Below are 72,089 nucleotides of genomic sequence, written 5' to 3'. Positions count from 1 at the left end.
TAATCCCATCTTTAAATTTGTGTTCTAAGGTACAATGATTTACCATGTGAAGGGCTGGGAGGTTTTTCGCATCCCCTGTTACGATTGTCAGTAGCATTGGGCAATTTATGTCGCCTTCATTCTAGTTGGGGTCTTCCATGAAGACCTCATGTTCTGATGGACACGGATCCCTCTTTGGGTCTAGAACCTCAACTGCCTCTTGGGACGATAAGGATTCCTCTTAGGGAATTCATCATTTTCATCGCCCATTAGGGATACAAGGATCCCACTTAGGGATCAAGAATTTTGATTGCCTGTTAGCCTGACGAGGATCGCACTCAGGGATCCAGCGTTTTGATCACGTCTTAAAGCGGTAAGGATCCCGCTTAAGTATTCATTACTTTGATCTCCTCTTAGGGCAGCAAGGATCCCACTTAGGGATCCAACACGTTGATCGCCTCTGAACGCGACAAAGATTCCACTTAGGGATCCATCACCTTGATTGCCTCTAAGGGCGGCAAGGATCCAACTTTGGGATCCAACGTTTTGTTAGCCTCATAGGGCGACAAGGATCCCACTTAGGTATCCATTGCATTGATTGCCTCTAAGGGCGACAAGGATCCCACTTAGGGACCCAGTGTTTTGATAGACTCTTAGGGCGACAAGGATCACACTTAAGGATCCAACATTTTGATTGTCTCATAGGGCGGCAAGTGTAACACCCTAGTTATCGTCAAAATTATTTAAATATATTGTTTTGAGTATTTATAGAATTATATGTGGTTTATCTAAAATAATTGTATAATTATTTTATAATATGTTGGGTGTATAGAGAAAAGGTGGGGGTTGTGTGGAGAATAGATGGGTTGAGAGAATTATTAGAATAATTATAAATAATAGTATTTTTTATGGATTAAATAAAATGAAGATGGAGGTAAAATATTATTCTTATATTTTATTATTATTTTAGTAAAGTTAAAATAATAAGAATATAATTAGTTAAAATAGAAAATAGAGGAGGAAGAGCAATATTGGAATTTTGTAAGTGAGGGGCAAAGGAGTAAAAGTGAACTGGAATTTTTTAGGGTGAATAAATAGCATAGTGAGGAAATTAGTTTATTTATACTTAGAATTTGAAAATTTCTTTACCCACCTCCCTATGGGTGGTCACCTCCTGCGAAAAACCAAAACTACCCCTGCTTCGGAAGTTCATTTCCGAAAGCGTGTTTTTTTAAAAAAATTGACTTACTTCGGAAGTTCATTTCCGAAACAATTATTTCGGAAGTTCACTTCCGAAATACTGCGATTTCTGCAGATTTATCAAAACACTCCCCCTCCCCCAATCATTTACCCTAAATCAAAACAAAAAGTGGCAGAGGCGAAAATTTGTGCAAACAGAATTCCAAAGCTGCATCAAGGCTCCAATCACACTGCTAAACAACATTCAAAAGCCCTCAATCCTAACACTTTGTAAGTTTTGAAATTTTTAGATCTATTATTCAAATGCATGTTATTTAGGGTTTTAATTGCATAAATGATATATGGCTAGGTTGTTAGTAGTATTTAGGTTGTTTAGAAGCATTTTGATTTGGTTTGAAGGTTGATTTAGGGGTCTGCCATGGAAGTTGCTGAAAATTGCATCGCAGGGGTGTTTCGGAAGTTCATTTCCGAAAACACCTCCATCCCAGTTTTCGGAAATGAACTTCCGAAATATATCAGAAGTTCAAATTTTTTTGTTTTTTATTTTGTCTCGCATATTAATCGATTTCAATTGTTTACAGGAACATGTCTTCTAGAGAGGGCGCTAAGGGAAGAAAGGATTCTTCAAAGAAAGAGGTGAAAGAGGTGAAGGAGGTGAAGGAGGTGAAGGAGAAGAAGAAGGTTTCGACCGGCTCTACTTCTCGTTCCCAGGGGGCCCGGGGCCCGGATGCTCAAGCTCAGTCTTCAGGCGTGAGAGTCGTGATCAACGCTGATGGTTCTGAGACTGAGTGGGATGAGGATTGGTATAATTATCTTCATTCGGAGGAGTTCGCTCGTCGGGAAGAATAACGTGTTTTTTTTTGTTTGATGTGTATTTTGTAACGCTCGTCGGGCAGAATAACATGTTTTTGTTTTGTTCTGATTTCGGATTGTATCGCACAGTGTATTTGTATTGGATTTATCATGTTAGTTTTTGGAAGTGGTAACCGGGGTCGGAACATATGACGGATGAGGTGGATGTCTGGAGGAAGTAGAACTGGAGATACGTCCACCACGAGACAAAGTAGCCAATCAATGTAAGCTATAGTTTATGATTATCATCTGGGGACGTCATTTCTAAAAAATCAAGATTAAAAATAATAAGATTTTTTTTCCAATTTTTTGTAATGACGTCCCCTGATGATAATGATAAATTATAGCTTACATTGATTGGCTCCTTTGTCTCGCGGTGGACGTGCCTCCGGGTCTTCTTCCTCCGGACATCCACCTCCTCCGTCATATGTTTCGGCTCCGGTTACACCTCCTTCGTCATTTGTTACTTTCAATTGTACGTATTTTTATTAAAATAATAAATAAACCTTTTGAAATTTGGAAGCCTTTTTTTCTCCCCACCACTCTCTCATCCCCACCTACCTGTGTTTAACAATATGTAACTTTAATTTTATGTAATATTATCGTTGTAATTTTCACCCGATTAAATAAAGCGAATTGTTCATTTTCTTCTGTCCAGACCTATTTTCGGAAGTGCATTTCCGAATTCCTCCAAGGGGGGTGCGCTCGGAGATGAACTTCCGAAACACCACATTTTCTGAAAAGTGACTTTATTTCGGAGATGCATCTCCGAAATCAATATTTTATATTAAAAAAAACACGTTTTCGGAAGTTCATTTCCGAAAACACCTTTTTTCCAAAAAAAAGTACCGTTTCGGAAATGAACTTCCGAAACAAGGGGTATTGTGGTAAATTCACCAGGGGTGGGCAAGAAGGTTAGGAGGTGGGTGAAGAAAAAACCTAGAATTTTTGGGAGAAAAGAGAACCAGGAGGCTAGGGCAAGAGAAAGAGAGCAAGAGAAAACTTATGAGAGAAGAGTTCAAGGATCAATGAATATTGTAAGAAAACTCAGGTAAAGGGGAAGATTATGTTCAAGAATCAATGAATATTGTAAGAAAACTCAGGTAAAGGGGAAGATTATTCATCTAAGTGTCTAAATCATGAAAGGATAGAGGTTTTCCCTTAACCTCCCATAGGATTTATGTTTCTTTATTGTTTGACATCCCTAGAATAAATAGATTGGAATTATGCAATGCTGCATGCATTACCAACAAAAATGTTTAACCAAGACGTAAAGGAAAATAAGCGAATGCTTCAAATATTTTTTTCAAAAAAATCTAAAATGATTCTCATAAAATTTAAAAGAACAAACTCCAATGTTAAATAATTCAAAGATACTAGTATAGTGCAAAAATTAATTCCAAAATGACTTAATACAAAGATGCTGTGATAAAGCCTGAGAATCAGCTTAAGTATTTAACTGCAAACATTTTCAATAAAATGCAGTCACAATGCACCTTTAAAATAGGAACTAGGAAGTACCACTAAACCACACTAACACAATATCTTATATCTATTATTTTCCTCCTTCAAATGAAACCACAACGATACCATATACTATTAATCTTTCCATTCAAATGTGGACGCAAATGATCGGACAGAAATTGAGTACGCTCAATGATTTCTTCAAACCATATCAATTCTCATGCTTGAATGAAACTCTTGAGCTTATTCAACCACACCAAGTATTCTCTGCTATCCTTGTTGATCATGTACTCATGCAAGAAGTTTGTTGTGCTTGGTTTGATTCCCCTTATTTCTAAGTACTTGTGGAATGTCTTTTGCAGACTCTCATCCAAATCCCTGTCAAAAAATAGCAGAATCCCAATCAAACAATGCAGTAGAGGTTAGCAACAGAGCCGTCTCAAGTCTTAAATTTTGAAAATATATATTGAAAATATATTGAACCGACAATATATTGCAAATATATTGAAACGACAATGGAATAGAGGTTAGCTACAAAGCCGTCTCAAGGCTCAAATTTTTGGAGGTCCAATGTAGGTTAGCCACAGTTAAACCATGGCAAAACAAATAGAGGCTCTGTTTAAGTTCAATTTAACCTGAAAAATATTTTATGAGGCTCTATTTAACTATAATTTAATCCTAACGAATTTGAGGCCATGTCGGTAGCCCGCCTCAAAAGACGGCCATGGTTAACAACACAAACCAGTAAAATAACAGTTTAGTTCAAATTCCGATATGCAGCTATGCTATACTGCCACTACAGCCTCTATTCAAAAACAGTGACACAAGAGCACAAACATGGTTTAAAACATTGAGTACACATATTTGAAAGCAAACTAAAAAACCAGAGAGAAAAACATACTGAAAATCCGGTCCTTCATACGGAATCTGATCATCAGAAACATCCGGATTCTTAACAGACAAGCTATCGATAACAATCTCATCCGGATACGCAATGCAACTGAACTCCAACGACGGTCCACCCTTCTTAGAAACACTCACAGAAAGTGGAATGCTAGATTGAGTTGCTCTCTCACTCTCATCATCCTTGTCATCATCCTCGTTCCCATGTTCATCACCAGTAACCAAATCAGGCATATGAACCTCAACCTTAATTTCCTCACCTTGATAACTCCTTTCAAGTGTTATTGTCTGTTGGCCGGGACTATCAATAATCTTAAACGGAAAATTACTCGGAACCTCCTCAGCCTATATCAACCAAACCAAACCAAAATCAAAATTTTCAACATTTCACAACACGTTTCATTTCACAACATACACAATAATAAATAATAATCATCATGAAACAATATCAACTACTACTATCATCAATCTGAACTTACATTGCCGGATTCATCAGTTTCCTGAGCACATGTGATTTCCGATTCGATGACACGGAGGAGATTCTCATCGGAGGAAGGCTTGCTTTTGCTCTTGACAGCTACAGAAGAAAAGTTGGACCTAGGAACAAAGGAATCGTCGAACCTGTTGACGGCGGCGGAGAGAGCGGCGCGATGACCCAGTTGGGTTTTTCTGATCAATTGACCGGCAGAAGCAAAAGCCCTAACGAAAGTACTCGACTTGTTGCGAAGAATTGAATTGAACGCCATTTCTGATTGGTTTCGAGAAAACAGCTGAGTGGGGGTTTTACTAGGGTTTTAGAGAGATCTGTGAATGAGAAAGTTTTCTTACAAAATATAAAAGAAATAAATAAGGCCTAGTTGTTGAGAATTTGTCTTGCACCCTCAAAATTTTACCCCGCCCCCGTTAAAATTATTCTTTCATTATGATATTTTTTGCTCCATAAAAACTATGGGTGATCGTATCCGAACCAATTCAAAAGGAAAATCGCAAACCGAATCAATCTAAATTGAAAACCGCAAAAACTGCGTTTGGTTTGGATGATTTTTGGGCCAAACCGCACGGTTCGGTTCGGTTTGCGGTTTTCATTTCACAAAACCGAACCGCATATTTAACTAAACTTTTGAATTTCTATAATTAATTTATTATATTTTCAATCCAATTGCAATATTATACACTCACGTCACGTGACTCACTATTCCTTCATTCTTCCTTCCTATTCAACATTTCAACTTCATTCTCTGATTTCTCTCTCTCATTCTAGAGAAACATTTGGTGTATATGTAGTACTGATAATATTTAGTCCTGAAGTTGTAATGTTGTATTAATATTTAGAACTGAAGTTATTTGATACTTGTATATGTAGTATGTAGTTTATTAGTTAGTATGTAGTTTATTAGTATGAAAAAGTGTATATAGTATGTAGTATGAATAACTGAAGTTATATTAGTAATTTAGCATGTAGTATATGTAAAATACATAGTATGGTACTATAAAATACATGATACACTTATATGGTAGTAATTTTGGTGTAAAATACATATATGGAAGAATGAATTATTTTGGTGTAATTGTAGCAACCTGCCCTAAAAAATTAAATGTTTTAGAGTAGCCACCTATTCTACCAGGGCGAATAGGAAACCCTACGCAGTTAAGAGATCGGAGTAAGATACTATATTCAGGTTGAGGGAAGGTGTTAGGCACCCACATCCCTTTCCTAAGGCTTTCATTTTAAGGTAAAGGTTTGTGGCTAAAATAAAGAAAGGTGACAGAAAGTTAATGGGGTTAAAGGCAAAGTTTGAACTTGATTAGAGTTTTGAGGAGGGGGACTCGCCTTGTTGCCAAGTGCCTACGTATCTCCTTAGGGAGAATCAGAGTCAACGTAGTTCGGGGAAAAAGGTTGTACGCCCTTAGAATTTGATATGTAATTGTTTTGAAGGTATTTTGAGTTACCTATCGAAGTTTTGAAATGCGAAGTTCGCAAGGTATTTTGAATTACCTTATCGTAGTTTTGAAAATCGCAGTATTGAAGAGATGAAAAGTATTTTAAGTGTGTTTGAATTCGGCGTACAACCCTGATTTAATATGTTACCGTTAGTTGCGATGATCAATAGGTTTGATCACCATAGTTAACGGATTAGTAAAGAATTGCTGGCAATTCTAATCGATTGATTCGATTATCACTTTTAGCAAATTGAGGTATTTTAATTATTGATTTATTAATTTATCGTTACCCCTCATAATCAATAGGTTTGATTAAAAATAATAACGAATTTCATTATTGGGAAATATGCTAATCATCGCAACCAATAAGATGGTTTAAACCATTTAGCAAAATAGATGTATTTTTATTATTGGATTTGATTAATTAAATTAATTGATTATTAACCATTGCGACTAATAGATTTAGGCGGAACGAATAATAAATTAAATCCTAATATCTCGGCCAAATGGCCAGTGGGATTGGGCAAACCCTAATGCATTGGTAGCAACCTCCTAGGGTTTTTATGGTTTTTATAATTAAAGTTGAATAAATTAAATTAATCGAATAATCGACATAATCGGGGGAAATAATAATCCTCAATAGTCATAACCCTAATCCTAATTAGATTATCCTAATCCTAATTAAATAAATCAGTTAAATTAATTAATTAACTTTCAACCTAAACAATTAATATAACAAAATAAATAATAAAATGAATATATATAAAGAAACCTGGCAGTACTCCAGTGTGGTGCGCCTCTTGACTCCATGATGCACCTTCAATTCTAATGCGTAGGATCTGGGCTAGTGGGGATCTTGTGGTGAGAAATTGAGGGTGCACCGTAGGGTCGTGGAGTGCAGGCGTATCGGATCTGCAAGAGAATCATTTTATGGAAAATAAAAGAAATAGAAGCAAGAGACAGGGATCGATCCCACGTCCTTGCCCTTGAACCTGATGCGCGCTCTTTTCCACCATGCCAAAGGGATCTCGCTATTAGCATAATAACTACAAACTAATATATACAAAACCTAATAATTTGAAATTCAAAACAAAACCTGCGCGCGCCCTATGCCTTCTTCTTCCTTGGTTCTGAGTTTTGTTACCTGCGATTTAGCTAAGGATTTGCTACGACTACGCTCGTAGCCAGTTCCTGCAAATATCAATATCGCTATACATGCCAAATAAACACCAACTAAGAGCCCGGAATAACTATATATAACCTTACAAACACAATAGCATCAATCTTTTAGCCTAATTTCATCGTTAACCCAAAGCCCCAATTTGAAGCTTTCAAACCCTAGTAATGGTAAACTTCGGTCCTGGTACTTAAACAACAATTAAATTACACAGGGAGCTTCGAAACAATGTCCAGAGCATGAATATACAATCAAACTACATTTATCTTGAGTAAATTAACGAAACCGATTCCAAATTAAATGTGCCAAACCGTGAATGTACGAGCGGTGATTCTGAACGCGTGACCCCTTGAAGATGATCCCTATGGCTTCAGTGAATATCCAGAAAGCTAATTCAAACCCTTAAAAGCCCTGAATTCCTATGCAGCTTCGAAATCGAATCTCCTTTTTTTCTTAGTTTTGGTGAGTTCGGTTTTGACTCCTTGAGGCCAGCAAAACAAACCCCCTTGCATTTGATGATGTTCAGGTATATATGGTGATTGAATTAGGTCAATATAATTGGACAAAATCTCTCTGAATCAAGATATTGGATTTGATTACAAATCACCTTCCAAACTTTCCAAAATTGGCTTATTTGATTCAATCTTTCTCCAATCTCTCTTTGCACGAATATTAGGACAATATTTGATATTTATGTGATTGAAATTGATTGGAAAATAAGGCCAAATCAAATCTCACATATTTTCTTCAATTATCTATATTTAAGTAGCATTTTAAATGAATAAAAATTCACTAAAAATATAATAAAAGTCAAATAATCGTGGGATTGAGTTTGGAGCTTCTTAATACTCTTATAAGCAAGTTTGGATCATAAAAGAATAGGCCCATTTGGAAAAAATCCAAGTTTAACCCTTATTTGCTTCACATTTTCCATCTAAAATCGACCAACTTTGACGAGGCATATCTCCCTCAATTTTTAAGATATGAGAGAGTTCTAGTACTTTTTGGAAACCTCAAGATGTCCTCTACAAGCCACTTTGGAACATATTTTTCATTTGGAGATTTTATCTCGATGGTATTCCCTTTGACAAAAACTGCTTTCGGTTGACCTTTGAAAAGGACCTATAATCTTTTGTACCATATCTCTCAAATGGTGCAATTCTGACCTTGGCTTGTGAGAGGCAAAGTTGTAGAGGATTCAATTTCCTTTAAAATAGGATTGGAGTGAGAAATTTCTGACACTCCATGTGGAAGTTATGGCCAGTCAAAGTTGAGTTGACTTTGTCCTATAAAAAACCCTAATTTGAACCTTTTGAATTTGTTCATTTCTGAGTTTTTATTAATGAATCATGATCAACCTTTGATCCAATGATGGATATAATCTCAAATACTTGATGTCGACCAAAAGTCTTGAAGTTTGATTGTACTTTGACCTTAGTTGACTTTTAGGTCAAACTGGTCGATTGTAGATCATATGAGCATTTGAATGAGCAATCCTCGGAATTGAAGCTTGACTTTTGACATGGAGATGCTTGGAGACATATGAGACACCTTGAGATCCATTTTAGGCTTTAAAGATTCAAACTCCTTTGATAAATGCGAACCCTAGTTTAAGAAGTCCTTGATTATGAGGAGCTTTGAATGATAGAACCCTGAGTGCTCTTGGACAATTGAGAAACCTTTGATTGAATATAAGATGGCAAATTTTGGGGTATGACAGTAATTAGTATGAAAAAATTATTTTTAATGGTACTGTAATATATGTAATATATGTATGGAAGAATGAATTATTTTCCTTTTTTTATTTCAGTACATTTTTATTTTATGGTGTAAACCGCAGCCCGTCGAACCGATCCTAACCGCATTGGTTTGGTTTGGTTTGGATGAATTTTTAAAAATTAACTTAACCAAATCGAACCGCATGCATTTTTATCTTGCGGTTAGGATGACTTTTATGAACAAAATCGAACCAAACCGCACCGTGAGCACCCCTAGTAAAAACACATATCTTTTGTCAATTTTCAGATCTTTTACAAAAATGCATACATGATAAAATGCACATGATTTTATTGGAATCTTTGAAAAATCTTGTTACCAGAACTATATTTATTCTCGGATTTTCAGAAAATTTGACAATTCATATTTCTTTCATTTTTTTTGGTAGTGAGGACCAGAGGACAAGACGACACGATTAATTCTAGACGAACTCACAAAGCTGATAGAGTAACTACTGAAAGCTCTTGTGCATTAATAATATATAAGGAGAGTAATCCTCATTTGTTCTTATAGGAGGAGGATTGAGCAATCATGCGCATCATGTACTCTCCAATGTAAATGAGGTAGAGTTGGATGAGGCAGAGATTTTGATGCAAAGTTCATTGTTGTTGTAGATGATGTAGAAATAACCGCTCAAGAGGATATAAATACTCAGGCTGAGGTTTAGGCTAGCTCAAAAGTGGAGGCTCGGACTGACATGTAGGTGACAACTCGAGCTTGCACAAAGGTGGAGGTTGCGACTAACACGAGGGGGGGTGACGACTCAGGCTGATACAGAATTGTCTGTACACACATATGAGGGCTTCCATGGAGGGACTAATGACCATACCTTGCTTATTGCGCATGTCAATCATGTGACATTTAGACTATGACATAAAGAGGTATAAACATTTTAGGCTTAATTGCAACTTTAGTCCCCCAATTTTGTCTTTTTCTTGATTTTGATCCCTCTATTTTATAAACCACTATTTTAGTCCCTTTTTTAAGTTTTCTGTGCAATTTTTGTCCCCCAATTTTGCTTTTTTCTTCAAAATTAGTCCCTATTTTTGTCTCTTTTTCAACAGAAAATTCAGAAGGGGGACCAAAATCGTGGTTTTAAAAATAAGAGGACCAAAATAAAAAAAAAGAAGATAAAATAGAAGGACCAAAATTGCAATTAAGCCAACATTTTATTTTAAGGTTTTAATACATTAGTGATTAATTGGAAATAACATTTGGTTTATATTCTAATTATTACATGACCGCGCCACATTAAATGTGCCTACCCATGGGGTGAAGTTGAAGAAATTCTCAGATATCCAAATGCTTGATGAGGTTAGACAAATTATAGTGAATGTCAGTCTGCTTTCGTTGGTGGATTGTTTGTTGACCATGCTCGACGTTTCACTATTGTCCGCATTTGTTGAGCGATGGCATAAGGAGGCATTCTCCTTTCATATTTCATTTGGCGAGATGACGATTATCATGAATGATGTCTCTTGCCTCTTCCATCTCCCTCTTGTAGGTAACTTCTTCATCGATCCTCTCGTTAACTAAATGCTTACTTGTATTATGGTTAAGCAGTACTACTTGAGAGTTACTAAGGTCATTATCATGAAGGAGTTCAGGTTTAACATGGGGTTTCACTTTTGTCTTTCATGGCTACGTGATGTGTTTGAAAACATGATTGCGTGATGATTGTTGAGAATTGTGTAATGATGATTGATTTGTTTTGGATGATGTGAATATGTGTATGATCTTAATTGATGAAGATAATGATGATTGATTTGTATTGAATGATGTTGATACATATACATGCTTTTGATGATGATGATGATGGTAAGAGTATGAGACGATGTTGTTCATTGGATCAAAGATGTAATAAGTATGTTATATGTGTGAATTCATTCATAAATCATCGACGAGGGTTGTATCCAGATGATGTGTTGGATCAGTGAAGGGCACAATTCCCATTGTGTGGAATTTGTGCCGGCAGGGCCGTGTCTTGACGATGCTGGATCGGTCGGTGGGTTAATCCCATTGATGATGATTGGTACCACATCCATTGTGTCAGTTCATTACATATGCATGATTTGTTGTGACTTGATTGATGAGTATGATGTGTTGTTTGAATGATGTATTCTGTTGGTGTTTGTGTAATTGATGGATGTTTTTCTGATAATCTGAATATGATGAAATTGAGTGAGTAATGGGGCTATGATGTGTTGTCGTTTATAATTCAATAACATTTGTTAATTTGAATGAGACTCACCCTAACTGTTGACATTTTCAGATTGAGGAGTAGCGGCTTGGTTTTTGGTGAGAATAACTGATATACTGGTCCATTAGTTCGAGTCGGTGTCATGCTCTGATATTGTAACACTTGGGAACGCTAGTTTAGAGTTCATGATTGACAACTCTATTTTATTGTTTTTGGTTTAATTTTTGGGATATAGTATCAATGATGCTGTGCTTATACGTATGATAAATTTCTGTTGTGTTAACATTAGATGTTTATGAATATGATAAATTATTCCTTAGTGAACGCATGACAATGACGTACAATAATTTGTTCTCGGTTGAATTGTGGCACCCTTGTTTCATGTTACTCTGAATTATTTTTAAATTGTCGCGGGGTTTAGAAGGGTGTTACAGTTGGTGGTAGTAAAAGAGGGGTATGAGTACTGAGCCCAATAAGAGAATAGAATTATATGTTTAAGCGGAATAAAAGAAAATTGGGGGAAAAGAATTAGAAGTGGCATTTGTGAAAGAAGAAAGGAACAAGAGAAGAGTTTTGGAGAGGAGAGGAGAAAGTTAAGGCATGAAGGGGGATAAATCCATTGGAGAAGAAGAAGCTTTTGCTAGGAATCACTAGGTAAGGGTGAGGTTCTTACTCTTTAAGGGTTGGCATGATGATGGGTATGGTAGATGTTAGATTTCATAATTGTATATCCATGAATGTATGAATGATGTGTGAATTCAATGCAATTGATAGAATAAATGTTTGTATGTGAACAATGGTATGATGTTGGTATTTGCATTGAAAAACTATGATTATTGGTGATTTTCGTATGGGAAAATATGAGTTTTTATGGTATTGAAGGGTTGAGGTTTGTAGCAGCAAAACAACCAGTTATTGGGTCTGCTACAGCAGGAACCAGTTCCCCAAATGAGGGAACCAAGTTCCCAGAGTTCCGGGAGCGAAAAATGTGATTTTTAGATATGGGAACAGGTTCCCAGTTTGGAGGAACCGGGTTCCACTGTACCGAATTGTTTCAAAACTTCAAAAAGCCATAACTTTTGACTTGGGCGTCCGTTTGACGCGCCGTTTGGACCGTTGAAAATCTAAAATAAATTTCTATCTTATAAAAATGAATTAAGAACCATTATACAATTATTTAATATAACTTATACTTGTTGTATGTGTTTGATTTGTATGAGTTGATAATGATATGGTATGCTGATGCAATTGGTTGTACGTATTCGATCCGTGCGAGCTGATAATGATGCCTTGTGATGAATTAACAAAATATATGCTCTTCTTAAGAAATAGAATTAATTGTGACATGATGTTACTTGACTTGTGTACTATGATGTGTGCTGTTATTATGATGAATTGATGATGTTACGATGATGTGTGTAATATGAAGTCTGTGATGAGGTATGAATAACACGATGAATTGATGTTTTTATGACAATGAAGTAATGACCTATATTGGCGTTTGTTGAAGGCTTATGCCTTGTGGTTGCATAATTGTTGCATTGTGGTTGTTTTATATGGTTATGATGTTGCATTGTCGAGTTGCGTAGCATAGTATATTTTTACGATAGCCTAAAAATGGCAAACCCGATTGTTGCACCCCAAAATTTGCCCATCTAATTTTATTTCTAATTGGCTTATGCATCTTATAATCTCATTCATTAGGTCATAAATAAAGTCATGCATTCATCAATAATCTAGCATGGGATCAAGGAATCAGACAAGCTAGGACTCATGTGATTTAAAGATTTTCACATTAAATGGGTTTCATTTAATTGGATGTTATTGAGCATGGATTAAAATTAGAGTTTGATTCTCCTCAATCAACAAAGGTTTTTCACCTTTAATATTTATCATGATCGAGAAAATTGTGTGGTTCTAGTCATAGCTTCTGAGCTAGGCAAACTTATTTCAAATCGCGTTTTGGTTCGTTTCTCAGATATGAAAGGCTTTTTTTGGTTCATAGTTCTTTGGTCGAGGTATAAATTATCTCTTTGGCTCTCATACGAAGGCTTAAGGCATCATGGTATAAAAGATTACCTATTAAATTCAGAAGACAAGATTAAGAGTTTTTACCTCACTTTTGGAGCTATCTTATGTCATCCATTCACATTTGCAAGGTTTGAAAGAAATATTTGGAATTTCAAATTAAAAAGAGAAAAGAGAAAGTGTTTATTTCACTTATTGAATTACAAGTTTTCAACATGGATTTCCAAGGCAGTAAGCTGTTACAAAAAGTATCCATTACATAGAGAATAAATAAGTTAAAATACTGCTGCCTCAGAACAGTAAAGAACCGAAAATCTTCATTGGATGGTGAATCTCTCATGTGTTCCCTTTAAACTTATATTGTCCCTGCACTTCAAAACCCGGAACCGATCCCATTCTTCTCAAACCAGCCACCAGCCTGTTGCATCAGCCCTATACACTACAAAACCGACAAAAAAATCTAACAGCTCAGATCTAAAGCTCCAAGACAGATGCATCTTCCAAGGTCCCTGTACCACATAAAGTCAAAATCACAATACAATTCCATTCAGAGTGCATACACATTCAAGGCAAGCTGTACAAAAGCATCATACATCCAAAAGCATAACAGGTTTACAACTTATTTTTGAAGTTAGTTAAAGCACTGATCAAAACCAAAATCCATTCACAACACAGCAGCATCAAAACACCATCATATTCAGCCCCCGCCAGCATCATATATATACTATCCACAGTCATTACAAAAAACCAGCATACATATGCACATTCCAGTTATGAATAATTTCACTAACCTAAGCTAACTTCCAACCAACCTCCAACTAACTTTCAGAAAATAAGTTACAAGTCTAACTAATCCACAACAGCCATAACAGAAAACCAACAGCATATAACTAACTCCTAACCATCACATAACCAACTTTTCAGTATATAACAGAACCAACCCTATAACTAACAGTTACAATCCCTAACAGAAATTCAACAACCTAGTATTAACCTCTAACTGAATTCATAACAAACTTTCAACATTCATAACAGAAAATCAGAAGTGAGTAACAGAAAGATCCAGAGGAACTAACCTTTTAGCCATTCAACTCTTCCCTTCACTTCTATAAATCCAAACCTTCATCTTCAAATCACCCTCTCCACCATTTTTTCTCTCGATTCATTCCATTCTTCACTTCTCTTCTCACTTTCAATCATCATCTTCATTTCCTCCACCACTTTTCATACACTTCATTCCACCATTTTTTGCTCTTCCCCATTTTCTTCATTCATCTTCTCCCATCTTCACTCTCCTTCAATAACCTCAATCTTCATCTCCTTCGTTCTTCATTTTCATCACTCTCTCTTCCTCTCACACAATTCATCTTCTTCATGATTACTCCTCCACCATAGAGTCCGCCACAAGAAAACCAGAAAGAACTCAACCAAAGTTCAGAAGAGAAAAATAAGAGAAAGTTCAAAGAAAAAGATTCACTCACCTTCATATTCCGAGCCGTCGATCTTCTGCAAGTTCATCAATCGTCATCACCGATTCAGATTCTTCAATCTTCAGCAACTCTCATAATCGCTAATCATCATCATCATCCTCATCTGCAACAACAACAATTTTCTCCATCAATATCAATCGATAAACGCACAGCAAAAACATACCAAAACTGAAAAGAAAAAGCGAAGAAGAAGTTCAGAGAAGAATCGAACGCAAGATCAAAAGATTGAAGAATTCATATCTGAAGAATTGAGGACTTATTCGACATCTTTTCGCGTTTATTTCATGACTCAAGCACACGCAATCTCCTCTCGGGCTTTCGCTTTTCATCATCAAGACCGTCGCAGGGTTTGCATTTTAGGCGATTAGAAGAGAGAATGAGAGGTGCGAGGAGGGGCGTTTGCTCCGTCTGATTTGTCTAGCGGCGGCGAGAGTCGATCGGAGGGAGTGAGAGGCGCCGTCGCCGTTCGCCGCTGAGAGAGAGTAGGACGAAGAGGTTAACGCGTTTGAGGATTCGGATCGGCGCATTGCAGGTAACCCTAATTCCCAAACTTCTTTCTTTTAAGTTTTATTTTTTATTTTTCTTAATTCATTTTCTTTTTTAAACTAAAATGGTACAATAAAAATCTGAACAATAATCAATCCTAGGCCATTCCTCTGATTGGGCCTTGCGCCCATTGCCACAGTTTTTTTTGCATAAGAGAAACTGTACCAAAAAAACCCCTCTGAGCCCATAACTCTCTTTTGGAAATCTGAATAAACAAAAAATAATAAGTTCTTGGACCTGTACCAGTGGGCCTACGCCCTGCTATTCACACCCATATAATTCACTGTTCACCCCCTGTCTCCTTCTTAATTAATTAACAATTTAGACTTTAATTAGATTTTTTGGTCATTTCTTTTACGTGATAAATGCTAATTTTCTTCCTATCATTTTTAGACTTTAATACCAATTTTTTGACATATAAAAATAATCAAAAAAAAAATATTAGTTTTTAGGCTATTTGTTTTTAGTCTTTTACTTGTAATTCAATTTCTCTCATAAAAATCAATATAAAAAAAAATAGTAGTATTTTTAATTCATTTTAGTACTATATGTTGACTTGTTACCATATGCTTGTATGCCAATTTTGCACCATTGCGTTACTCACTATTGACTTCTAATTGTGACTTTAATCTTCATGTTTCTTTTATTCCTAACCTTTAGGTAGAAACCATGATAACATTAGGTAGAAATCTCATTTCATATTAGGCTAGTTTTCACTTAGGCTAGTTTCTTTTCCTTTTTCAACCTTAAAACATCTAATAAATGCTTGAATTAAATCCCATAAAAAATACAAAGAAAATACTTAAAACACTAATAATCAAAATGAAAATTCTTAAAAAGGGAATGGAAGCTTGAACGTCCCTTGCTTTAGGGAACGTTCGAGTGCTTGGATCTCCCTTGCTTTAGGGAACCATTCGAGCGTAAGTTCCCAATTTCTAAAAAACACAAACCAAAGAGCAACTCGAGTCTCCCTTGCTTTAGGGTTCCCCTCGAAACGTTCAAAATCTCTTCTTCATCTCGCCTCCTAGGCATTCTTTAATCGGACACGTTATTTCCGCTCCATTCCCAGCTTAAGACTCCAGAGGTCGAGCAGCGGAGTGCGAATGTAACTTCGTCCACTAAAAAACACAAAAACAAACAAAAACTAAAGAGCCGAACTACGGCGCTCTGATTCCTGAAAAGGATACGTAGGCATTGGGTCGCGGGGCCTAAGCGAGCACAACTATTTATAAACCTTGTTTTCCCCGTGTTTCTTTTCTTTCATTTGCATGCATTCCCTTAGTAATTAAGCTATAGATTTATACACCCTTAGAATAGAACAAACATAAGTGGATCCTGTGGAGTACCACAGACGTGAGGGGTGCTAATACCTTTCCCTCGCGTAACCGACTTCTTACCCGATCTTTGGTCGCAAGACCTTTTCTTATCCTTATTCTAGGTTTTCTAATATTCCTTTCCCTTATGGGATAAATATATTGGTGGCGACTCTGTCTGATTTTCGCGAGCGTGCGACACCGATGGCCTAAAAATGGCAAACATGATGGCCTGAAAATGGCAAACACAATGTCCTGGATTGGAAAATTAAGATGACCTCAAGCCCATTGTGTGGATTGAGTGCAAACTACGATGAAGGCTTATGCCTTGTTGATGCCTCTATTAATTGGCAAAATGATGTGGGCTGATGCCCTGGGTACCACATGCATCTGCACAATTTCGGTTGCATTGCATTATTATGGTTATGGTATGATTGATAAATTATTTGTTGTTAATGATTAATGATGTGTTGTTAAATTATGAACAATGCTAATGTTGTATGAAGTGGTGAAATTATGTATGATCTATATCTCCTGTATTATTTATCATGCATTCCTTTATATTGAAAGATATCTCACCCCTTCTATTTGAATGTTACCCCTATGTCGGTAACATGCAGGTAATCAGGAATGAAAGCTAGTTACCTTCAAGTAGATCGAGTCGGGATTATCGCTTTGATACGTAACATTCAGGGGGATGAACGTTATTATTTGCTAATTGTTTCTTTATTGAGATTTTGATTGTTTATTGAAGTACGTTTACAACTTGAAGTTGATTTTGTTGAATTAAAATGTCATGATATTCCTAAGATTGAATATGTTGAATTCCGCTGCGTAATTGAAAGTTGTTTCTTTTGAAGACTGTATCGTTTTGGTTGGTACATCCGCTTATACGTGTTATGTATCTATTATGATTATGAGCAATTGTTTTTGTATTATGAAGAAAATGTGACATCCTAGTTTCAAAGAATTATTTTAAATAAATATTTTTATACTCTGATTTTATGAATATTATGTGGGATAAATCGGGGTGTTACACATACTGCCTGTGGTGGATGATAATAGATTTTACTAGTTTGTTTATTTTTTGATACTGCTGACATTATTTGTATATTATTGACATCTTATATTATCTTAACATTTTATTAGAAGAAAATAACATTATATTACTTAACACGAACATTGCTTAATATAACTTATCACGAAAATAATATAAACAAAATTTTAACAATACTAGATGATTCAGGACGTTTCAACATCTGAATAATATCGTCGACAAATCTGTCAATTGTTACATCCACCTCAATCAAAGCATTTGTTTCATATCAATGATATGTGCTCCACATGACTTTTAAGTCTTCATTTGTATTCAACTCAAACTTACTGAATCTAATCTTTCATTCATTATCGATTGATGGTGAACGATACTCAATCTTAACCACCTTTCTTTTATCGGTATGTTGCACAAATTATTTAGTTCGTATTTCACAACATTAAGAGGAGTGTCATTTGTCAGTCTAAAACCAACTAGAGTTTTCACGTCGTTGAAGTACATATACGAGAGACCAATATTGAGACATTCAATGGTGTTTTTTAACAACATATCAAACATATTTATACAATTTTAGAATTATTATGGACCAAACAAAATTGTCGATGCAATCAAAAACCTATAAAAGTATCAGCGAAATCTCAATTGATTAAAACTAACACTACCGAATTATCTAGTGTCAAGGGAAGAATCCAATAATTATTGGAGGACTTTAAAAAAACTAATATCCTCAGAATTTTTCTTAAGAAAACTTATAAATTAACACTATCGAATTTTAAGGATTATAGAAAAATTCTGATAATCTTTGTCACTAACGAAAAATAATGGTAAATTTCGACACACATTGATGTTTTTTAGAACACCAATAAAGATACCCGATTTTTTATGTGCACACCGCAATTTTTATTAGACAACTGAATTTTTAACAAGAATATTTTTGAAATTATGAAAAATTGGAGGTGTCAAGTTTAAATAATTTAAGGGTAACAAGACAAATTCTCATAGTTGTTCACATTTCCATTAGTTATTGGGCCGGCCCAACTGGATTATTATTTATAAACCCTAATCTAATTTTTTCCCTCCCTCACAATTCATTTCCCGCTTTCTGTAAAAACCCTAAAACCCCTTTTTCAGACTGATTTGAACTGAGAAGAGAACACAGAGAAGCGAAATGGGACAGAAGCAGAAGCAGGTTTTGGAACCGAGTCCCGATAACGAAACCTCCAAGCGACGCCGTGTTGCATTTACCGGCATCGGTGAGTTTTTGGGGAAATCTTTTATCTTTTTAATTTTTTTTTTTTATTTTTCAATCTGCTGCAACTTATACAAATTTTTCATTTTCTTTAGGTTACGAAGATGTTGGAGTTGAAGCTAAAGACTGCATCAGAATCTTTCTTGGTATGATAAAAATTTGAAATTTTCATGTTTCTTTAGTGAAGTTTTTTGGTGTCATTATGAAAAATGTTGTCACTTTTGATATGATTTTGCAATTGGCATGCATTTTAGTGGGTTTGTTATTATTATTATTATTGTACAGTTTCTAGCAAGGAAGAGTTCGAGGATCCGGAAAGTTTTGTCATCCATCCGGTCGATTTGAATAGCTATTTTGATAATGATGGGAAGATTTTTGGTTATGAGGGTTTGAAGGTGGTTTTCATTTTTAATAATAAATAGGAAATTATTTTTTTGTATATATTTGTCTATGAAGTGTGATTTTACATGGTGTATGGTGTATTTATGTTCAGTTTGTTTGGACTTATTTTGCAGATTAACATCTGGATTAGCAGCATATCGTTCTACGCGTATGCTGATATTGTGTTCGAGAGTATGTCTGATGTAGGTTCTGAATTTGTTTACTTTTACAACTAATTAAAAATGTTTATATTCTCCATTTATAAATATTTGTGGCTTTTGACATTTCATTTGAATGTGTTGTTTGATTGTTTAAGCGAGGTAAAGGGGTCACAGATCTTCATGAAGCTCTTCAGGTGTGCACTGATATCTACAATTTAAACAATTGTTATGTTGAGTACATTTAGCATAATACCCTTTATTTTGGTTTTTATTTTGTGCAGTCGATTTTTGCTGAGACTCTTGTTAAAAGCAAGGATGAGTTTCTTCAAAAATATTTGACAGACAGCAATTTTGTTAGGTATGAAGACTTTGCTGCTTTTTCTAATGTAATAATAATACCTTTACTTAGTTTTTAAATATTATATAAATTCTTGATGGTTATTTTATTTGGTTTGCAGAACAAATATCTCGAACGGGGAGGTTTTGAAGCAGAAAGCTTTCAAGCAGCCTGATTCGGATGCTTCTAATGTTGAGGTTATAATTTACATTTAGGGTGCACTTTTATTAAAAGATAGGGTTGCTAGTGTGAAGGTCTGGTATAAAACCTTTTTAAAAATCCTTATTCTCATACATGTTGGTTCACAAATTTTGCTATGTATTGACCAACCATCTGATTGAAATGCTATTTCAAAACACGTGAAGAGAAATAGAGTGGTATAATAGATCTCATCATAATGTGTACTGTTCTCTATTGGCTATCTGTTTTCTGTAGGCATATATATGACTGTCATGTAGTGCTGCTATTATAATTTATAAATACTATTTTTCTTAAGAAAAGCCTGCTATATTCGACGACATTTCCATGGCTGCTAATTTTTACTCAACCCTATTTTCATTAGTAGATTATGCCAGACCGATTTTGGTTAAGCAAACATTACATATATGAGTAGGCTGGTATCCATTTGTTTGTGACAAGTTATCAATTTTTTCAAAATCTTCAGCTGTTAAATACACGATATTGTTGAATCGTCAAGTAAACTTGTATATGGTGTTTAGTGTTCAAATTTAAATATAACTTATATAATTAACTTAAGTTTGAACATTCCTTTACGGAAAATATCTGGCTAAAGAAATTTCTTTTTAAGAAATTAAGTTTAAAAGTTTGTCTTTGTTAACCTCCTTTGAACTTCCCTTGAATGTATTTTCTCTGCATATGCATATTTTAAGAATATCATTTTGATGTATGTATCCTGGATCCCAGGTTGTTCGTTTGGTGGCAGGCAACATGCCTACTGGACAACTTTACTGTCATATTATACCCCTTGTTCTTCTCCTCGTTGATGGTAATTTTTACTTATTTCGCAACTCTGTACCCCTGTTTTATGCAATGTTTAGATTGCATGCAGCTGTAGTTTTTCTTTTAAACTCTTCATGTCATATAGGTAGCAGTCCCATTGATGTCACTGATCCACAATGGGAGTTGTATGTCATGGTTCAGAAGACAACTGATCAGCAGGGAGAGCTCCGATGTTTGCTGCTTGGATTTACTGCTGTTTATCGCTTTTATCACTATCGTGGTAACTCCCGATTGCGGCTGGGTCAGGTCTGTTATATACAGGATATTCATTAATAGCTGATTTGCTCACAAAATCGTTTTTAACTTTTGACTTGTATCACACTCTATTAGAATACTCTAGTCTTATTTTTATGTTGATGGCAGATTCTGGTATTGCCTCCGTATCAGCACAAGGGTTATGGTCGTTTCCTTATTGAAGTGCTAAATGATGTTGCCATATCTGAAAATGTTTATGACCTCACTGTAGAAGAGCCGTTAGATAACTTCCAACATGTTCGCTCTTGTATTGACACACAACGCCTACTCTGTTTTGAGCCAATCCAGCCTTTAGTTTCCAAGGCTGTTTCATTTCTAAAGGGTGGAAGACTATCGAAGAAAACACATTCACCTCGACTTACGCCACCTCCCAGTGATGTTGAGGAGGTAAGGAAAATTTTGAAAATTACCAAGACACAGTTTCTCAAGTGCTGGGAGGTTTTGATCTACATTGGCCTCAATCCTACTAACAAGTACATGGATAACTTTGTCAGTGTTATTTCTGAACGTGTAAAGTATGACATTCTGGGTAAAGATTCTGGAACTTCTGGGAAGCAACTTATAGAAATACCTTGTGATGTCAATCCAGAGGCGTCATTTGTCATGTTCAAATCAGGGGCTGGTGAAGATATTATTACTGCGCAGATGGATGACAATCAGACAAACCAAGAAGAGCAACTCCAGAAGTTAGTTCAGGATAGGGTGAAAGAAATTCAGTTGATTGCCAAAAAGGTTACCTCACATCTTGAGAGTTCAGAGGTGGCTGATAAATAAAATTGTCTTTCATCACTAAAACCATTTGCAGTTAGTTGTACAATCACATTAATTGATATCTTGTCGCCCATTTCTAACATTGGCTAAGAGCAAACTAAGAGGACTCCTTGGAGTCACAGTCAGCACCTTATTTTGGTTCTTATGTTATAGGCTGTACTTGTAAGTTTTGCATCATAATCTCCGAATTATTTTTGCATCATAAGCCTAAACCATTTGATGTAGCAAGCCTTGAGCTGTGATAATTGAGATTAATGTGCATTGCAAGATTTTGTAGCATCAATTATCGGTATGAGTAAAATCTTGGTTGTTATATTTTTCATACAACAATGATGTATTTTTACTTTTAAAGTCTTTGTGGAAATGTATGTCTAACTAACATTTTCGTTTGGAAAATCTGTGGCCACCTCATTTTTCTAAAACATCTTCAAAAGTGTATTTTCGAATAGAACAAAAACTCATACATAGACACAAAAATGTTGTTTTTTCTGGGATACCTATGAATGGGAAAAGTGCCTTCCTTTCGTTTGTCATGAGATGAGGTGGGCTCCAAAAGGTGATGCACTAAGAAAATCCTGCCCCACTTCTTCCTATTGTGCTGAAAAAGTTATAATATAGACAAATATATGTAAGGTAAGGTCTAATAAGGAGAGGTTTCGGTTCCTGTCATGTGATATCAATGTTTGGAGCGATGCACAAGCATTATTTGCACAACTGTGCCACTACAATATATGGGAAATTATTGTTGCAAATCATTTTCCTTACATTAACGTTTGTTACACTTGTTTGGTAGTGACTTAATTTGTTTTATTACAAACCAAATATGTAAAAAAAATATACAAGAGAAGAGATAAGTTAACCAACAACAATGGATCAAATGCTGCCATAATGTTTTATAAATGACCATGTTCCTAGTCGATGCCCAATCATAATGTTTTACAAATGACCATGTTCCTAGTCGATTGACCATGTTCCTAGTCGATGCCCTATGTTCACAAAGTAGTCGATTTCTATTCATATAGTTCGAATATAGGTAATCTTAATCTTTTTTTAAAGGTTTTTTCCAAAATTTCTCGTCATGCGTATTTTCCAAATCAATGAAAATTCAATTCCATTATTATTAGTCCATCTGACACTGCTATATTACAAGTAGTAGATAAATTATTTTCATGGTCGACCTCCCAAACACAATCAAATAAATTCTAAGTAATTTTAGTCTCTTTTCTTAGTTTTTGTTCCATCACTCTTTTTCATAACTTTATGGTATAATTCATAAGTTTAACTTCTTATAATTTACACAATTTAATATATTCCCCTTATTCTTATAGATTGAGACAAAAATGCTTCTTCTTCATTCGTAACATTTAGTTTGACTTCGTAATTTTGTGAGAGGTTGGTGTCACAATTCCTCTATCTCTAACAATTTTCACAGTTCAATTGGTATAAATTGCTAAAAAGTTAAGTTCTTGTTTCACCACTCACATCTTTCTTAGTCTCTTTTTAGTCCAAACCAAATAGTCTTTCATAAATGTCTCAAATCCATGATTTGGGGACATTCACTAATTTTATAGAAATCAGACAAGCAGAGTCTCTTTCACTCCTTGCAAGCAGACTTTCTCTCATTATTGCATTTTTGGTGAGTACAAGTTTCTTATGCATTTTACAAGTTTTGACATTTTTATACCTAAACCTTTTCTTAAAACATTCTCTTTTCACTCTAGTTTTATTTTGAACAATTTCATTTCACCATTACGATTTTTTTACTTTTATATCCAAAACCTCTTGAATTTTTTAAAGTGTCTTTAACTACTTTTCTAATCTCTTAAATAATCTTGTTTCACATTATTTTTCCTTACTTGTGGTTGTGCTCGTCCGAATCCGCTATTTCTTTATAATTTAATTAAATATTCCCAATAAATCTATCACAATTTCCACACAAAATTCAGTTCAAGCTAACGGATAAAACTTGAAGATAAAAGTGATTAGTATTTAGTACTTTGTTATACTATGTTATCCACTATCTCAATTATTTCTTTTTAGTGGTTGGAAAGTATCCAATTTTTGTTGTGTTATGGGAGACCTTAGTCACATGGTCTGGTCATTAGAAATAGGAAAAAGTAGCTCATAAATATTTGGCAACAAGTTTCTTTCACACCTAAAATCACCCCATAAAACAAATTGTACCGCCTGAAAATATTACTTCCAGAGCCATATATGAATTTTTAGAAACGTGAAGGATAAAGAAAGTTTTGGAAAATATTTGTCATGATTAAAGTAAGATAAAAATATAATTTTTATTTATTTTACCATGACTAAATTGTGGTTAACTTATACTAAATCTTTGAAAATTTAAGACAACAGTGTTATGTGTATGATTGTTAATGTATGACAAGTGAAGACTTCCTGTACACTAATTGCCTAAAGACGTGTGCTTGAAGGGAAGCATACATCATTCTAACATACAATTTAAATAGGTTTGGCCAAAGTTTTTAGTCCCTTGTGAATTAAAATTTTCATTTTGGTCTCATTACATACTTTACACTACTTTATTTAATGGTATTAGGTGTGAATTTGACTGAAGGGACCAAGTGGTGGAACATTTCTGACGTGTAGAATCAAAATGCAACTTTAAACATATTATAGACCAAGATGAAACATAAAATAAACCCAATGAGGAAAAATTTAACTAAGCCATTAAAATATGGAATAGAGATGTGATCACAACTTGATCAAACCAAGGCACTTTAATTTTGTTAGTCTAATAGTCCTTAATTAAGCAAATTATAGGTTATAAAAAGAGGGTAGGAGATCTCAGGATTTTGAATCCTGATACCTGTGAGTAGCAACATGTAAAAAAAACATATTCATGAATTAAATAATGCCCAATAAATTTAAATATAAATAATTGGTTTCTTGCTAGTGAGTTGCAAAGACTTGAGAGAAACAACTACAATAGATAATTTATTTCTCTACATAACTTTAAAATTACACAACTATTGCACAGAAGATCAAACTTATGCCCTTTACAACGATTATGACCTTTCAACATTGTAATGGCATCACTCATTCTAATCCAAAAACTGACTTGTACACTATCGGGAGAAAGATAAGCAATGGGATGAAGAAAAAATGAAGTGAACAGAACAGACAAACATATTTCAGACTCAATAAGTTACTAGTTGGGATGAAGAAAAAATGAAGTGAACAGAACAGACAAACATATTTCAGACTCTATAAGTTACTAGTTGCTACCTCCATACCACATGCTGAGCAAACATTGACCGGCCTCACATGACAATCTCGGGTTTCAGAATATTTGTCTTAATCTCCTTGTGGGGCAAAACAACACCTCCGTTGCTGTAAATCTCATCACAAACATGAACATCTTCTCCAAGGATAGTCATATTCTCGACTCGAGCCCATTGACCAACGGTGGAATGCCACCCAATAATACTGCTGGAAATGCAAGCATGCTTCTTAATCCGGACTCCTCGCATTACTGTGCAGCGTGAGAGCCTCACGCCCGATTCAACAATGCAGCCGGGACCAATAGCGACATCAGGTCCAATGAGACATCCCTCGCCAATTTTTGCTGTTTCATCAACAATGACATTCCCCACAATGTTAGAGCCAATGGCCAGCTTAGAAGAAGACTTCTTCCTCAATGACTCAAGGTAAAGCCTCAAGCCAGTAATATAGTCCCTCGGTTGTCCGATGTCCATCCAGAATCCAGGAAGGACCATTGCATATAGCTTTTTCTCTGCAGCAATCTTTGGAAAAATTTCTTTTTCTATAGAAGTGGGCCTCAGTTCAATTCGATCCAAAACAGATGGATTCAATAGGTAAATTCCAGCATTGATTTTGTTGCCAACAAACAACTTCGGTTTTTCAACAAATTTCTCAACCTGTCCTGTGGTCTCCTCCGTTACAACAACACCATATTTCGATGGCTCGTCAACCTACAAAAGTTAATGAAAAACAATATGATTAGATGCTCTAACTAGTATACTATATACAGTAACAAATTTACAATAGTTGTGTTAACTTTTGTTACCTTTGTAACCATAATGGAAGCCTCCCCTCCATGGGATTTGTGAAATTCAATCATTTCTTTAAGTGGGTAATCACTGATAACATCACTGTTGAGAACAAAAAATGGCTCTCCAGATTCATCTATCAGCTTATCCCTAGCAAGAGCCAGGGGCCCCGCAGTTCCTAGTGGTTCAGTTTCTTGTGAACAACTAATCTTAATGCCTAGTTTTGCTTCAAAATCCTTCAAGAAATTCAACATAACCTGAAGTAGGAAGTATCACCATTGTCAAAATAAAGAAACTTGAGCCACACAAAAAATCTCATGAAGCATTGATTAAAACGATGTTTTAAACAGAGGCACGATCCTTTTTACCTCTGGTTGGTAATTGATGGCCAGTACCACTTCAGTAACTCCAGCGGCCTTAAGAGCCTCTATCTGAAAAGCAATCCAGATAAAAAATTAAGAAAATAAACCAGTTAAATAGTTTATTATGCCATATTGAGGGAAGTAGAAATAAAATATGCGCATATATACACGCAGCATGCCCATGCAAGCACAAACAATTAAGTGGTTATCCTAATGTATAAAACCGAGGAGTTATAAAAAATTTGACGCGTCCCTGTCATGTAGAAAGAAAGGCATCATATGCTGCATTAAGAAAGCATATCCCTAATGTATATTGTAAAACATAACATGCTTAAAACTTGTAAGAAAAGAAAGTTTAGAATAGCTTTACCTGATGCAAAATCATGGGTTTGTTAGCAAAATCGACAAGAGGCTTAGGGAAACTGAGTGTCAATGGCCTCAACCTAGTTCCAAACCCCCCAACCAGAATCAATGCCTTCATTGTGATAAGCCCTTTGTTTTCCTGTGAGTTTAAAATTAGAAGCAGATCAGTATAATCCAACAGAGAATGCGATCTGAAATATGAGCTGATAGATTCCACCGAGTCCTATATATATTGAAGCCAGGATAGAAAGAACGACTTTCACTGAATGAATAAGCAAACAGCTGGCAAGTTGATCATGAAGAGATGGGTGTTCTATTGAGCATGACACGGATCAATTTACGTTTCACCTCATGAATACAAACTTTAGCTAAACATGAGAAACAAAAACAAAATCCAGCTAATCAGCCACAACTTTTCAATGAGAATGACAAAAGAGAATTGAATTCTGACGCAGGTTGCACCATAAATGGTGTCAAACAAATGCGTCAATTAAGGTGCACAGTAAGATAAATAACCGGTGTTCTACAAGCAATTTAAAGTATATATGCATCCATTTCCTTCTTTCAAAATGAAGAAATATTTCATATATCTTCTTTATTTAAAAACTTGTTTCAGAATCCTTTAAGTAAAGCACATTGCTTCGAGTCAGTTTGAATAAATTTCTCCACAAACTTGCAGGGAAAGAAATATTAAAAGAATCTTATAATAAATACAACTATTTAACCAATGCCTTCTCCTATAAGTTGAAATTAACATGTGAACCTCAATTTTTCCCAAGCTTTCTCATTTAACTTGTAACCACTTATACACACTAGAAACCACAGTTTTCTTTTCAATTGAGAAAATTCCATAAACTATAAGCTAATCCAAACAGAATCTCTAAGAGAATCAATTAAAACTTCTGGAAAAAGTACAAATTGATCATATACATATGTTCTATGAAGCACAGACACCTGTAATAGTTAAAAAATAAATAAACTAAACGTAATCACAAACAAGTGTCTGAATGACACTGACAAATCTTTTTTTCAGAGGTGTCGGTGCTACTGAGCATAAGTTTATTTTTTTCATTACATAAGTAGCAGCTTCGTTCATAATTTTTAGTAGAAAATACAAATCCATCAACATTAAAGTAAGAAATTACTGTAAAGGTAAATAAATCAATAAACATAAAGCAATAAAAAAACAGAGACTTCAGCAACACAACACCGAATCAGATCTAATGAAAATCGAAGTTAGATCACAATTCTACAAAATCAAAAATCAAAAATTCGTCAACTTAAGCATTGTGATTACGTAATCCGAATTCGGTAATGATTAACACAGAGAGAAAACAATAATTAAGCGGGAAAGTGTGTAAAACGAAGCAAAACGGAAATTGCATAATGAGAATCATGAGAATTACTTCGATAGCAGATGAGTGAGATCGGGGTGAGAATTGAAAATCAAGATTCAGAAGTGAGTTGAAGTTAAACCCCGACCCGGACCGAGTCAACACGGCGAGTCGGAATTTGGAACTAGAAGAAGAAGAAGAAGAAGAATTAGATTGAGAAGAAAATCCCTCAATTTGGTCTGATGGATCGTCGTCTTTTTATATGCAACAACACACACGCGCCAACCATTTTACTAACTGCTTTTTCTTATTTATTTATTTATCCATTCATTATAAAAGAGATTAATTTTTTTTACTTATCCTCGAAAAGTGTAATAATTTGTTAATCATTCTTCCTGTCAATTTATTATACTATAATATTTATAAATATTTATATCATGTAATTTATATTAAATAAATATATATCGAAAAATTAATCTATGAAAAATATATATTTCGACATTTATATTTTTCAAATATTAATATAATATATTAAATATAAGAAATTTGATCGATTGCGTGTGTAATATTATTTTATATTATTTGTGTATTATTTCTAAGTTCTTTACTTTAATAATTTAAATAATAGATATAATTAATGCAATTTTTTTTTACAATCAGTCAATTCAAATGGGTTACTTTAAAAAAAAAATTAACAAAGTTAAAATAAAAATCAAACATTTTAAGTAAATTATAAATTGAGGATACAAAATATCTTTAAACTAATAGTGCATATCAATTAAATTCTACTTTAATGTATATAAATCAAGTTTATGTTTGCTTTTATTTTAAAGAAGTCAAAAAGAAATTATAAATATAGAAATGATTTTTATATATTTAATTCTTCTTAAAATATAATTGATTTTATGTTTAAAATTAGAAACTAGTATTTTAATTTTAAAATTAATTTTTAAAAAAAATTATGTTCGACTTACTTTTACATAAATATGTTTAAATATAAATTACTTTACATTAACATTTAGTCAAAATAAATTTTATGTAATTAATATATTTAAAAATAATTTATGTTATCACAAAATTAACACATATTAAAATTACACACACACAAAATTAACACATATTAAAATTTGTAATTAATATATTTAATATATATACCAGAAGTGTAGTTCAGCAGAAGCAGGATCGGAATTTTAAGTATTTTAATGGAATTAGGTAGATAAAAGACAGAGCATATATAAAAACTTTGTTATATAATTAAAATTGTGTGTCTACAAAAGAAAAAAAGTCGCTTTATATAGGGATAAAAAAGCTTACTATTTAAGCCGATAAGAGCTACCTATGATTGCCGGTTACAACAAACAAAGATGAATTATTAATGCCGGCTACACATTGGGCCCCATCGTCACAATAATAATTCACAATAAAAAAAACTTTCTTACAAAAATCAGAAAATATTCTTTCACTATTTCAAGAAAAGATGCTTGCATGGGCCAAGAAAAGATGCTTGCATGGACCTTCTTCCAAGATAAGATTCTTTCTTATCTTTGCTTTTGTCTTTTGCATCGTTTTTTCTCATAAGATAGGATTCCTATCTTTTCAAATTATTTATTATTTTTGAAATGGTAGACAAGATAAGATTCTCTCTTGTCTTTTCTTTTTGTCTTGAGATTCTTTATTATCTCTTGGCTTTGTCTTTTGCTTTCTGAGCCATAGATTGAATCATTGCATCCTAAAAATCTTCAGCAGTAGGGTCCTCTGCTTGGGCTTCTCCTGCTAAACAATCAAAGTTGTTGGAATCTATTGATCCCATAGAAGATCTAGTCTTCATAGATAAATTTTCATCTTTTGATGTTTTAGTTGGAAAAGTGGAGAAGAATTGATTCTTCATATAATCCAAAGTTCTAACCATAATTTCTTCTTCCGTTTCATTTGGATATTTTCTCTGGAAGAAGTTCTTCAAATTTCCTATAGACATTTGTTGGGAGCTTTGCTCTTTGACTTTATTATTTTGATCTTCAGCTATAACTGCTTGAATCATAATAATTTTATTCTGGATTTCTTCATAACTCATCTTGTTCCACCATTTATAGAAGAATTTTTTTCTGAAATGGGAATGTTGAATTTATCTTGAGATATGGTGATAGACCATCTCCATATCCAAGGAATCTAAAATTCGGCAAAGAAAAAAAATGGACATTGTCTTGTGATTAAATTATCAGATAAAATATTTATGATAAGTGGACTATTATCACACCAGGGATTGTACAAATCAAGTAATTCTTTGGGTGAAATTTCCAAAGACGGACCAAATTTAGTCCACCATTCGTAAAACCAATTTGGTACGGGTCTATTAATCATTTCAGGATTAATAGAGAACAAGAATGTTTATTCTTAGGATTTTGATAATAAAAAGCTTGAGTAAAAGCTTGGACATAGTCCCAATAATTAAAGTAGATATACTTTCCTTCAGCAATTCTTATTGCTTTTTTTACCATTTGGGTTGAGACCCCATTCTCTTGGTAACAAGATTTTATTAATATGGCATTTACTGAAGTTTATAAAACTTTCAAGATTATTGTTTTGGTAGTGGTGAGTAATTGTTACCGATTCGGTAACAGTCAAAAGAATTTCTAGGTGAGGCCTAGATTTTCCATGAAGATCTGAATATCCTCGTGATTCAAGGTATCTCGTTTTGATAGACCATCCATCATTTGGATATATCTTAATATCTTCTTCATCAACATACATGATTTTTTTAGTTACTGGATTTTCAAAATAATTCAGTTGTTCTTGAGATGGGTTATTAACCGCAACTTTCTTGTATGATGTATTTTTATTAGAGGAGGAAGCAATATCTTCCTTTTTTGATGAAGATGCAGGTAATTGTTGCATTTTTCTCCCATGAGAACAAGAGTTATATTTACCTACTTAGTTTTACCTAAGGAGTTAATCGTCCACAACATCCTTAGCCAGCCATATTTATGGATTCTGATGATGATAATCATCAAAATAATTTGATTAAACATAAAGAACTTATGGAATATCAAAATAATTAGGATAAACTTAATAAATAGACAATTCCATCAGTACCTTCAAATCAAATTTATAAATTTGCAAAATAGATATATTATCTCGTTTTGCTGTAAAAAGTTTAGAACAAACTATTCAAATTTCTGAAAGTACTCAGACAATCAAACTTTTAACGAAAAAGGATTTACTTCCTTTTAAAAATTATAATTATATCCATGTTGGTTTAATACAAGTTGCTGTTAAACCTTTGACTTTGCTAGGATTAAATACTAGAATCCTGGGATATATCAGGGATGGTAGATGTAAAGATTTTAAACAATCTTTAGCTGCTTTAATTGAAACGAGTCTGTGTTATGGACCAGTTTATTTTGATGTCTCTCCCAATATAATCTTATCCATGTCTGATAAAAATTTATTAGACGCTCTCCAATTAACTATTCATACTAATGGTTACAATTTCAAACCTGGTAGTGAAATTATGGCTATATGTTATAGGGTTTATTACAAAGTCCTTACCACTTTAAATCCTAAAGCTAAACAAATATCGTTTCCTGGAACTACTACTTTAGTTCAAACAAATCAGCTAACCTCTAATGTTGCAACTAATAGGTTGCTTAAATGGGATGAAATTAATTTTCCAGAAACCTGAAACCTTCTTCAGGCCATTGAACCGGAACCTATCCTTAATAAGGATGTTGATCAAATAATCCAATCTAGTGAAGGAGATCTAGAGATAAATTTTAGCTCTAAAAGAATTATTAGAATACCTAGATCTATGTCTGGAAGACATTCTGTGAATTCTATAAATGAATTTTACTCTACTCCTAGTCAATTGGCTAGACCCTCAACTTCTCAATTAAGAGAAGAAATAGAAGTCGTTGAAAATATAAGACTTAGCGAAAACAAAATTCCCCATGGTATATATCAAAAACCAAATCCTCCTAGAGTAGAATCACCTACTCCCTCAAATATGGACTTCCCGTTATAATTTAGATTATTCTCCAGGTAGTAATCTAAGAAACCTTGTCAATGACGAGTTTCAGCATGCGAGATACACCCAATTTAGAGAATAGTTTTTTAAAACATTTTCGGCTCCTGTGTTAGCAAGTTTTAAAGATGAGTACTATACTCAAATGTCTATGAACCAAAATTTTATTCCCTTTGTCAAATGGTTCATTAGTTACTATATAAGTAAACAAAAAGAAAAATTGGTTTTCATAAAACAAGACGAACTGTTAGTCCTACAAAAGCCTTGGGAAAGTATCCAAGGAGAAAAAATGGAATCTCCTTTTCCCCCAGAACAAACAATAAGTTTGGGTTCTCATACTGAAGCTACACCTTATCTTACCGAATCAATAAACATAAAGCAAAAAAAAAAAACAGAGACTTCAGCAACACAACACCGAATCAGATCTAATGAAAATCGAAGTTAGATCACAATTCTACAAAATCAAAAATAAAAAATTCGTCAACTCAAGCATTGTGATTACGTAATCTGAATTCGGTAATGATTAACACAGAGAGAAAACAATAATTAAGCGGGAAAGTGTGCAAAACGAAGGAAAACGGAAATTGCATAATGAGAATCATGAGAATTACTTCGATAGCAGATGAGTTAGATCGCGGTGAGAATTGAAAATCAAGATTCAGAAATGAGTTGAAGTTAAACCCCAACCCGACCGAGTCAACACGGCGAGTCGGAATTTGAAACTAGAAGAAGAAGAAGAATTAGAATTAGAATTAGATTGAGAAGAAAATCCCTCAATTTAATCTGATGGATCGTCGTCTTTTTATATGCAACAACACACACGGGCCAACCATTTTACTAACAACCTTTTCTTTTTTATCCATTCGTTAAAGAGATTAATTTTTTTTATCCTCTAAAAGTGTAATAATTTGTTAATCATTCTTCATGTCAATTTACAAATATATATATATATATATATATATATATATATATATATATATATATATATATATATATATATATATATATATATATATATATATATATATTGTTATGTTGTTATTATTAAAATTCTTAAAATATTTTTATAAATATTTATATCAAATAATTTATTTTATTATACATGTGTAAAAATTTACACCAAAAATCAACTAATTTGAAATATGTATTTTGATAAATCACACTTTTATTTTTAAAATATGAGTTTAAAGATAGTGCACTGTCAGTGTAAAACAGTTTTACACATACAACCAATCAAAATACTTTAATTTGTCATGTAATTTCAATTTTTTAAATTTAAAAATAGGATTAATTCTGATGCATGTCTCTTATTGGTTGACAGTGTAAAAATAATTTACACTCTCAGTGCATTTTCTCTTTACCCTTAAAATATTTATATGACATAGTAAATATATGAATTTTGATCGATTAGATATGTAATATTATTTTAGATCATTTGTATACTACTTCTTAAATTCTTTTACTTCAATAATTTAAATATTATGCATAATTAATGCAAAAAAATTTACATAATCAATCAACTTAAATTATTCAAATTTGTTACTTTAAACAAAAATTAACAAAATTAAAATAAAAATCAAACATTTTAAATAAATTAGCAATTATGATAAATTGAGGATATAAAATATCTTTAAACTAATATTTATATCAATTAAATTCTACTTTAATATAAATAAATCAAGTTTATGTTTGATTTTATTTTAAAGAAGTCAAAAAGAAATTCTAAATGTAGAAATGATTTTAATATATTTAGTTCTTTTTAAAATATATTATATTTTATTTTTAAAATTAGAAACTGAATTTTAGTTTTATATTTATTTTTATAAAAAATTATGTTCTACTCACTTTTACATAAATATATTTAAATATAAATTACTTAACATTAACTTTTAGTCAAAATAAATTTTATATAATTAATATATTTAAAAATATTATCACAAAATTAACACATATTAAAATTATATATATATATATATATATATATATATATATATATATATATATATATATATATATATATATATATATATATATATATATATATATATATATATATATACCAGAAGTGTAACTCAGCGGAAGTAGGATCAGAAATTTATGTATTTTTGAGGAATTGGGTAGATAGAAGACATAGTATATATAAAAACTTTGTTATATTATTAAAATTACGTGCTTACAAAAGAAAAGAAATTCCCTTTATATAGGGATACAAAGGCTTACTATTTAAGCCGGTAAGAGCTACCTATGATAGCCGGTTACAACAAACAAAGATGAATTATTAATGTCGGGTACACATTGGGCCCCATCGTCACAATAATAATTCACAATAAAACAAACTTTCTTACAAAAAGCAGAAAATATTCTTTCACTATTCCAAGAAAAGATGCTTGCATGGGCCTTCTTCCAAGATAAGATTCTTTCTTATCTTTGCTTTTGTCTTTGGCATCGTTTTCTCTTAAGATAGGATTCCTATCTTTTCAAATTATTTATTGTTTTTGAAATGGTAGACAAGATAAGATTCTCTCTTGTCTTTACTATTTGTCTTGAGATTCTTTATTATCTCTTGGCTTTGTCTTTTTCTTTCTGAGCCATAGATTGAACCATTGCATCCCAAAAATCTTCAGCAGTAGGGTCCTCTGCTTGGGCTTCTCCTGCTAAACAATCAAAGTTGTTGGAATCCATTGATGGATGGTCTATCAAAACGAGATACCTCGAATCACGAGGATTTCTAGGTGAGGCCTAGATTGACAAGGTTTCTTAAATTACTACCTCGAGAATAATCTAACATTATAAAGGGAAGTCCATATCTGAGGGAGTAGGTGATTCTACTCTAGGAGGATTTGGTTTTTGATATATACCATGGGGATTTTTGTTTTCTCTAAGTCTTATATTTTCAACGACTTCTATTTCTTCTCTTAATTGAGAAGTTGAGGGTCTAGCCAATTGACTAGGAGCAGAGTAAAATTCATTTATAGAATTCACATAATGTCTTCCAGACATAGATCTAGGTATTTTAATAATTCTTTTAGAGCTAAAATATATCTCTAGATCTCCTTAACTAGATTGAATTATTTGATCAACATCTTTATTAAGGATAGGTTCTGGTTCAATGGCCTAAGGGAGGTTCCAGGTTTCTGGAAAATTAATTTCATCCCATTTAAGCAACCTATTAGTTGCAACATTAGAGGTTAGCAGATTTGTTTGAACTAAAGTAGTAGTTTCAGGAAACGATATTTGTTTAGCTTTAGGGTTTAAAGTGGTAAGGACTTTGTAATAAACCCTATAACATATAGCCATAATTTCACTACCAGGTTTGAAATTGTAACCATTAGTATGAATAGTTAATTGGAGAGCCATATAAACTTCAGTAAATGCCATATTAATAAAATCTTGTTACCAAGAGAATGGGGTCTCAACCCAAATGGTGAAAAAGCAATAAGAATTGCTGAAGGAAAGTATATCTACTTTAATTTTTGGGACTATGTCCAAGATTTTACTCAAGATTTTTACTATCAAAATCCTAAGAATAAGCATTCTTGGTTTTTCTCTATTAATCCAGAAATGATTAATAGACCCGTACCAAATTGGTTTTACGAATGGTGGACTAAATTTGGTCCGTCTTTGGAAATTTTACCCAAAGAATTACTTGATTTGTACAATCCCTAGTGTGATAATAGTCCACTTATCATAAATATTTTATCTGATAATTTAATCACAGGACAATGTCCATTTTTGTTCTTTGCCAAATTTCAGATTCCTTGGATATGGAGATGGTCTATCATGATATCTCAAGATAAATTCAACATTCCTATTTTAGAAAGGAATTTCTTCTATAAATGGTGGAACAAGATGAGTTATGAAGAAATCCAGAATAAAATTATTCTGATTCAAGCAGCTATAACTGAAGATCAAAATAATAAAGTCAAAGAGCAAAGCTCCCAACAAATGTCTATGGGAAATTTGAAGAACTTCTTCCAGAGAAAATATCCAAATGAAACGCAAGAAGATATTATGGTTAGAACTTTGGATTATATGAAGAATCAATTCTTCTCCACTTTTCCAACTAAAACATCAAAAGATAAAAATTCATCTAAGAAGACTAGCTCTTCTATGGGATCAATGGATTCCAACTACTTTGATTATTTAGCAAGAGAAGCTCAAGCAAAGGACCCTACCGCTGAACATTTTTGGGATGCAATGATTCAATCTATGGCTCAGAAAGAAAAAGACAAAGCCAAGAGATAATAAAGAATCTCAAGACAAAGAGAAAAGACAAGAGAGAACTTTATCTTGTCTACTGTCATACTCCAAAATTTTTCCTCCTGGTTTTATTTCTACTATGTTTTATATTTCTATTAGGACATTAACATAAATTTGCATTTATGCAAAAAAAATCCAAAAATTCATGCATGTGTTTAATTTTACGCATTTTTATTCCACTGCACGATTTAATAGCTTTAATTTTTATTTCACTAAAAAAAAAATTTTAAAAAAACAAAGTATGCCTGCACCCTCCTGTGCGTTGGATTGAGGATGATGATGATCTGGTGGCTGGAAACGTGAGGGTGCATCCTGTTTGCATGGACCGAGAAGTACCGAATCTATCTGATTCAAATTCCAAACGCGCGCGTGAACGGGCCACTAGGGAAGCGCCACGTGATCGTCTTCTTTGCCAGTCCGTCGTGTTAGCCCTGTTGGACTTTTACCTACGGACGCCATCCGTCGCTATTGCTCCTGCAGCCAAAACAAACACGAAGCACACACAAAAACGCTATACAGTACCATGGATCGATCGAGTTCATCATCCTGAACACGATAGAGGCATTATCGTGACCTAATTTTGGCTATTTCACTGATCCCTAATTCGAAGCTACTAAACCTAAAAATGGTGAATCACGATTTAAACGTGTAACGATTCAATTAAGCGCCCAAAATTAATCAGCATAGCATCACAAACAATTATATGCAAAAAGAACATGTCTATGCTTCATGAATTATGCTAATCCGATCAAAAAAATTCAAGAAGAAGAATGGCTTACAGTTACCAATTCCGATCGTGCTAGTGCTTGCTTTGGGTCTGAATAGCTTCAGTGATCTTCCCTGAACGTATGGGAGTCCTTGAATCTCTCTGCAACTTCTTGTAATACCAAAATCGAATTTGATTTTTCCTCCACTTTTTGCACTCGGTTATGGGGGTTTTTACTGCAGAAAATTCTCCCCTAATGCTCTGTTCTCGTTTATTACTTATAGGAGAATGATTTAGGGTTGTAATCTTGGCCAGAATCTCTTTGAATCTTTGTTTTCAATTCTTGGAAAATTTGATTGAAATTTTGGAAAATATGTTTCTAATTTAGGCCTATATTTGATTTAATCATACCAATCTTGCTTTCCACGAATTTGCACTGATTATGTGATATATTTGATGATGAAAATAGATTCAAATCACACCTCTTGCCAAAGATTTGATTTTCTTTTGATTTATGTCATTTTAAATCTTTTTAATTAAAATAAAAAATCACAATAAATCAAATAAACCATATATTTTCGTGGCAGTAAGATCTTGGGCTCTTGGATACTTGGAGATCAAGATTGAGTCAAAACAACTTGGGCCCATTTGCAAAAAGTCAAGTTCTTTCACATTTTTCCCTCCAAAATATGTCCAACTTTAAGAAGGTCTATCTCTCTCAATTTTTGAGGTATGGAAGTGTTCTAGGACTTTTTAGGAACCTTAGAGAGTCCTCTGACCAGTGTCTTTGGTCTCATATCAAAATTATTTTCCATGCTCATTTTATGACCTTTTGAAAAAAGTGTCTTTTTGTTGACTTTTGAAAAGGACCTATAATGTTTTGGTCCATATCTCTCAAATGAAGCATTTTTAGACTTGGTATATGAGACATAATTTTGTAGAGAATCAAATTTCCTTCAAAATGAGCTTTGGATGGAAAAATTTGGATGTTCCATGTGAGAGTTATGGCTGGTCAAAGTTCAGTTGACTTTTCCTATACATAACCCTAATTTAGAAACTTTTTGATTTGTTGATTTTTGATCTTTCCTTGATGAACCATGATCAATTCTTGATCAAATGGTGAATGATACTTCAATATGAGGGTCTTGACAAAAAATAAGGAGTTTTGACTTCACTTTGACCACAGTTGACTTTTAGGTTAACTTAGTCGACTGTTGACTTTCTGAATATTTGAGTGATCAATCTTTTAAGCTGAGACTTGATACTTGTCATAGAGGTAATGTAGGATACTTTGAGCCATATGGGATGCCTTGGAGCCATTGATTCATTGATTTTCCTTTGGGTAAACCAAACCCTAATTTCAGAGCCTTACATCGGCGAGTGTGTCTAGGAGCTTTGTGTATTGATTTGAATTTGAGTAAGATAAATAATATGGGCAAATTTTGGGGTATGACATCTACCATTTCAAAAACAATAAATAATTTGAAAAGATAGGAATCCTATCTTAAGAGAAAAAACGATGCTAAAGACAAAAGAAAAGATAAGAAATAATCTTATCTTGGAAGAAGGTCCATGCAAGCATCTTTTCTTGGCCCATGCAAGCATCTTTCCATGGCCCACACAAGCATCTTTTCTTGGAATAGTGAAAGAATATTTTCTGCTTTTTGTAAGAAAGTTTGTTTTATTGTGAGTTATTATTGTGACGATGGGGCCCAATGTGTACCCGACATTAATAATTCATCTTTGTTTGTTGTAACCGGCTATCATAGGTAGCTCTTACCGGCTTAAATAGTAAGCCTTTGTATCCCTATATAAAGGGATTTTATTTTCTTTTGTAAGCACGCAATTTTAATAATATAACAAAGTTTATATATATATATATATATATATATATATATATATATATATATATATATACTCTGTCTTCTATATACCCAATTCCTCAAAAAATACTTAAATTTCCGATCCAGCTTCCGCTGAGTTACACTTCTGGTATCATCACCTGGTTACAAAACTAAGGTATATTTCTTAAACAACTATTTGTCTATGACAATTAGTGGCTAAATTTTTTGTTGTGGGAGATTAGAGAACTTAGAAGAAACTAAGTATGTAGGTGCTTCTCTTGATATTAGTATATTTATATCATGGCAACAAATTATAAGAGTTTTTTCAAATCTAAAGATGTTTTTTAGTGTTTTCTTATATTCAACGTTTTTCCCAGGGAAGGGAGTGTTAAGATGATTTTAAAAAAGAAATTTTTTGCTGAAAAACATTAGACATCTTTGATTTAGGAGATATCCTTCTATTCCTTAGGGTTGATAGTTAAACAATATTTTTGTTTGCAAAGATGACTTATCAGTTGTTTCCAAGATATATTTGTACTGATAACAAGAGTTATATTTACCTACTTTGTTTTACCTAAGGTATCTAATCATCCACAACATCCTTAGCCAGCCATATTTATGGATTCTGATGATGATAATCATCAAAATAATTTGATTAAACATGAAGAACTTATGGAATATCCAAAAAATTTGGATAAACTTAATAAATGGACAATTCCATCCGTACCTTCAAATCAAATTTATAAATTTGGCAAAATAGATATATTATCTCGTTTTGCTGTAAAAAGTTTAGAACAAACTATTCAAATTTCTGAAAGTATTCAGTCAATCAAACTTTTTAAAAAAAGGATTTACTTCCTTTAAAAAATTATAATTATATCCATGTTGGTTCAATCTATGGCTCAGAAAGCAAAAGCAAAAGACAAAGCCAAGAGATAATAAAGAATCTCAAGACAAAGAGAAAAGACAAGAGAGAATTTTATCTTGTCTACCATTTCAAAAACAATAAATAATTTGAAAAGATAGGAATCCTATCTTAAGAGAAAAAACGATGCCAAAGACAAAAGAAAAGATAAGAAATAATCTTATCTTGGAAGAAGGCCCATGCAAGCATCTTTTCTTAGTCCATGCAAGCATCTTTTCATGCCCCACGCAAGCATCTTTTCTTGGAATAGTGAAAGAATATTTTTTACTTTTTGTAAGAAAGTTTGTTTTATTGTGAGTTATTATTGTGACGATGGGGCCCAATATGTACCCGACATTAATAAATCATCTTTGTTTTTTATAACCGGCTATCATAGGTAGCTCTTACCGGCTTAAATAGTAAGCCTTTTATCCCTATATAAAAGGAATTTCTTTTCTTTTGTAAGCACGCAATTTTAATAATATAACAAAGTTTATATATATATATATATATATATATATATATATATATATATATATATATATATATATATATATATATATATATATATATATATATATATATATATATATATACTCTGTCTTCTATCTACCCATTTCCTCAAAAATACTTAAATTTCCAATCTTGCTTCCGCTGAGTTACACTTATGGTATCATCACCTGGTTAGGAAACTAAGGTATATTTCTTAAACAACTATTTGTTTAAGACAATTAGTGGCTAATTTTTTTGTTGTGGGAGATTAGAGAACTTAGAAGAAACTAAGTATGTAGGTGCTTCTCTTGATATTAGTATATTTATATCATGGCAACAAATTATAAGGATTTTTCAAAACTAAAGATGTTTTTTAGTGTTTTCTTATATTCATCGTTTTTCCCAGGGAAGGGAGTGTTAAGATGATTTTAAAAAAGAAAATTTTACTGAAAAACATTGGACATCTTTGATTTAGGAGATATCCTTATATCCCTTAGGGTTGATAGTTAGACAATATTTTTGTTTGCAAATATGACTTATCAGTTGTTTCTAAGATATATTTGTACTGAGAACAAGAGTTATATTTACCTACTTTGTTTTACCTAAGGTAGCTAATTGTCCACAACATCCTTAGCCAGCCATATTTATGGATTCTGATGATGATAATCATCAGAATAATTTGATTAAACATGAAGAACTTATGGAATATCCAAAAAAATTGGATAAACTTAATAAATGGACAATTCCATCTGTACCTTCAAATCAAATTTATAAATTTGGCAAAAGACATATTATCTCGTTTCGCTGTAAAAAGTTTAGAACAAACTATTCAAATTTCTGAAAGTACTCAGTCAATCAAACTTTAAAAAAAAAGGACTTACTTCCTTTAAAAAATTATAATTATATCCATGTTGGTTCAATCTATGGCTCAGAAAGCAAAAGCAAAATACAAAGCCAAGAGATAATAAAGAATCTCAAGACAAAGAGAAAAGACAAGAGAGAATTTTATCTTGTCTACCATTTCAAAAACAATAAATAATTTGAAAAGATAGGAATCCTATCTTAAGAGAAAAAACGATGCCAAAGACGAAAGAAAAGATAAGAAATAATCTTATCTTGGAAGAAGGCCCATGCAAGCATCTTTTCTTGGCCCATGAAAGCATCTTTTCATGGCCCACACAAGCATCTTTTCTTGGAATAGTGAAAGAATATTTTCTTCTTTTTGTAAGAAAGTTTGTTTTATTGTGAGTTATTATTGTGACGATGGGGCCCAATATGTACCTGACATTGATAATTCATCTTTGTTTGTTGTAACCGGCTATCATAGGTAGCTCTTACCGGCTTAAATAGTAAGCCTTTGTATCCCTATATAAAAGGAATTTCTTTTGTTTTGTAAGCACGCAATTTTAATAATATAACAAAGTTTATATATATATATATATATATATATATATATATATATATATATATATATATATATATATATACACTCTGTCTTCAATCTACCCAATTCCTTAAAAATACTTAAATTTCCAATCTTGCTTCCGCTGAGTTACACTTCTGGTATCATCACCTGGTTACGAAACTAAGGTATATTTCTTAAACAACTATTTGTCTATGACAATTAGTGGCTAAATTTTTTGTTGTGGGAGATTAGAGAACTTAGAAGAAACTAAGTATGTAGGTGCTTCTCTTGATATAAGTATATTTCTATCATGGCAACAAATTATAAGGGTTTTTTCAAAACTAAAGATGTTTTTTAGTGTTTTCTTATATTCATCGTTTATCCCAGGGAAGGGAGTGTTAAGATGATTTTGAAAAAGAAAATTTTTGTTGAAAAATATTGGACATCTTTGATTTAGGAGATATCCTTCTATCCCTTAGGGTTGATAGTTAAACAATGTTTTTGTTTGCAAAGATGACTTATCAGTTGTTGCCAAGATATATTTGTACTGAGAACAAGAGTTATATTTACCTACTTAATTTTACCTAAGGAAGCTAATCGTCCACAACATCCTTAGCCAGCCATATTTATGGATTCTGATGATGATAATCATCAGAATAATTTGATTAAACATGAAGAACTTATGCAATATCCAAAAAATTTGGATGAACTTAATAAATGGACAATTCCATCAGTACCTTCAAATCAAATTTATAAATTTGGCAAAATAGATATATTATCTCGTTTTGCTGTAAAAATTTAGAACAAACTATTCAAATTTATGAAAGTACTCAGACAATCAAACATTTAACGAAAAAGGATTTACTTCCTTTTAAAAATTATAATTATATCCCTGTTGGTTCAATCTATGGCTCAGAATGCAAAAGACAAATCCAAGAGATAATAAAAAATCTCAAGACAAAGAGAAAAGACAAGAGAGAATTTTATCTTGTCCACCATTTCAAAAACAATAAATAATTTGAAAAGATAGGAATCCTACCAAAGAGAAACAATAAGAAATAATCTTATCTTGGAAAAAGGCCCATGCAAGCATCTTTTCTTGGTCCAAGCAAGCATCTTTTCTTGGCCCACGCAAGCATCTTTTCTTGGAATAGTGAAAGAATATTTTCTGCTTTTTGTAAGAAAGTTTATTTTATTGTGAGTTATTATTGTGACGGTGGGGCCCAATGTGTACCCGACATTAATAATTCATCTTTGTTTGTTGTAAACGGCTATCATAGGTAGCTCTTACCGGCTTAAATAGTAAGCCTTTGTATCCCTATATAAAGGAAATTTCTTTTCTTTTGTAAGCACGCAATTTTAATAATATAACAAAGTTTATATATACACTCTGTCTTCTATCTACCCAATTCCTCAAAAATACTTAAATTTCTGATCCTGCTTCCGCTGAGTTACACTTATGGTATCATCACCTGGTTACGAAACTAAGGTATATTTCTTAAACAACTATTTGTCTATGACAATTAGTGGCTAAATTTTTTGTTGTGGGGGATTAGAGAACTTAGAAGAAACTAAGTATGTAGGTGTTTCTCTTGATATTAGTATATTTATATCATGGCAACAAATTATAACGGATTTTTCAAAAGTAAAGATGTTTTTTAGTGTTTTCTTATATTCATCGTTTTTCCCAGGGAAGGGAGTGTTAAGATGATTTTAAAAAAGAAATTTTTTGCTGAAAAACATTGGACATCTTTGATTTAGGAGATATCCTTCTATCCCTTAGGGTTGATAGTTAAACAATGTTTTTGTTTGCAAAGATGACTTATCAGTTGTTGTCAAGATATATTTGTACTGAGAACAAGAGTTATATTTACCTACTTAGTTTTACCTAAGGTAGCTAATCGTCCACAACATCTTTAGCCAGCCATATTTATGGATTCTGATGATGATAATCATCAAAATAATTTGATTAAACATGAAGAACTTATGGAATATCCAAAAACTTTGGATAAACATAATAAATGGACAATTCCATCAGTACCTTCAAATCAAATTTATAAATTTGGCAAAATAGATATATTATCTTGTTTTGCTGTAAAAAGTTTAGAACAAACTATTCAAATTTCAGAAAGTACTCAGACAATCAAACTTTTAACGAAAAAGGATTTACTTCCTTTTAAAATTATAATTATATCCATGTTGGTTCAATCTATGGCTCAGAAAGCAAAAGACAAAGCCAAGAGATAATAAAGAATCTCAAGACAAAGAGAAAAGACAAGAGAGAATTTTATCTTGTCTACCATTTCAAAAACAATAAATAATTTGAAAAGATAGGAATCCTAACTTAAGAGAAAAAACGATGGGAATGACAAAAGAAAAGATAAGAGATAATCTTATCTTGGAAGAAGGCCCATGCAAGCATCTTTTCTTGGCCCATGCAAGCATCTTTTCATGGCCCAGGCATGCATCTTTTCTTGGAATAATGAAAGAATATTTTCTGCTTTTTGTAAGAAAGTTTGTTTTATTGTGAGTTATTCTTGTGAAGATGGGGCCCAATGTGTACCCGACATTAATAATTCATCTTTGTTTGTTGTAACCGGCTATCATAGGTAGCTCTTACCGGCTTAAATAGTAAGCCTTTGTATCCCTATATAAAGGGAATTTCTTTTCTTTTGTAAGCACGCAATTTTAATAATATAACAAAGTTTATATATATATATATATATATATATATATATATATATATATATATATATATATATATATATATATATATATATATATATACTCTGTCTTCTATCTATCCAATTCCTCAAAAATACTTAAATTTCCGATCCTGCTTCCGTTGAGTTACACATCTGGTATCATCACCTGGTTACGAAACTAAGGTATATTTCTTAAACAACTATTTGTTTATGACAATTAGTGGCTAAATTTTTTGTTGTGGGAGATTAGAGAACTTAGAAGAAACTAAGTATGTAGGTGCTTCTCTTGATATTAGTATATTTATATCATGGCAACAAATTATAAGGATTTTTTCAAAACTAAAGATGTTTTTTAGTGTTTTCTTATATTCATCGTTTTTCCCAGGGAAGAGAGTGTTAAGATGATTTTAAAAAAGAAAATTTTTGCTGAAAAACATTGGACATCTTTGATTTAGGTGATATCCTTCTATCCCTTATGGTTGATAGTTAAACAATATTTTTGTTAGCAAAGATGACTTATCAGTTGTTTCCAAGATATATTTGTACTGAGAAGAAGAGTTATATTTACCTACTTTGTTTTACCTAAGGTAGCTAATCGTCCACAACATCCTTAGCCAGCCATATCTATGGATTCTGATGATGATAATCATCAAAATAATTTGATTAAACATGAAGAACTTATGGAATATCCAAAAAATTTGGATAAACTTAATAAATGGACAATTCCATCCGTACCTTCAAATCAAATTTATAAATTTGGCAAAAGATATATTATCTCGTTTCGCTGTAAAAAGTTTAGAACAAACTATTCAAATTTCTGAAAGTACTCAGTCAATCAAACTTTTAAAAAAAAGGACTTACTTCCTTTAAAAAATTATAATTATATCCGAGTTGGTTCAATCTATGGCTCAGAAAGCAAAAGCAAAAAACAAAGCCAAGAGATAATAAAGAATTTCAAGACAAAGAGAAAAGACAAGAGAGAATTTATCTTGTCTACCATTTCAAAAACAATAAATAATTTGAAAAGATAGGAATCCTATCTTAAGAGAAAAAACGATGCCAAAGACAAAAGAAAAGATAAGATATAATCTTATCTTGGAAGAAGGCCCATGCAAGCATCTTTTCTTGGCCCATGCAAGCATCTTTTCATGGCCCACGCAAGCATCTTTTCTTGGAATAGTGAAAGAATATTTTCTTCTTTTTGTAAGAAAGTTTGTTTTATTGTGAGTTATTATTGTGACGATGGGGCCCAATATGTACCTGACATTAATAATTCATCTTTGTTTGTTGTAACCGGCTATCATAGGTAACTCTTACCGGCTTAAATAGTAAGCCTTTGTATCCCTATATAAAAGGAATTTCTTTTCTTTTGTAAGCACGCAATTTTAATAATATAACAAAGTTTATATATATATATATATATATATATATATATATATATATATATATATATATATATATATATATATATATATATATATATATATATATATATATATATATATATATATATATATATATACTCTGTCTTCTATCTATCCAATTCCTCAAAAAAACTTAAATTTCTGATCCTACTTCCGCTGAGTTACACTTCTGGTATCAGCACCTGATTACGAAACTAAGGTATATTTCTTAAACAACTATTTGTTTATGACAATTAGTGGCTAAATTTTTTGTTGTGGGAGATTAGAGAACTTAGAAGAAACTAAGTATGTAGGTGCTTCTCTTGATATTGGTATATTTATATCATGGCAACAAATTATAAGGATTTTTTCAAAACTAAAGATGTTTTTTAGTGTTTTCTTATATTCATCGTTTTTCCCAGGGAAGGGAGTGTTAAGATGATTTTAAAAAAGAAAATGTTTGCTAAAAAACATTGGACATCTTTGATTTAGGAGATATCATTCTATCCCTTACGGTTGATAGTTAAGCAATGTTTTTGTTTGCAAAGATGACTTATCAGTTGTTGCCAAGATATATTTGTACTGAGAACAAGAGTTATATTTACCTACTTAGTTTTACCTAAGGTAGCTAATCGTCCACAACATCCTTAGTCAGCCATATTTATGGATTCTGATGATGATAATCATCAAAATAATTTGATTAAACATGAAGAACTTATGGAATATCCAAAAAGTTTGGATAAACTTAATAAATGGACAGTTCCATCAGTACCTTCAAATCAAATTTATAAATTTGGCAAAATAGATATATTATCTTGTTTTGCTGTAAAAAGTTTAGAACAAACTATTCAAATTTCTGAAAGTACTCAGACAATCAAACTTTTAACGACAAAGTCAAGAGATAATAAAGAATCTCAAGACAAAGAGAAAAGACAAGAGAGAATTTTATCTTGTCTACCATTTCAAAAATAATAAATAATTTGAAAAGATAGGAATCCTATCTTAAGAGAAAAAACGATGCCAAAGACAAAAGAAAAGATAAGAGATAATCTTATCTTGAAAGAAGGCCTATGCAAGCATCTTTTCTTTACCCATGCAAGCATCTTTTTATGGCTCACGCAAGCATCTTTTCTTGGAATAGTGAAATAATATTTTCTGCTTTTTGTAAGAAAGTTTGTTTTATTGTGAGTTATTATTGTGACGATGGGGCCCAATGTGTATTCGACATTAATAATTCATTTTTGTTTGTTGTAACCGGCTATCATAGGTAGCTCTTACCGGCTTAAATAGTAAGCCTTTGTATCCCTATATAAAGGGAATCTCTTTTCTTTTGTAAGCACGCAATTTTAATAATATAACAAAGTTTATATATATGTTCTGTCATTTATATATCCAATTCCATTAAAATACTTAAAATTCCGATTCTGCTTCCGCTGAACTACACTTATATATATATATATATATATATATATATATATATATATATATATATATATATATATATATATATATATATATATATATATATATATAATTTAAAATTCTTTAAATTTTCAAAATTTCGAGTTAATCACAATTAAACTATAATAAAATAAATAAAATTTTAATTTGACACGATTTGACCGTGATACAAATTTTAGAAAATTTTATTTAATTATGTTTTAACTATGTTAATTTTTAAATCTCGTATGTATGGTATGGTAGCATGTTTTGTCGCTCTGAAAGACGACACTAATAATAATAATTTGTATATGAAACAGAATTTTCTTTTTTATATTTATTTAAACCATATGATATATATTATAAATTATTATTTTATATTTTCAATTTAATTTTCAAAAGTAAATAAAGAAATTATTTTCCTATTTTATGGTGGTTTCTAAGACATACATTTAATTTAAAAGTGTTTTAAATAATAAAGAAGTTTGACATACAAATATTATATTTGGGTATATTCCTTTCTCAAATAAAGAATATTTCAATTAAGAATACCAATTGTATTAAAAATATTGAATAACTTTTTTATAGATAAAAAATTGTACAACTTTAGAAAATAGAGATTTATTTATTTATTCATTATGAGTGGATTTTGACATGAATGAATTTGGTAATATTCAAATAAGAATGAATCTGTGGGCAAAGAGTTTTCCCTTATATTACGGTGTCGGTGATGCTTCCTACGTTGTTTCGGATTGTGGCCACTTCTTGTGTTTGTTACACATAGCACATGTCATGTCACAAAAAGTGTATCTTCTTTGCCACTCGCTTGCGTGAACAAGAATAGCAGTAGTACAATACAGTTGTGCTCGAAATTTCCTTTTCCTTTTTTTCTTTTCTTGTTTAGTTTATTTATACATAGTTTTGGGATTATGGTGTAAAGTACATGTCAAAGGAAATTGTTTTATTTTGTTTTGTTTGTTAAAGTAGGACACAAGATCATAGATGATGATACTCATGCAAATAGGAAAGTTATTCAAATGGTATATCCCATTGAGTTTCCAATAAAATGACAAATTAATAGAAGTCCATATTGCCTTCCTAGCTTTAGCATTTCATGGATTTTGATTTTAATTTTGTTTAGTTTTGCTTTCCATTGTAAAAAAAAAAATTCACTACACAAATTTATTTTAATAATAACATTTACAAGACTTTTTTATTCAATGAGAACTATAAGACATGGAATTCAATTCTTATTTCGAGAGTCGGCTAGTTAAATAGACTGTTATGATATAAGCTAAACTTAAAAAGTGTCAAAGGTTTTGGCCCATTAGCCTGTCATCTCGTAAAGATGACGAACGAACTCTCTATGCTTACATGTCTAAAGAGTTAGATTAAGACATTACTATTTTCACATATCACAAACTCTAAAGAGATTTTTGCCTTCGGATATCGAGACAGGGTCTCTACTATTGTACTCACTATACAGTTGACACTCATTATGGGGTCTGATAAAATTAACCTAAGTCTCAATTTCAATCTGGAAGATGCTACAATGGGTCTGATAAAATAAATAACACAGGATTTTTAACCCAGTTCAGTGCAACGTCACTTACGTCTGGGGAGCTTCCAACCCAAGAAAGAAAAACCACTCTCAGTAGTATTACTACAATTAGTCTTAGATGAAAAAACCTTGTTTAATGCCTCTCTACCTAATACTACTCGTGCCTTTCTATTTATGACTCCCTCTAAATATGAGAATATTTCTCACTTTCTCTTAATCACTAACCCTAGTGATCAATATATAAAACACATCAATGATTGTTGAATTACAACTCAACTAACTTAACCAACCTCTATTCCTTAGATTTGGAACTCTGGCGCTATAAAGGTGCACAAATAACAACAAGAACAAAGACTCAATTAACAAATCCTAACACACTAGATCTTGAACTCTTGCTCTCTTCTTTCTTTGTTGGGAATGAGTCTTCTCATATAGCAAACCATTTGGTGGGCTTTTCTCCAATAGGATACAAATTTGAAATTAACCAAATTTGATTTAGATGCAGGTTTGATTTTCTTTTCAAAATATTCACCTAGAGATTTAATTTGATCATGAACAATATTTTTAGAAAATCTTACTAAATAACATATTGCTAAAAGATGCATTAACAAATCTCCTTGGAAACAAACAAAATCACACTCAGATTTACTCATGAATCTTGGCTTATAAATTGAGGTCAGATGCTGCACATATGCTGGAACATATTGTCCCCCATGATGCCTATTCATAATTTTACATCTTGTTGCTCATGTTATTTTACCTAAAATAGCCAATCAAAGGAATAAAATAAGAAATATACTTGGGACCTAGCACATGCACCTTAATTAGGTAAAACTGATATTCAAATATCAAATTCATATATACATGTTCTACAATTCAGGTTGTTACATTTACAAATCTATAAGAAACGTTATAAAAAGGGAGAAAGATGTGGCTAATCTCTGAACGAGACAATTTTCCCATCTTAAATTGTCTAACTCGATCGTACTTGCTCCTTTGAAATGTGCAAAGGAGAGAAAAAATGATCCACTTGAAATAACACATTCTCAAAAGAGTCAGAGATAGATGAAGGGCTGGCGTTAAACACTTTATCCAATTATTGAGCCAAAGAGACAATTTCAAGGCACAAATTCTCGAGATCTCCTTGAGAGATTGAAAAGAGATGTATTTGTAGCGGATAGTGAAGCCTGAACAGAAGCTAGAGCTTTATCTTTCTTTGTCACTTCTCTCTCTATTAACTTTACATGATCAACTAAAAAGACCAAGGAAGTTGAAAAACTAAAGGCATAAACCATCTCGATAGGAGAAATATATGACTTATTTACTTCTTCCAGGTACGCATCACGATGAAATGTCAAAATCACAAACACTATCCTACAATTGTTACCTCTTCTTACAAAGCTGACCAACCATAAGTACGTCCAACCGACCAGCTCCACCAATGGCCAAAATTGTTGGGGCTAGTCGGGTGTAAAACGCCAAGGTCGACAATTCCTCATCAAGAGCCTCATTAGTCAGTATGGTGAGGTAAGATAAATCTTCTTCAGAAGTAAGCGCCCAATGCTCCCTTAGAGTATGAGGTATTGGTTAAACCAAGAAAATATGAGCTGGAATTCTTGGAGTGTGCGATACTCTTCATGTATCTCAAAGAATCTCAACTTCAGGGTTGGGCACCAGGGTAATTCTTCCTCGAGACTGTGGTAAATCCAACTGATAGGACCTAGTTAATTTCTTCCTCACTCTAACCAGAATAGAAATGATGGTTGGTTTCTGAACGTTTAAAGGGTCAACAATCACTAGGACAACTCGAGCTCCCATCTTCATTTGTTAAATTACTTCTTCACACTTCATTGAGTCTACATGTGTCAATTGTCAAAACATCAGGAAACATTATAGGTAAAGATAACAAATATCTAAAGATAGAGAGATATTGGAAGTTTACCGAAAAAATGGCCTTCCTTTCCTCCTTGGTATTAGCATCCATCAACATGCAAGTTTCGATGAACTGCTTCAAACGTATTCTTGAGGCCTCATCATGTGGATGATGCCTCCGACATAACCCAATTATTTAAATGTGATTAATCTTTTATTCAGGCAAAGCTCCTCATGGAACAAGTTACCTTCCTTATAGACGTATGATCATTCTCTATTAAGAAGTGGCCTTGCCTCCAAAACTTATGAAATAAACTCATACATTGGTATTCTGGTTCAGTTTTTACGGCACATACCTTTGCAAGATCCTCTTCGTTGAAGGGAGTAACTAAAAAAATATATCTTGGGAATGTTTCACGCTATCAGAATATGCTTCGAAGTAACAGGCAACCTGCATCAATGTAATTAAGCCTTGGTCATGCACACAATTTTTTGCACTCCGTTGTACCTTGAAAAGATGAAATAAGAGTGAATATTTGGTTTTCCTCCACGATAGTCACACTAATATTGAAAGACTTTAATGAAGGCCTGACTTATAAGGTTCAGTTGTAGGGGAAATCGTCAAATGGTTAAGAACATCAACTTCAAAATCATTGAAAGGAAATCACAAACCTAAAGTAAAAAGGTGCAATCATAAAAGGGAAAATACACCCACCCTATTCACTGTAGATATTTTTGTCTTCTTCAGGGGTTAATACGCCTCAATCAGAAAAAGGGACCACTTTAAGAAAAACTCTTTCAAGACTATCTTCGCGAGCAAAGATAGAAACAATTGACAAAACTTCAAGGTCTACCCATGCAACATAAGTATATTCCTCCGCTTTTTGACACGTGATGGGGACCACATCCATTAATATAAAGGATATTATGTTATAGATAACGAAAGAATAAGAGTTATGATCAAAGAAAACCTGAAACTATTCTAAAAAAATCACACGATGTCTTATTAAAAGTAACGAAATAGGCACTATTAACGGTCCATATTTCCTCAAAAAGACACTCAAGTACTCTAGTTCCCAAAGGTCATCATGGTAAAGCATGTGAAAAGGCATCTAGGGCATGAAATGCATTTCAGGTGCGAATTCCCCATGAAAATGGCGTAACATTGTGATTTTTCACTCAAGTCGGGCAGTGATCGACAAAAGAGGATAAATGTAGCAAAACTTTCCCCTATAAAGCAGAGTCAATGGCTTGGGGGGAAACTGTTATTCCCTAGCCAAAGGGTCCACTAATTACGGTCCATAGAAACATAACGATCCACCACATCATATGTAGAGCATTTATGTTATCCTAGTCAAGAATACAAGTGATCTCGATTTAAGATCAACCAGAAGAATATTCATATTCCATGCTAATAGATCAACTAGCAGTTATAACCATCGTATTGTATAAGAGAAAAATGCGTCATTTCTGAGGTACTTTTCATTTCAAATCTCATTCACTTATTTTACCCTCTCACTGAATTGAGTGTTGGAGTGCTAACATTGTAGGCCAGCCCCTCTTCCACGACATTGAAAGCTAAGGCCAACATTGCAATCCACATCCATCAATCACTCATCAATTATGGTTCCCACGTTGAACATGTTCTTATGGCAATTGTTAGTTAATATAATGTTGAGTTAGAATAGATGGATGTCAAAACGAATTTCTTACATGGTAAAATTGAAGATACAATCTACCTAGAGCAACTTAAAGATCTTGAATGCTTAAATATAAATGAGTATGGATATAATGAAAAGCTGCAAGAATAGAGGATTGTTCTTATCTCAATCTAGTTAATAGAAAAAATGGTGGAGCAGTTTAGAATGCAAATTGTTAAAATCGTCAACACTTCTTTGGATCATAACACAAATCTTTTAGTCGAGCAACTTCCTCAAATTGAGGAAGAGAATAAGGTAATGGATATTAATCCTTATGCATCTAGATTAGGAAGCATTATGTATGATAGGGTTTGTAGTAAACCAGACGTAGCAAATGCAGTCAACGTAGTAAGTTGACTTATAGAAAATTATGGTTAGGTTCATTGGGAAGCTTTGAAGCGGTTGTTGGGGGTATTTGAAGGGTTCTCTACAGATGGTTTAGAGTACACAAAGGCAAGTCAAGAGTAAGAAGTTTTGGAGGGCTTTGTAGATTCATATTATGTGGGTAATGAAGATAGTATAAAATCTCTATCATGCTTTGTGTTTACATTGTTTGCGACAACTATAAATTAAAAGACCAATCAACAATCAATGCTCACTTTATCTACTACTCGGGAGAAATATATTACCCTTGTTAAGGGTTCAAGGAATTCGTGTGGCTGAAAGGCATGACTGGGAGTTAGGTATTACTAAAGAATATGTAAAGATAAATTGTGATAGTCAAAATGTCATTCACTTGCCCAATCATCTAGTTTATCATGAAAGAACAAAAATCATTGACATTCATTTACACTTTACAATGGACAAAATAGAGTCAAATGATATTTAAGTTCAGAAAGTTCCCTTAGAAGAAAATCCAATAAATATTTTCACTAAATCATTGTCAGACAAGGTTCAAGAATTGCTTGAACTTGATCAAATTTCTTGAAGAGTGATTCAAGCTTTGGAGAGAACAACAAGGTGGTTGGTGGTTAAATTGACATCACCATCAGTTTAAAGTCAAAGTGGAGAATTGTTGTGATGCATCTTAAAATTTCATGGCTGGGTTGGGATATTGTAAAATGAACGGAGAGGAATGAAGTAGAGTTGAGTGGAATAAAATAAAAATGTCATTTTACTGTTTAGATATTTCATGACCGAATAAAACAATTTTGTCATTCCATTCAAATTGGAGGGTACAAAACGGATGGAAAGTGAGAGAATGAGGGACCAAAAAGCTTAAAAATCTATCACTAAAACATTTAGTGACCGATTTAGCGACCGATTTTAGTGTTCATTTTTATAAAATAAAATTAAAAGTTGTGATACCTAGGAATCAAACTTGTGACCTCAATGTATTTTAATAAATATTTGTCACTACACCAATTAACATCTATTGTTATATTATATAATGTCAAAATTAAGAGTGGTATAATATTATATAATGTCAAAATTAAGAGTGGTATAATATTTCAAACATAAAAACCTGAATATAATGTCATGTTATCAATCTGCCTGTTATTTGAGTATAGTATGATTTTGGGTTGTTGTCGAAATAATGTGCAATTAAACCTCACCTGCACATGACCCAGAAAAGCTGTCATATATTATGGAAAAATGCTTTCATCTTAAGGCCAAAATCACTCCAATATTCACGTGCTGAGAGCCTTTTATTCCAATTAATTATATACTTGTTATATACTTTGTTTGAGTAACTTGACACTTTAATAATGCCAGCAATGAATCCAGATCATACTGCTGTATACCCTCCAATTGCTTGATGTGATGTACCTCCTACATTATAAATTAATCAAATGTTACTTGTTCTAACCTCTAATCTAAACTACGTAAAGTTTTTTTTATTTTATTTTTATATTGACTAAATACATAAAGTATTACTAACAATTCCCTTAAAAAAGTATTAGTACATTAACCGTATTTATTTCTTCATTATTTTTTTAATTACAAAATTAACAGTATTTGGAAAGAAACTATTTCACCTAAAAATAAATAAATTTATTAATTAAAATCGGCAAGTAATCAAGTTTTAGATAAGATGGATTTGCCCTCACTTGAAGAGAGATTAGGCAAGCAAATATATTGAGATTTTTAAGAGTCTGAAAAATGTTAGACCTACTCAATAGAGTTTATTTCTTTGCTCACTAAGCATCTTCTCTTGAAATCACATATTTTTTAATTTGGAAGGTATAATGGTTATTCTCAATTCAGTATTGAATGCTATTTTTTGATTGGTCGAAGAAGTGTCTCTTTTAAGTTTCAAATTCAGTGGTCCGTCTGATTGATTTGTAGATGGGTGAAAGCGGAAGGTGGAAAATGAAAAACATACCTCTTTTTGGTACGATTTGTGGAAAGGTCATATCCCTCTTAAAGTTATGTTTCACAGGCTTTCTCCCATCTTGAATTAGAAAAAAAGTAAAAATTGATGAAGTTGCCTCTTGCGAGGGTGTGGTTTGAGTCTGAAATTTGTATTTGAGAAGAATTCTATTTGATTATGAAGAAGAGTTAATTGACGATCTTCTCCAGTCCAATCAAGGAACTCCTTTGTCTTTGGATAGAGATCATTGGTAATGGAGTCCGAGAAAGGATGTTGTCCACTCTGTTTCCTCTATGTATAACATGTTTTTTGAGAAGCAATCCAACCCCCTTACTACCTCTAGTAGTTTGGACCAAATTCTATCTTTTAATTGGGATAGTTTGACCCCTTCTTGAGTGTTGATTTTTTCCTGGTAACTTCTTCACAATAAGATTTCCACAAGAGAGAAATTGTTTAAGCGATGAATTATCTTAGATCATGATGGTTTCTCTTATAGGTTATGTTTTGGGACTATTAAGTTTGTCTCTCACTTGTTCGTTACTTGTGTGGTGGCTAACTTGTGGTATGCGAACTTTAATGGCTAGGGAGGGTAAGTGTTCTTCATAGGTGTATTATATCACTTTTTGATTTTTTCGTGTTTAGGAAGTTCAATGCGTATTAGAAGAGGATATTAATTGATCTAACATTTGTTTGTTTGGACTATTGGGAAATCCTAAAACAATTGTATTTTTTCTAGTATTTCAATAAGTGAATAGGACTTGGAAGAGAAAAGCATCTCACTCGCTTGAAAATGGTATCTGGATAGGTCATCGGTTTATTCATGTTCTTTCTCTACCTGACTTGAGAACCTTATCCTCTATTTGAGTCAATAGCAATTCAAGTATTTACGACACTGATCCTTAGGATTAAATTCTAACCATTGAATTTAATAAATGGTCTTGATCAACATTTATTGTTTATGCTTACAAGTGATTTCGTCAAAACCATTAATCAAATCTAATAATTAATATTCAATCCTCTTATCTCTTATTTTAAAATTCATCATAATATATATATATATATATGTATATATATATATATACACACACACACACACACACCCGAAGAGTTACGTGACAAATTACACCGTTCAATAACTTCATTTTGAATAAATATTTTTAAAATCAACTGTTAGATATCTATAAAATTTGAGTTTAATCTATAATGATTTACTATGTAATTGAATTACATCAAAATTAACGTTATATGAAAGTTCATTTTGACGTTAATATTTGAATATCTTGATGATATGGTAAATCATTATAGATTAATCTCAAATTCTATAGGTATGATCATTATGATAGTATGTTTCAATACAACGGTTGATTTTATTAATACGATGTGTCTCATTAATTTAGTATTTATTTATTTTTATTTTTTTAATTTTAAATATTCACTATACCAAATTTGTCTTTTAGCAGCACCCCTACTAAAGCGCTTTTAGTAAAAAGCGCTGGTATAGGTTGCGCTAAAAACAAAATAAAAAAACACGCTAAAAAAGCGCTCTTAAAGGTGGGGGGTTACGAAAGCGCTTTCAAAAAGCGCTCTTATAGGCTGGGGTACGAAAGCGCTTTCAAAAAGCGCTCTTATAGTGGGGGGGTACGAAAGCGCTTTCTGAAAGCACTCTTATAGGGGGCTTATGAAAGCGCTTTCAAAAGCGCTGCTATAGGGGGTGGGGTACAAGAGCGCTTTTATCCTAAAAAGCGCTGGTATAGCCTTAGTTACGAAAGCGCTTTTCAAAAGCGCTGTCATACCCTTTTTAAAATTAAAATTTTTAAAAACAAATTATACTAAACGCGCTTCATCGTTTCCAAATCCATAATTTCTTCATTGCTGCCCACAGAAAACTGAAAATCTTTGAACTCAGAAAACTCAGAAAATCATTTCATCTGAAAATCGAATTCAAATCGTTTCCATCATTGCCCACCATTTCAACTCAGAAAACTCACCATCTCATAAAATCGTGAGCCACCATTCTCCGTTCTCAATCGTCTTCTTCTCATCGTCTTCTGTTCTTTGCTTGTTCTCATCGTCTTCTTCTCAACGGCACTGCTCGTCGCTTGTTCAACTCTGGGCTTTTGTTCAGATTATTCGAGAGACACATACAGGTAAAGGTTCCTTCTCTGAGATACATTCAATTTACTTACTCTGTGGTTTAGACTATTTAGGAGTTTTGGAATGCATATATTTTCCCTACTTAGCTCCTAGTATTTTGTTACGAAGTAGAAATGGTTGTTGGATAACTCTAAGGTTGAGTCTTGTATGAATTACGAATGGTGACTGTGTGGCTCTATTGGAGTGTTGGGATAGAAAATAATTGTATTTGGTTCTGCTGTGTCATACCCCAAAATTTGCCCACAATATTCAAATATTCAAATTATTTTAAAATTGGATTTTTTTTATAAAATTTTGAGGTCATTCACATTGACGTCTTGAATTTTATAAATATTCAATTTAAAGTCTATTTTAAAATATAATAATTTACTCTTAAATTATTTATATTTTAATAAATAGCAAAATGCTTTCTCATGCTTCATACACTTCCAATTGACTTTTATTTCAAACAAATAATATAACATAGTTGGTAAGGAGGTAAGGCTTGCAAGTACAAAGTCTCGGGTTCAAATCCCACTTCTAACACTTTTTTTTCTTTTTTTTCTAACTATAGTTTTAATTTTATTTTTATTAAAAAATCACAAAAAATCATTTTTTTTATCATTTTATTTTTAATTTTCGCACTATTTAAATATGCATTTTTTAAAATAGTCAAATTTTCACTTTTATGTATTTTCTAGTCAAAAATCATCAAAAATCATAAAATATTCAAAAAAATCCAAAAAAAAAGTTTTTAATCTTATTTGTCCTATTTTTAGCACTTTTTATAACTTAGAGAACAAGTCAATCTTATTAAATTAGTTTGATTTAATTTTTTATTAAAATTAAAACAAATTGATTTTTGGGCTTTGATTTGGTCCATAGTTTTACTATAATTATTTTTTCTAACCTAATTCATGATATATAAATAAAACTAACAATTACAAATTTCTCAATTTACTCTCTCACAACTAAACCCTTATTTTTTTTAACACCTTCAACCTTATTCTTCATTCCTAATTCCTACCTACAAAACAATTCACCAAGTTTCTTCAATATCTTTTGTTCTTCTTTTGCTTAGTTCTTGGCCAATGATTTCGTATGAGGCCTCATCTTCTTCTTTTTTAAAGAAAAAATCTTTTTCTAAATCTTTTTATCAAAACTAAAAATAAACCTTTTGTTTTCAAAACCTTTTGGCCAATGATTATCATATGAGGCCCTTGATGTATGTTTTTATACTAACTTTAGTTTTTGGCTAATGATGATACTTGAGGCCACCTTTTATCAAAATTCTTATGTTTTTGACATCCTCTTTATGTTTCGAAACATTTTCTTTCAACTCTCTTTTTTTTTAAAAACCTTTTTCAAATACTTTATCTAGAATTACAATTTTTTTGGCCAATGATGATACATGAGGCTTGTTTTTTTTAATCATTGTTTTGGTCATTGTTGCTACATTTTAGTTTAAATTTATGTTTTTACAATCATAATTTTTTTTTTTTTTTTTACTTTTGAGAATTTTTGCCCTTTTAGCCATAATCTAACTTTCTGAACCTTTCTTTATTTTTTGGGAAAATTTAGATTATATGAGGTCAAACCTATTTTATAATATTTTTTATTTTATTATTGTAACTATTATCATTACTAACCCTTATTATTATTATTATTATTATTATTATTATTATTATTATTATTATTATTATTATTATTATTAACATTATTACTATCCTTGTTTGCAGGTACTTCCTTTGGCCATTAACCTTGTTTTGGCCAAACAATTTTGCTGGCCACTTTCTCACCATGTACTCTCAAGAGCGCACAACACCCAATCTGAGCTAAGTTTCTTTTTTTGTTTTTATTTTAATTGCATGAAATTTTTTATATATATTCCTTTCTTTTTTTATTATTAGTATAATTTTTTTCTTTTATTTATTTTTATTTATTTAACCAAATTAGTTTTTATATATAATAATTTCATAGTTATTTATTTTAATCGAAAACTCGTTTTTTAATTTTATCAATAATTATTTTTAAAACAATAAAAAAATTTATTTTTGTATATATTTTTAATTAATTAATTAATTGAAAATTAATAATTAAAGTTTTTGTTAACCTTGATTCATTTATAAACCTTAAAATCTTCAGGCAGGTGTTCTCCACTAACGCATTGTTAGGCCTTATAAACCTTTTGGGTCACAATAAGTTTTCTTAAATAACCCTTTAGGGTTCGTAAACTTTTTAGGGTTTATAATCAATTAACGTTTAAATCAGTTAATGCACTAACATTTCTCTTCTTCATGTCAATTCTTTTCAGGGTTACCATCAGGGTTCGTCCGCCTACGCGCCACGCCAGATCAAAAGCTAAGTCCCTAATTTGATTATTATTTTAAATATTATTTTTGTCCTATAAAATAAATTATGATTTACTTTTAAATATCAATGAGTCAGCCATACACTCACTGCATCCTTTTTCTTTATGCCCATCTTTTAGGATTCATCACAATCTGGTCAGTGTCAATGCTTCATGCCTCAAGGCTAGCCTCTGCCCATCAACCTTCATCCATCAAAGATAAAAGTTTGTCAGACTGCCAAAGCTACGTTGGTAACCCTAAACTCTGTCTTTATTATTACTTATGTCAAACCCTATTAAGGGATCCGCTGGTTTCATTGTTCCCTTCCCCGTATTATTATGTAACTGTTCCCTGGTTGTATTGTTTGGCCTTGAAGGCACTTAAAACTGTTATATTATATTTACTGCGTGGTTAGTAATTTAGGGAGTGCAAACCATGAACTGAACATAGATCACCTAATTACAAGATAAATGTAATCGAAGTTAACCACGTGATTGCTGCACACACTCACCTTTAGGGTAACCTCTTCTGTTGCCTGTTGCCTTGCTGCCTCTAAGTGTACTAAATAGTCAAGTCCCTCGATTCCGAGGATACCTAAAGCAAAACAAATGTTGCCCTAAGTTCATTATCATCATCAAGTTTGTCCCTCGATGTTGCCTTATATGATGATTGTCCCAATTGCTAAGGTATCCTCGCATGATGCCTAAAAAGATTAATGACTATTATATCCTTCCCTTAGACTACCTGCCCTCTTTATGGCATGGGACAGTCTTATGGCGAACGATTACTCGATGACCCTTAAACATCCAATTGAAAGGCTTCCTGCCATCTTATGGCATGGATAGATCCTTTCGCCTCGAAAAGCTAAAAGAACAAATTTTTAAACTTAGGGTAAGTTGCTAGTAATTGCTTGCTCCATTCAAATTCAAAATTCAAAATCAAACTATTTTCCCATTAATTTTCAAATACTTTTCAAAAAGACTACGCTTATTTACAAGCTAAAGTTCTTCTTCAAAGTTTACTTTTCACACCTCCTATTTCAAAATAATTTCAAACAAGGCTACGCTTATTTATAAGCTAAAGTCCTTAACGAAACCTTTTACTATTCGCACACCGCTTTTCAAACAAATCAAACAAACAAAGTGAGCTAAGCAATTAAGAGCCCATGGATAACCATGGATGCAAAGGGTGCCTTACACCTTCCCTTTGTATAACTTACCCCCCGAACTCAAAATCTTTCAAAAGGTCTTTCCTGTTCTTTTAGCCTTTCTTTAAATTGGATAAAATAAAAGTCGGTGGCGACTCTTGCTTACCGCGACATTATTAAAAAGTCAGTTCACCGTATTACAGAACTGGCGACTCTGCTGGGGATGCTTTCGAATAAAAGAGGGGTTACCTTAGAGTTTAGGATCACTTTATTGTTTGTTTGTTTGCTTTATTTTCCAAGATTGTTTTGGGTATTGAATGGAAGATAAATCCTATACCCGGATTCGAGTGCACCTTAAGATAGGAGCGGCATAGTCATGGAGACCTCCCTTGTGCATGCTTGGGATTGGTCAAAATGAAGTTCGCGCTTGAGTTAGGCCTCCATTGGTTATTGTGTACCTCTTTTGCATGAGAGAGGTTTACGCATGTATCTTTGGGTGCGTCGGAGCTCAGGGACCTTTAGTCACCTTCAACCCATCTTGGCCTTTAGGAACGTAGTGGGAGGACTACTCTTGATGCATGTTAAGGGCATAGTCGCTACCCGATACTACAACTCAGATAGGTTCTTTCTCAAAGTATCATTGCGTGGTATGCATGTACCATGTTCGAGGGTGCTTTAGAAGGGCTGACAATTCTGGGTCACCTGGTAGAACCCGTTGCTGATATCATCCTTATCCCTAGAAGTACCTTTGGGGGAAGGGTAGTCACCTGGTCATACTTCATGCAAGCCTTTAAACTTAAGGACTCTTGTGTGACTTGCTTGTTATCTAACCTTTTGGTTTCCTTGCAGGATTTGCTTGTAGGACATTTCGTCCTTATTACCATATGCTCTACCTTTCTATTTCCTTGCAAGATTTGCTTGTAGGACATCTCGTCCTCGTTACCTTATGCTCTAACCTTTTATTTCCTCGCAGGGTTTTCCTGTAGGACGTCTCGTCCTTATGACCTTATGCCTTACTTAATGCATTGCATCTGCATGACATCATAACATCATAACATCACCTGTAAACTAACCCTTTCAAGGATCTTAGGGATTCAAAGTGCACAATCTCTTATCAAGGACGGAATTCCTAACTAGGGGCAAGAAGATTTACTTTCCTTTGGCCACGTACCTTCCAATTCAAAGACACCGTACCCATCAAAGGGGCAAGAGGATTTATTTTCCTCTAGCCATGTATCCTGAATCAGAGGCGATGACCCACTCGATATGGTGAGCTTGATTCTCAAAGAAGGATGTTCAAAGACAAAAGTCGTAATTCTTCAAACAAATATGCGACCGAATCACTCTCCAATGCTGCTAACTAAATTCCTTAAAGATCCTTGAAAACATTTCATTTGCATTCATGACATTGCATATTTCTAACTTTGTTTTCAGGTTCCGCCTCGACAATCATTCGTCTCAAATATAATCGAGCTGGAGATTCATTCTGACAAGCCCTTTTACATTCCAAAACTTCGTCGAATAACTCATCGACTCTAACAAGCAAGCATTCTCTATCAGATATGGTCTAATGTACGACCCGTTCCGGTATTCTCTATCAGATATGGTCTAATGTTCGACTCGTTCTGACACCCTTCACCAGACATGGTCTAATGTATGGCTCGTTCTGATGTTCTCTTCAGATATGGTTTAATGAATAACTCGTTCTGATTTCCAACTTCCAGATATGGTCTAATGTACGACCCGTTCCGGTATTCTCTATCAGATATGGTCTAATGTACGATTCGTTCTGACACCCTCCATCAGATATGGTCTAGTGTATGGCTCGTTCTGATGTTCTCTTCAGATATGGTTTAATGAATAACTCGTTCTGATTTCCTACTTCTAGATATGGTCTAATGTACGACCCGTTCTGGCATTCCTCTTCAGATATGGTTTCATGAATAACTCGTTCTGATGTCCTACACCAGTTCCACAACAACAACGCAAGCCAGATGCACCTAAGCGTCAATTCACCAAGATCAATATATCGTTGGCTCAAGCATTACAACATCTGTTGAAAATCAGATTGATTATTCTGAGGGATGCTCCTAAGAATTCTAACACCTACTATAAACCCAATGCGAGGTGCGCGTGCCATTCCAACAGTCTTGGACATTACATAAACGATTGTTGGACATTAAAGAATAAGATACAAGATCTGATCAATGACGGAGAAATCAAATCCAACCCTCTTGAAACCCCTGTGGTGATCACCGCTCCTATGCCTAGTCATGACAAGATTGATTGACATCTCGACGAACGAACTTTTGGATCATTAGATCTACTTTCATTTGCATGTTTCTTCTCTGTTTGAACATTCGAATTATGATAGACATTATCTGTTTTAATAATCATCATCAGTGCATTGCATATATTTGTCTTGAATAAATTATTTCGTTATCGCTCATTTTAAATTACGTCTTTACTTTGCATATGTTTTATGATACTCAACTCTGGCTAAAGCTGTATACCTTTTGAGGGAGGATGACGAAAACGATACCGCAACCTCATACAGTATGCTTTTGAGCGGACTATGCTGACGATGTACAGGCATTGTTTCAATTCCTAAACAGTGGAGATATAAGGATGTTAATCCCTCGTCAACCCCTTTGAGCCTAAGAAGTAGAAGTTTATTTCTTGTACTAATTAAAACCCTTGATCATAACCTGGGGCATGGTAGTTCTCAGTTAATTTGGCTGTGCATTCTAGTTTAAGAGAATCATTCAGTACACCTTTCAACAAAGGCTTCAATCACAAACGGTCATCCGCACACATCAAAGAAGTGTTGGAGATGTCAATCAAAAGACAATGATGGTTCGTCAATCATCAAACAAGACAGTCAATATCTTCAAAAGAAAAAATGAAAAATATATATACAAAGAAAAGCCTGCTAAGTCAAAAATCAAAAGACGACTTAGGCAAAATCAAGGCATCCCGCTGACTGTAAGCTCCGAAATAAACAGTTCAGGCAAAAGTTAGGGATATCAAAAAGATGAAAAAAGAGAAGTCAATATACAACACAATGTTGTGACTACCAAAGGAAGAAGCGACTGCCATCTCAAAAGCTTTCCTTGCTTGTGAACCATCATCATTATCAAAGGTGCAAATCCAAAAGTCTCTTGGAACCTGAATGCATAAGTTGAATTAACTGAGCTTAGGATCGAAGATCATCACGAAGAGGGGTGGGTACAATCAAATTTTGAGCCTTTATCCTTCGTTTCTTAAACCGTGAACCAAGCCACGTTACAACCCTTAAAAGTCCTAACTGAAGCATGGTTAGTTCGAAAGCATACTGTCACAAAAAAGGTATCCTGACTCCTTAAGGTTTACCACAAATGCTGAGTTGACACTTCGTTTTTTACAAACATCACGTTTTTATAAACATCATGCTTTTACATATCCAGTTTTAATGTTTTTCAACAAACTCAAGACAGACATATGCATTGCATCTCATGAATTCATTATTAAGCATATTCTGCTATATAATTTCAAATGTTAGCATCAGAAAGAACTTGCACAGGGTACAACTAATGACTGAAAGTTATCCCGACAGACAATATTACTCCAAGAAGCAATGTCTCTTACGTATACAAGGGGCATGATACGTTTTTTCCAATCAATCTGGGGCAATCAAGTCAAGATTCCAAGAATATCTCAAAAGCCAAACAATCAAAGGCATACACCTCAAGTGGGTTTCAAGCTATGTTCTTGATCAAACTGAGGCAATCAAGTCAAGATTCTGAGAATCTCTCAGGATGCCAAAATAATCAGGGGCATCATCCTGAGTTTACGATTACTAAGGGCATGTCGCCCATAGCGCACATCTCATAAAGTCCTCGTGAGGCGAATCTTTCCAAAGCTCTTACTAGCGGGGGCAAACCTATGCAAGTCCAGTTTGACATCTTGATCAACATTCAGTGACATGTCCTAAATCCAGGAATAGCAGGTACTATAATGCTAGGGGCAACTTTCACCCATGTCTCCCCACAAAGCCGGGTTCACAAGATCATATCCCCACAGAGTAATCATTAAGAAGATATCTTCAAACGCTCCCGATAAAGACATGGCTGCCCAACAGAGTTTACATCTTCAACACTGTCGCTCTCCTCCAACATGATTTATCAATATCTTTATCACCAATCAGGGAACATCAAGTCACTGATCATCTCCAATCATAAATTCCCAGCTGAGCATCTTCAAGACAAGATCAGACAGTACAATTACAAGGACATAAAGATCTACTTTCTTAATCAAAGACAACATAAATCATATTCACATATCATATGTCATAAACATATTCATACACTGCATACATTACCTCATACATAACATGCAAAAGCTCTCATTTATTTTGAGGGATTCATTACATAACTCATGCATCATGACATTGCATAAAGATTAACCTTACCTTTTTCAGAATACAGGTACCGACAAATGAACGAAATCTCCAACTTTCCAAGATCTAATTCAGCTACTACGAATGGTACTGACACGATCAACGCTCGAAGATCTAATTCATTTACCACGAACGGTAATGACACGATCACTTTCAAAGTCTAATTCAGCTACTACGAACAGTACTGACACGACAAAAGATCTAATTCGGTTACTACGAACGGTACTGACACGGTCAACGCTCAGAGATCTAATTCTATCATCACGAACGGTGTAGACACGATCAATGACCAACTAAGTCTAATTCAGTTACTACGAACGGTGCTGACACGACAAGAGAATCTAATTCTACCATCACGAACGATGTAGACGCGATTATCTCCTCAAGATCTAATTCCATCATCACAAACGGTGTGGACACGATCAACTGCTTCTAAGATCTAATTCGGTTACTACGAACGGTACTGACACGATCAACTCTCAGAGATCTAATTCTATCATCACGAACGGTGTAGACACGATCACTGACTTTCCCAGTCTAATTCAGCTACTACGAACGGTACTGACACGACAAAATATCTAATTCGGTTACTACGAACAGTACCGACACGATCAACCTTTAAAGAGATCTAATTCCATCATCACGAACGATGTGGACACGATCAAATATTTCCTAAGTCTAATTCAGTTACTACGAACGGTGCTGACACGATCAAACTCTCAAAGATCTAATTCATCTACTACGAACGGTAATGACACGATCAAAACACAAACAACACTTCTCAAACACTTCAAACACCTGGATGGCATCTTCAAGCCCATCTCCGACAAAAGTCCCTACTTCAGCTAGGGCAAATTTCTTGGTATTCTAGTGTTCAATCATCTTCCACCTTCAGATACCGACTGGCACACAAACCACTCTATATCTTCAGGTTTAAGAAGATTGAACAGGGGCAGCTGTCATACCCCAAAATTTGCCCACAATATTCAAATATTCAAATTATTTTAAAATTGGATTTTTTTTATAAAATTTTGAGGTCATTCACATTGACGTCTTGAATTTTATAAATATTCAATTTAAAGTCTATTTTAAAATATAATAATTTACTCTTAAATTATTTATATTTTAATAAATAGCAAAATGCTTTCTCATGCTTCATACACTTCCAATTGACTTTTATTTCAAACAAATAATATAACATAGTTGGTAAGGAGGTAAGGCTTGCAAGTACAAAGTCTCGGGTTCAAATCCCACTTCTAACACTTTTTTTTCTTTTTTTTCTAACTATAGTTTTAATTTTATTTTTATTAAAAAAATCACAAAAAATCATTTTTTTTATCATTTTATTTTTAATTTTCGCACTATTTAAATATGCATTTTTTAAAATAGTCAAATTTTCACTTTTATGTATTTTCTAGTCAAAAATCATCAAAAATCATAAAATATTCAAAAAAATCCAAAAAAAAAGTTTTTAATCTTATTTGTCCTATTTTTAGCACTTTTTATAACTTAGAGAACAAGTCAATCTTATTAAATTAGTTTGATTTAATTTTTTATTAAAATTAAAACAAATTGATTTTTGGGCTTTGATTTGGTCCATAGTTTTACTATAATTATTTTTTCTAACCTAATTCATGATATATAAATAAAACTAACAATTACAAATTTCTCAATTTACTCTCTCACAACTAAACCCTTATTTTTTTTAACACCTTCAACCTTATTCTTCATTCCTAATTCCTACCTACAAAACAATTCACCAAGTTTCTTCAATATCTTTTGTTCTTCTTTTGCTTAGTTCTTGGCCAATGATTTCGTATGAGGCCTCATCTTCTTCTTTTTTAAAGAAAAAATCTTTTTCTAAATCTTTTTATCAAAACTAAAAATAAACCTTTTGTTTTCAAAACCTTTTGGCCAATGATTATCATATGAGGCCCTTGATGTATGTTTTTATACTAACTTTAGTTTTTGGCTAATGATGATACTTGAGGCCACCTTTTATCAAAATTCTTATGTTTTTGACATCCTCTTTATGTTTCGAAACATTTTCTTTCAACTCTCTTTTTTTTAAAAACCTTTTTCAAATACTTTATCTAGAATTACAATTTTTTTGGCCAATGATGATACATGAGGCTTGTTTTTTTTAATCATTGTTTTGGTCATTGTTGCTACATTTTAGTTTAAATTTATGTTTTTACAATCATAATTTTTTTTTTTTTTTTTACTTTTGAGAATTTTTGCCCTTTTAGCCATAATCTAACTTTCTGAACCTTTCTTTATTTTTTGGGAAAATTTAGATTATATGAGGTCAAACCTATTTTATAATATTTTTTATTTTATTATTGTAACTATTATCATTACTAACCCTTATTATTATTATTATTATTATTATTATTATTATTATTATTATTATTATTATTATTATTATTATTAACATTATTACTATCCTTGTTTGCAGGTACTTCCTTTGGCCATTAACCTTGTTTTGGCCAAACAATTTTGCTGGCCACTTTCTCACCATGTACTCTCAAGAGCGCACAACACCCAATCTGAGCTAAGTTTCTTTTTTTGTTTTTATTTTAATTGCATGAAATTTTTTATATATATTCCTTTCTTTTTTTATTATTAGTATAATTTTTTTCTTTTATTTATTTTTATTTATTTAACCAAATTAGTTTTTATATATAATAATTTCATAGTTATTTATTTTAATCGAAAACTCGTTTTTTAATTTTATCAATAATTATTTTTAAAACAATAAAAAAATTTATTTTTGTATATATTTTTAATTAATTAATTAATTGAAAATTAATAATTAAAGTTTTTGTTAACCTTGATTCATTTATAAACCTTAAAATCTTCAGGCAGGTGTTCTCCACTAACGCATTGTTAGGCCTTATAAACCTTTTGGGTCACAATAAGTTTTCTTAAATAACCCTTTAGGGTTCGTAAACTTTTTAGGGTTTATAATCAATTAACGTTTAAATCAGTTAATGCACTAACATTTCTCTTCTTCATGTCAATTCTTTTCAGGGTTACCATCAGGGTTCGTCCGCCTACGCGCCACGCCAGATCAAAAGCTAAGTCCCTAATTTGATTATTATTTTAAATATTATTTTTGTCCTATAAAATAAATTATGATTTACTTTTAAATATCAATGAGTCAGCCATACACTCACTGCATCCTTTTTCTTTATGCCCATCTTTTAGGATTCATCACAATCTGGTCAGTGTCAATGCTTCATGCCTCAAGGCTAGCCTCTGCCCATCAACCTTCATCCATCAAAGATAAAAGTTTGTCAGACTGCCAAAGCTACGTTGGTAACCCTAAACTCTGTCTTTATTATTACTTATGTCAAACCCTATTAAGGGATCCGCTGGTTTCATTGTTCCCTTCCCCGTATTATTATGTAACTGTTCCCTGGTTGTATTGTTTGGCCTTGAAGGCACTTAAAACTGTTATATTATATTTACTGCGTGGTTAGTAATTTAGGGAGTGCAAACCATGAACTGAACATAGATCACCTAATTACAAGATAAATGTAATCGAAGTTAACCACGTGATTGCTGCACACACTCACCTTTAGGGTAACCTCTTCTGTTGCCTGTTGCCTTGCTGCCTCTAAGTGTACTAAATAGTCAAGTCCCTCGATTCCGAGGATACCTAAAGCAAAACAAATGTTGCCCTAAGTTCATTATCATCATCAAGTTTGTCCCTCGATGTTGCCTTATATGATGATTGTCCCAATTGCTAAGGTATCCTCGCATGATGCCTAAAAAGATTAATGACTATTATATCCTTCCCTTAGACTACCTTCCCTCTTTATGGCATGGGACAGTCTTATGGCGAACGATTACTCGATGACCCTTAAACATCCAATTGAAAGGCTTCCTGCCATCTTATGGCATGGATAGATCCTTTCGCCTCGAAAAGCTAAAAGAACAAATTTTTAAACTTAGGGTAAGTTGCTAGTAATTGCTTGCTCCATTCAAATTCAAAATTCAAAATCAAACTATTTTCCCATTAATTTTCAAATACTTTTCAAAAAGACTACGCTTATTTACAAGCTAAAGTTCTTCTTCAAAGTTTACTTTTCACACCTCCTATTTCAAAATAATTTCAAACAAGGCTACGCTTATTTATAAGCTAAAGTCCTTAACGAAACCTTTTACTATTCGCACACCGCTTTTCAAACAAATCAAACAAACAAAGTGAGCTAAGCAATTAAGAGCCCATGGATAACCATGGATGCAAAGGGTGCCTTACACCTTCCCTTTGTATAACTTACCCCCCGAACTCAAAATCTTTCAAAAGGTCTTTCCTGTTCTTTTAGCCTTTCTTTAAATTGGATAAAATAAAAGTCGGTGGCGACTCTTGCTTACCGCGACATTATTAAAAAGTCAGTTCACCGTATTACATGCTGTATCAGTATTTCGTAAAACATCCCTTACCCACAATTCTTCTTTCATTATTCTAAAGTAAATTTTGCTGTTACCAAAATCCCACGTTTTTGTTTGATTAAAGATACCCAATTCAACCCTCTTTTCTTTCATTAGAATTCCGGTAAAGCTAACTACTATAACATAAAGAACTTGGCAGTTGTATTTCTAACCTTACTTTAGAGCACGCCTTCAATTCTCATGTTTTGTATGGCTCGAAATACTCACATTAGCATAGTTATGTGTCGGGTTTGAGTATAACTATTGGTGGTTCTTTTTGCTAAGTGTTTGATAATCCATATATTGTATTAGATTGAGTTTGAATGATATTGTGCTTCTCTTTGAGTTTTGGTTTTGGTTCATGTTCATGGCTGCCCGAGTTCGTTGTGTAGACATGTTTGAAGTGAACTTAAGTATGCGTTAATAGGTTGGTGTAGTGGCTTCCCGGTTTCTAAGTTAATTGATTCAAAGGTGGTTGGAATTGATCTCATGTTTTGAAGTGGAATTAAGTCATATTTTGTATTGATATTATTTGATTTTGATTCTAAAGACATCGTTGAGCTTTGATATTTGAATATGCATGATTTTGGTTGATCGATAGATCTTTTGGCTATGGTTGAGTTTACTTTCTTTCATCTTGAACTTGTTTGAAGTGAATTTTGAGAGCCAATTTATACGTATATCATGGCTGTCCGGGATGTTGGTTTAGGGATTTAGAACTTGTTTTGAACCCAATTTCTCATGGTACAATGTGACTTCTTGCATCTTGTTTCATTTTTGGTTTGAAAATTGTGTTAGTTTGTGAGTTTACTTGAATTTGAATGCATTTGACATAATGATACAATGCTGATTTTTTTAAGCTATGAATTATGACCTAATTTTTATATTCTTCAATTAAGTTTTTTATTTTATATTTTTTAGGAATATCTTTGCTAGATAGGGGTTACTTGTGAAGAGTGAAAGTTTGATCTCATTCAAGAAGTTGCTTACTACTATACAGGTAATTAATTGTTCTCTCTCGCCAAAGTAATATGTTGCGTTTTATTGCTTCTGATTCATTCCGTGTATCCTTTGCGTTTTGACAGAAACGCATTATACCGTTCTGTTCCTTAATAATTAGTTGTTTTTGTTTAGCTTAATTAATTAAGACATGAGTGTAATACTCATTATTCCGACATGTGGAATATTCTCTGATTTTTAAGTGATGAACTTACTAACTTTGTAACTTTTAGATTATATTAAGTAATACTCATTATTCCGACATGTGGAATATTCTTGATGTCAATTTCGTTAATCGTTAAGTGATGAACTTACTAACTTTGTGAATTGAATTCGCCATAGGGGTTACTTGTGAAGAGTGAAAGTTTGACCGTTTTTGTTTAACTTAATTAAGACATGGATAAGACATGGATGAATTCAAACCGATTGTCGAAAGAGTACGAGAAAGGGGTATGGGAATTCGTTGAGTTTGCGGTTGCGCACTCCGAAGACCCGCTTCGAATGCCGTGTCCTTGCTTGGGTTGCTGTTATGGGGGTAAGGTTGACGGGAATAAGTTGGCATCCCATTTACTACGGTTTGGAATTGATAGAAGTTATACATGTTGGACAATGCATGGTGAGAAAAGTAACGGGAATGCTGAGTCGAGTTGTAATAGGAAGTATGCTTCAAACGACGATTGCACAGACACATACGATTGCGATCGAGTCGAAGAGATTGCAGAAGCGCTTGAAGAAGATCTTGCGGATTGTCCCAAAATGTTTGAGAGGTTGGTAAGCGATGCAAAGAAACCGTTGTATGATGGTTGTTCAAAATTCACAAGATTGTCCGCGGTGTTAAAGTTGTACAACTTAAAGGCGGACAATGGATGGTCGGATAAAAGTTTCACAGAGTTATTAGCCCTTATGAAAGATATGCTACCAAAGGATAATGTTCTTCCCAATCGAACGTATGAAGCCAAAAAGATGTTGTCCTCTATTGGCATGAGCTATGATAAGATACATGCATGTCCAAACGATTGCGTTTTGTTTCGAAACGAGTATGCAGCGTTGAATGAGTGTCCTAAATGTGGTGCCCCTCAATATAAGAAAAAGTTGTCTCCTGCTAAAGTCTTATGGTATTTTCCTATAATTTCGAGATTTAGACGCATGTATCGTAGTGAGACCGATTCAAGACACTTGACTTGGCATGCAGATGAAAGAATTATTGATGGAAAGTTGCGACATCCGGCAGACTCACCACAATGGATGAAAGTTGATACTGATTATCATGAATTTGGAAAAGAAGCAAGAAACCTTCGGTTGTCATTGTCTACTGATGGGATGAACCCGCATGGTATTCAAAGTATCTCGCATAGCACATGGCCTGTGATTCTTATGATTTATAACCTACCTCCGTGGCTATGTATGAAGCGTAAGTACATGATGTTATCTATGCTAATTTCTAGGCCTAAACAACCAGGGAATGACATAGACGTATACTTGGCACCCTTAATCGAAGATTTAAAGTTTTTGTGTGAGAACGGTGTGGAGGTTTACGATGGGTATAGGAAGGAAAGTTTCAACTTGAGGGCGATGTTGTTTGGAACAATTAATGATTTTCCAGCATACGGAAATCTATCCGGGTACAGCAATAAAGGTCAAAAGGCGTGTCCTGTTTGTGAAGACGAAACCGATACGACACGATTGGAGCTTTGTCAGAAGAATGTCTTTCTCGGCCATCGTAGATTCTTAAATTCTAATCATCACTACCGTGGGTGGAGAAAA

At 33.0% G+C, this 72,089-nt stretch overlaps 3 protein-coding genes across 4 annotated transcripts; 1 reads left to right on the top strand and 2 right to left on the bottom strand.

The window, feature by feature from the left end:
- Positions 1–3,416: 3,416 nt before the first annotated feature.
- On the bottom strand, positions 3,417–5,227 carry LOC131617586 (uncharacterized protein At2g39795, mitochondrial-like). Its single transcript, XM_058888849.1, has 3 exons — positions 4,878–5,227; positions 4,397–4,743; positions 3,417–3,873 (listed from the first exon to the last, which is right to left on the bottom strand). The coding sequence occupies exons 1-3, from the start codon at positions 5,142–5,144 to the stop codon at positions 3,714–3,716; spliced, it is 774 nt and encodes a 257-aa protein (XP_058744832.1). The 5' UTR covers positions 5,145–5,227; the 3' UTR covers positions 3,417–3,713.
- Positions 5,228–19,015: 13,788 nt separating this feature from the next.
- LOC131617585 (histone acetyltransferase type B catalytic subunit) lies at positions 19,016–22,380 on the top strand. Its single transcript, XM_058888848.1, has 10 exons — positions 19,016–19,176; positions 19,268–19,318; positions 19,458–19,567; positions 19,688–19,756; positions 19,870–19,908; positions 19,996–20,072; positions 20,173–20,248; positions 20,976–21,057; positions 21,157–21,317; positions 21,435–22,380. Exons 1-10 carry the CDS (start codon positions 19,092–19,094, stop codon positions 22,098–22,100), a joined length of 1,416 nt encoding a protein of 471 aa, XP_058744831.1. The 5' UTR covers positions 19,016–19,091; the 3' UTR covers positions 22,101–22,380.
- A 2,651-nt stretch (positions 22,381–25,031) lies between these two features.
- LOC131620956 (mannose-1-phosphate guanylyltransferase 1) lies at positions 25,032–32,895 on the bottom strand. Of its 2 annotated transcripts, none has more exons than XM_058892157.1 (5): positions 32,823–32,895; positions 26,867–26,998; positions 26,503–26,565; positions 26,152–26,391; positions 25,032–26,056 (listed from the first exon to the last, which is right to left on the bottom strand). In XM_058892157.1, the coding sequence occupies exons 2-5, from the start codon at positions 26,975–26,977 to the stop codon at positions 25,385–25,387; spliced, it is 1,086 nt and encodes a 361-aa protein (XP_058748140.1). In that variant the 5' UTR covers positions 26,978–26,998; positions 32,823–32,895; the 3' UTR covers positions 25,032–25,384. The 2 variants fall into 2 exon arrangements, with proteins under 2 accessions (XP_058748140.1, XP_058748139.1); XM_058892156.1 differs by lacking the exon at positions 32,823–32,895 and adding an exon at positions 28,266–28,464.
- Between the last annotated feature and the right edge of the window lie 39,194 nt (positions 32,896–72,089).

Source organism: Vicia villosa, linkage group LG7 (assembly GCF_029867415.1).
Source record: "Vicia villosa cultivar HV-30 ecotype Madison, WI linkage group LG7, Vvil1.0, whole genome shotgun sequence".
Taxonomy (NCBI): Eukaryota; Viridiplantae; Streptophyta; class Magnoliopsida; order Fabales; family Fabaceae; genus Vicia; species Vicia villosa.
The sequence above is the reverse complement of the archived record's forward strand: the minus strand, read 5'-3'. Positions and strand labels throughout refer to the sequence as shown.

Bases quoted from the DNA above. Each gene is read 5' to 3' on its own strand.
- LOC131617586 (XM_058888849.1), bottom strand. From the start codon at position 5,144: ATGGCGTTCAATTCAATTCTTCGCAACAAGTCGAGTACTTTCGTTAGG. The intron at 4,744-4,877 runs GTAAGTTCAGAT...TGGTTGATATAG, and splicing joins AAACTGATGAATCCGGCAAT to GCTGAGGAGGTTCCGAGTAA. The intron at 3,874-4,396 runs GTATGTTTTTCT...ATTTTTTGACAG, and splicing joins TATGAAGGACCGGATTTTCA to GGATTTGGATGAGAGTCTGC.
- LOC131617585 (XM_058888848.1), top strand. From the start codon at position 19,092: ATGGGACAGAAGCAGAAGCAGGTTTTGGAACCGAGTCCCGATAACGAA. The intron at 19,909-19,995 runs GTGTGCACTGAT...TATTTTGTGCAG, and splicing joins ATCTTCATGAAGCTCTTCAG to TCGATTTTTGCTGAGACTCT. The intron at 21,318-21,434 runs GTCTGTTATATA...TGTTGATGGCAG, and splicing joins CCCGATTGCGGCTGGGTCAG to ATTCTGGTATTGCCTCCGTA.
- LOC131620956 (XM_058892157.1), bottom strand. From the start codon at position 26,977: ATGAAGGCATTGATTCTGGTTGGGGGGTTTGGAACTAGGTTGAGGCCA. The intron at 26,566-26,866 runs GTAAAGCTATTC...ATTGCTTTTCAG, and splicing joins AACCCATGATTTTGCATCAG to ATAGAGGCTCTTAAGGCCGC. The intron at 26,392-26,502 runs GTAAAAAGGATC...TTCCTACTTCAG, and splicing joins CCATCAATTACCAACCAGAG to GTTATGTTGAATTTCTTGAA.